Source organism: Mirounga angustirostris, unplaced genomic scaffold, assembly GCF_029215605.1.
Source record: "Mirounga angustirostris isolate CCGP_5_RB_7025 unplaced genomic scaffold, mMirAng1.0.hap1 SCAF_6, whole genome shotgun sequence".
NCBI classification, from domain to species: domain Eukaryota; kingdom Metazoa; phylum Chordata; class Mammalia; order Carnivora; family Phocidae; genus Mirounga; species Mirounga angustirostris.
In genome coordinates this window covers 26,765,419-26,835,201 of record NW_026991714.1, presented here as the reverse complement: position 1 = coordinate 26,835,201, position 69,783 = coordinate 26,765,419, and the positions used below count along the sequence as shown (strand labels likewise).

Genomic DNA, 69,783 nt, shown 5'->3' with positions numbered 1-69,783 from the left:
GGCTCCCCACTGAGCAAGGAGCCCTATGCCAACTCAATTCCAGGACCCAAGGATCATGACCTGAGCCGAAGACAGATGCTTAACTGACTGCGCCACCCAGGCATCCCTCAGTTTTACTTTTTCTTTTTTTCAGTGATAAGGTTGGTTCAGTTAACTTAGCCCACCATTACTGGAGATTGGAAATCTTACCGAATGGTTTGGGGGTGGTGGTGACATGACATGGAATTTTTCAGGCTATTGAAAACGTTTTGTACCTGATTGGGTGATGGTTACCCCAAAGAGTATGTACATTTGCTAAAGTTCATCAAACTGCATGCTGAAAATGGGTACATTTTACTCTATGCAAATTATAGCTTAAAAAAGAAAATTGATTTAAAAAATAAGAAAAAATATCTCTCGTTCCTGACGAAGAATGGATTATAGAGTAGCAAGAGGCCCTGTACAGGATCCTTATGAGACAGTAAAGACTAGGTACTGTTCACCATCCCAGTCATCTGTGAACCTAAAGTCTGGCTTGGGGAGCAGGGCGAGTGAAATTCCCCCATTTATAAGTGCAGCATTAATGAGTTTGTATAATTGTTAAGATGGGTCAGTAGGTAGCACATGGGGTTGGGTTGTTTACCAGAATAAATCCAGAGCTAAGTGGAAATGGGTCTGGAGCACCTGAGGAGCTAGAGATGAGTGGGATAAACCCAGAGATGCCTCTTGAAGGAGGCAGACATGTCTTACAAGAAGAGAAGGGCCTAGAATGCCTTATCCCTACTGCTCTTATGGGCAGATCTTGATGGAAGGGAGGGTCGGTAGAGAGACATAGAAGTGAAGATGGTGGAGCATTCTGGGAGGTGGGTGGCAAGGCCTGGAGAACAGGGTGGATCTTCCCGTGCTTCCTCAGGTGCAGAGAGGTGCATGAAGGCACCCGAGGCAGAGCCCTCCAAGTGGTAGGAAGCCTGCTAACCCACTTGCTGGGTCCAGCAAGAGCCTGGAGCAGAGCTGTCGTTCCAGGTCTGTCTGTCCCCATCAGCTTGGTTCCCCAGCAACTTGTGTGAAATCCTGGGGGCCCCGCCCGTGGGGTGATGAAGAAATGTAGGACCCAGATCTTCTACTGGAGCTGCCTGTGAGGATTTTGACAAATTATTTAATCTGAGTCTCAGTTTTCTTTTCTTTTTAAAATTTTATTTATTCATTTGAGAGAGAATGAATGAGAGAAAGACAGAGAGAGCGAGAGAGAGCACAAGCCAGGGGGTGGGGAGACAGAGGGAGTAGCAGACTCCCCACTGAGCAGGGAACCCATGTGGGACTCGATCTCAGGACCCTGAGATCATGACCTGAACCGAAGGCAACTGTTCAACCGACTGAGCCACCCAGGCACCCCCGAGTCTCAGTTTCCTTATATTGAAAATGGGGATAAAAATTAAACTGAGGCAGTATGTTAAGGTTCTTAACATATTGCCTGGCACATAGAAGCCATTTAATGTATGGAAATTATGATTATTATGATTAATGAAACAAGACTAATACAAGGCAAACAAATGAGAGACTAATTTAGGAAAGCGTATAATTAAAGATATTTTTAGATGGTATAGACCAGAGAGCCTTCAGGCTGGGAAGCAAGTAGGGGCAAGAGATAGTAGTTAATTGTAAAAAATTGCAGTTAATTCATCATTCATGTATTACATAAATGTATTAGGCACCTCCTATGCATTCTTTCCTGGCCCTTCAAAGCACTACCTATGACCTGGCCATTTGTGATATTATATTTATGGTTTTATTTTATTTTTTGCCAGCTCTACTGAGGTATGACTGACAAATAAAAATTGTATCTATTTAGGTTTTACACTGTGATCTTTTTAAAGGTGTTTTATTTTCTGTTTCTCCCACTAGACGAGCTCTCCGGGAGGACAGAGACCATGTCTCTTTTGACATCTTCAGAGCCTTGCATGGCACCAGCCACAAAGTAGGCCCCCAGTAAACATCTGTAAATGGCGCCAAGCCTGTGCAGGGTGCTGGGGGACACCGCGAGCTGTGATCTAAAGGGGCAGCTCACGTGATTTCAGTTCAGTAATTCCTCCGAGGGCAGTCTCAAGAGATGAGCAGAAGGTATCAGGCAAGGGGCCTCAAGTGAAGAGAGAAGGATAGGGCCAAGGAGGCAGATGACGGGGGGCGGGCCCAGGAGTCCTGCCGGGGAGGCAGAGGAGCATCAGAAGATGGGACGATCGGACGGCAGGGTGGGGGACCTGAGAAAGGGCCCAGCGCTGGGCTTAGGAAGCAGAGTGGGATCAGGAGGGTGGGGGAAGACCCCAGGAGGGAGGCTGGAAAGCGAGCAGCTTGGAGGGAGGGAGTGCTCGGATGGGGAGGGGATGGGAGCCGGGTCCCAGGGCCTGGGGGCAGTGGGCCGCCCACACTGAGCTGAAGCCGGGCAGTCCTGGAGGGCCTGCAGGGCGCGGAGGCTGTTGGGCCCTGATGGGAGGGCTGGAGAGCCTCGGCCCATGACTTAATCCCGCGGCAATGTGGCTGCTAATGAATTTCACATCCCCTCCTGAGCTGGGCCGCAGGAGGAAGCCCGAGGCAGGAAAGAGGGGGAAGCCAGGAGCGAGCAGCCACCCCGGCCCAAGAGGAGAGCCAGCGGAAGGACAGGTGAAGGGGCGGAGGGGGGCAGAGAAGGCAGGACAAGGTAGAGGAGGAAGGCCACGGAGGAGGAACCGGTCTCCTGGCCACCGAGTCCAAGTGTGAGAGCCTCACAGCCCGGGTCACCCACACGGCACCCGCCCTGCCTCAGCCCCGCCTCAGTGCCACCACGGGGCAGGCTCCCGAATCCACCCCGGCCTGCTGCCTTGTCCCCAGGCTCCCCCAACCCCCCCATCTCCAGAAGAGACGGGTGCGCGGCTACCTGCCCAGAGCTACTGCCTTCAGAAGGGCCGACGGATGAGTAATGCTAATGACCTAACAGCGCCAGTGAGAACCTCTGGCTACCCAGCGCCCGTCTCCAAGGAGCCCAGAGCTCCCTCAAATCCAAGTTCCGCTGAAGGCGGGAGGGGGCTTCCCTCTTCTCCAATAAGGTTCTAAATGCAAGAGAGGAGGCTGAATTCCAGCATGAGAGAGGCAAGGTGGAAGGAAGGAAGAACTTCCCAACAAGATCATTTCAGGCTACGGAACACTGGGGGAAGGAAGCATGCTGGGGTGACAGCCTTCATTTCTGGGGGTCTCTAGGGAAAGCAGAGCCACCAGCGTCCCGGCCCCCCCCCCACCGCCTCCCCACACACCACTTTGCCAACCCCACAGCCTCTTGTTGAGCCCTGGCCCATGGAGCAGACAGATGGGGCTGCCAACTACCTTCCAAAACATGTTTTGCCTTTTTGCCTTCAATCTGTGGCTTGGCTCAATGGGGCCTGAAAATTCCCCACACCTGAGGTGGGCCAAGATGGGCCGCTGCATCGCTCACATCACTGTTTCCAGCCTGAAAGCCCTGCTCTGTCCTCAGAACGGATTTCTGGGATGGGACAGCAGGCCTGGGGCCCTTAGATTAACGAGGGGCAGCTTCCCGGGCCTCAGTGGGGGGAGGGGCGTCAGGAGCCAGGAGCGTGACATGGAGCCTCGGGGGTCTTGCTGCACAGCCCCCGGTCCCATCCCCAGATAGGGCATCCAGGATGGTTGCTGCGACCTGGCTGGGGTAGGCACATTAGCTCACTGCAGGGGTGACTGGACCCAAGGGGCAGCATCTGTGCCCAGTAAATTACTTCCCTGCTCACAGCCTTCAGGCTGGAACTCCCTTGGCTAAATCCTCTGTTGATGGACGCCAAGGCCAGCGTAAACACCACGAAGGAAACACAGTGTCTCTTGGCGAAGACACTTCATAACAATGCTCTGGATCCTTCCATAATACTGTTTCATGAGCCACAGCCATAAAAAGTTATTTATCCTTTACTGTGTATCTTTGGGGTCAGACAGTCGTTATGGGTCTCCGTGTCCTGATTGTCCTGTCTATGTATGTATTGCCCATTTTAGTCTGTGAGCCAGTATTTAGAGGAGAAGAAAGCAAGTCTCCTTGCTCGCTCCACGGAGCACTCTGGGCCCCAAGCCCCTGCCATCCTCACAGAGCCCTGAGTAGGGAGGGAGAGCAGGGATGAAGCTGAGCATGGCAGCTCTTTCCCACACCATCACCTGGGAGAAACCCTTCTCACGATGCTTTCTGGAAATGCCAGTCTGATGGGGGAGACACGGCGTCTGTCTGGGGACACACTCAACCTGTTGGTCTAAGGGCAGAGCAACAGCATATGAAGAGCAGAAGTAGGAGACCCAAGTACAAACCATAGACAAGTGAATGTGAGCAGAAGGCAGGCTGAGTGTAGGAGCAGAGGGGCTGCAGGGACCTGCTCAGCGGGCCACCTTCCCTGGAGGAGGGGTGTTTGCACACAAGCCGGCTGGGGGCTCCACTGTCTGCAGAACCAAGCCTGGGGGCATGGGGCAGGCCAGCTGGCTACCCACGGACATGCCTGCTCTCCCTAGTCCTTCTTGCTTCTGTCTACTGCCCTGTGTCACCAGCCCCAGGAGGCGACGGAAGCCTCAGGCAGTGGGCGGGATTAAATACACCCATTGCTTGAGACACCCCACGGGAGCACTTCTGACCCAGCAGGCCGAGAAAGCAGGAAAGTGGGGGCTGAGAACATTCTGGCTTCCATCTAGGCCTCTGGCTGGGTCCTTTCCCTTTGCAGGGGCCGGAGTCAGGAGGCTCACAGACTCAGAAGGGAGCCGGGGGTGGGCAGCCCCTGAGCCCTGTCGTCCGGCCCTGTGTAAGTTCAGGGCTCTGCATGACATGTGGAAGGAGGGGGCCCATGGGACCAAGAGGGAGACGGAGCACTACTCCTCGAGCTGCAGGCCAACCATTTTTTCAGACCTCACAAAAAAGAAGAAAGGAGAAACAAGAAGAAAGGAGGCAAAGCCTGTGAGGTAATGGGAGGGCTGGGTGAGCATCCATGTCACCTGCTAGAAGAGATGACAGCTCTGTTATTTTAGTAAAAGCCACAGACCAGCCCTCCGGAGACCAGGGCTCCAACCTAGCTTGACACCAGGAATGACGTGAGCAGACATGAAGTCATGTCATGCTTTGTTAACTAACATCCCACCTACACACACACACACACACACACACACCCCCTGTGGATTACCATTCATTCTGTGAGCACTAGCAGTCTGGTGTAGGCCGCATGGACCTTGGATCCAGGCTGCCTGGGTTCAAATCCTGGCTTCAACATTTAGGGACTGTACAATACTCTGTAAAATGGTAATGATGCAATGATAGTAATACCCGCCCCCGGGGTTGTTATGAGGGCGACACGAGCTGTTGCAAAGTGCACGCACAGCCCAGGGTAAGCTCTGGGTACCCATTAGCTATTCTGCTCACGACTGATCTACCAGGGCCTTCGCCAGGATCTGGTGTTCTGCCTCGGAGACCCTCAGTCACACAAGAGGGTAGAGGGGAAATGAGCAGTCACTTGCAGTGGGTGCAGTGACACCATTGTGACTCAGGGTAGCACAGGTGGGAGCACTCTGCCCAGAGCAATCAGAGAGAGCAATCAGAGAGAGAAGGTAATAGAAGATTTAGGCCTTGCAGGGTGAATAGGAGCTCCCCAAATGGAGACTAAGGGAAGAAGGACATCTGAACCCAGGTTGGGCAAAGGCCTAGAGGCACGAAAACCAGGGAAACCTGATCTCACGAATCTGGTTCTCGGGTTCTGGAAGAACTATGGAAGGAAATGCAAACGGCGAGAAAGCGGGGTCAGGCTGCGGGAGCCGCGGGTGTCTCGCTAAAACATTTGATTCTGTTCCGCAAACAGCTGAGGAACGCTGCCGAATCCTAAGCAAGGGAACTGCATGATCAGGTGTGTGTCTTGGGAAAGAACACACTTCGTGGGTCCTGGAAAAGAGATCAGAAAGTGAGCAGGTTGCAGAAACACACACACATGGGAGCATTTTGCAACGACTCAGCAAACACAAAGGAGGAGAGACTATTCTAGTGCTTCTAGGCTCGTTGCCGCCGGGTCACACTGGGGCCAGGATGCAGGACACGGAGCATCTACTGTGCACCAGAACCCTGCCAGGTCCCGGGCTCCAAGGAGGAATCCGCTTCATCACAGGTCCCCGGGGAGCTGGTAAGCCAGGTCGAGAGGAGAAGAGAGGAGGGCAGGGACGTGGCGCAGGTCCTGGGATGGCCACTCACCAGGGGACAGCCGCAACACATGGACAGAGTGGTCATCTCTCCCTCAGTTGAAGAGGAGAGCACTGTCAGCAGAGCATTCTAGAAGACAGAACACCTGGGGGAAGGGGGGCTTTCTCGACAGAAGAAGCCCTGAGCAAAGATGTGTAGATATGAAATAGCTTAGGGTATTCTGGTTGCTGCGAGACCGTCTTCGAGGTCGAGAAATGGGGCTGGGGAAGTACGCAGTGGTCGGAGCATGGAGCTTGGGCTGCGTTCTGTGCACTGTGGTTGTCAGCCAAGGGTGTGGGCCCAAATCACTCATTGTGACAGCCTTTAAGAATCCAGATCTGCCTGAATTGGTATCTCAGAGGCTGGGGCCTTTCAGCACTTTTCAGTGCTCTCAGATGACTCTGACATGCGCTACGGGGTAAGAACCATTGTGGGGACAGGGAGCCACCGAGGGGGGACCTGGGCAGATCCGTGCCTTAGCAGGAGCCGGGGGAGTGAAGAGCAGCGGGAGGGGCAGGGCAGGCGGGCCCGGAAGGCAGCTCTGGTAGTGGTCCAGGGCCATGGCTGGAAAGGGACGGTGGGCACAAAAGCCATTAAGGCAATAGACCTGACAGATCTCGGGGAACCCGTCCAGGGATAAAGAAGAATTGAGACTAACTCTCTATTTCAGAAATGAGAAACTGAGTCCTGGATCAGTGGTTCTCAACAGTTTCCCGTGTGAAGATTTCTTTTCCAAAAAAAATATTTGATGATCGGTAAACCTGCATGAGTTGAAAATAGCTGATACCCAGCTGCATGGATCTAGAGATGATCTGAAAGGATTTGCATGTTATTCATCACACGAGCACAGAGGTACGCCAACAAGAGCGTGGGATGCAGAACAACCGGGGTTCGAGTCCTACCGCGGCCATTACTGGATGCATGACCTTGGGCACGGAAGCTGTCCGTGCCTCCGTGGTCTACCTGCGCCATGAACGTCACAGCAGCACCTGCCTCATGGAGCTGAATGAGGACCAGAGTTGTACTCGTAGAAGAAAGCCTGGCACCTGTAAGCCTCACCAAGCTTTAGCTCTTGCTGTCACTATTAGCCAGTTTAACGAGGATGCTAGGTGCCCATGTGGAGGTGAGGACCCCCAAGGCCATATGTGGTGGCTGCCTAGTTCCTGTCCTCCTAGACCTTGCGATATGGGGCATAACTGACCACACACGTCCACACACTGGTCACTGTCACCTGGCCGCAGCGAGTGTGCCCTCTGTGAGCGTCATGACTCAGCACTCTCCTGCAGTGGAGCAGGGTGGCACGGGTGGCTTTTCAGGTGACACCTGGGACCTGAAAGTTAGAGCCAGGTGTTGTGACTCGTGAAACGCGATTTTCACAACATAAAATTAAGTTCGACCAGAGTTCTGGGATGATTTGGGGGCAGCAGAGGCATCCCGGAACCTGGGAGATGTCCCCTTGGAAGGCAGAATGCCATCACCACTCACCTGAGCCTGGCTTCTCCAGCCCCCGAGGAGTTCCAGAAGCAATGCTGATGAAGCATCCCCAGGCCAGTGTGATCGGCTTACACCAGCTGACAGTGTAGCGGGACTGCTCAGCTGGTGGCCCACGAGTTGTCAACCCCTAGACAGGATCGTGGACAATGAGTGGAAAGGGATCTCAGGTCCTTCTGTCCTAGTGCGTTCACCATATGGCCAACAGATATTCCATTTCTTCCTCCCCTGTCTTTGCCCCTCCTTCCCTCTGGTTGGGACAGCTCTGTGTTCCCTGCCTCGGGGGACACAGAGATGGAAGCAGTCTACAAGTGGCTTTGGCTTCATGCTCCACAAGCCTCAGCCCTTGGGGGTTTCTGAGCATAGATACGGTGTCTTGCCTAGAAGTAAGGGGGACAAGGAAGCTTCCTCCACGCAGAGAAGAAATGGCCCCTGCTTGGGGCCAGGTCAGGGGAGAATGTGGGGTTCTGTGGGAACTGAGCCCCGGGCAGAGAGTCAGGCAGCCAGCATATCTCCAGGAGGAAATGACAGTTCTGCAGAAGGTTTCTGTCCTCTGTACACAGTCTTAGAAAGTGCCAGAAGGCTAATCGCTGAGGGGCCTCCTTGGATGAAGAGCGTGGCCAGCCAGGTGGAACGTTCGCAGGGAACCTTGTGCCCACCTGCACCCTGACACGCTCCCACCCAGGCCCTGGCGCCCCATAAACTCACCCCAACTGCTGTCCAACCCCAGGGGGAGGGATACCAAGAAGGACTGAGAGGAAGTTTTCCACCGTGCGTGAAATGAGCACTCAGATTCAGAAATTAAGTTAAACGGTAGAAGTTAAACTATAGAATAACTGAACTACTGAGCTGATGGCCTGCAGTGGATACCCATCACCTACAGCTGAGAAAATGGAAGCTCAGAGAGGACAAGCCAGAAGCTCAAGGCCACCTAGTTCACATGGAGGTGAGGCAGAGTCGGAACCAGACCCAAGCTCGTGAGACTCCAAGCTCGGCACTGCCTGCCTTAAAAATGCAGCAGGAGGACCAGACACCCATCAAGAAGGACGGGTCAAATAAATACTGGGCAGAGAGAGAGCCTGTATACCAAGATGGAATGATCGTCAAGATATGCCACAAAGTAAAAATAAAAGTGCACAGTTGCTTGTACAAATCGCTGGTATATGCAGTAAATAAATCTAGCAAGACCCAAGGAGCTGCTATGCTGATTGTCTTCTGGAAGAAACTGGGGGGTGGGGAGACAGACAGGGGAAGAAGACTGTTCCTTGTACAACCTTTTGTATCTTTTGGATTTTGAATCAAGAGAATGTATTACCTATTCATATTCAAAAAACAACATTTTTTATAAAGCGAGTGACAGAGAATCTCCTTGTTCAGCCCTCTTAAATGTGATGAAACAGACTCCCACTGAGCACCCAGGGTGTGCCAAGGCCCTGGTGGGGGCTGTGGGTTATGCCATGACGAGCAGGATACTGCCTCCAACCACCAGGAGCCCACTTACCCCAGGCAACCTTGGCCCCCGAGGCGGGGTGGGGGGATAAGCGACCACAGGACTCCCACAGCTTCTCGCTGTTCCGCACTGACCAGGACCCCCAGCCACCCTGCGCTGTGAGCCTCAGTAGGGTGAGGGCCGAGGGTCCATCGCAGGGCCAGCCTCTGTGTGCCTCATGACCACGGGGCAGTCTGAGCCAAAACCCCTCCGGGCCACACTGCTCCTTCCTGGCACAGGCTGGGGCGGGGCGGTGGGGAGGTGGGGAGCCTGAGCAGCCTCCCTTCTGTATTTCGATGGAAAGGATCGGACACAGTCATGCCCTTTCTTCTTGGGCTGCAAGTATTCACTGCTTGTAACAAGACGGCAGTTACCATGCGGGTCAAATAAGCAGTGAGCTCTGAGATAGTTTCAGCCTGGGTGGGAAGAGTGAGTGAGTCCAGGTTCTCTGTAAATGTAGCTGCAATCCACCCCATTGGAGCACTGCCTGCCTCCCCTTCCTCTTTCCCCGAATTTTCTGCCCCATGTCTTCCCCCGACCAGGCTGCCCCAGCCCCTCCTAGGAGCAAGCATCAACAGCCAGCATATCCTGACTTTTCACCACGTGCCCCAGGGTTGTCCTCATGTCGTCCTTGAGATCCGGGAAGAAATAAATGCCTCCCTTGGGGTGAAGCTATGCCAGTTGGGGTCCCCAAGACTCGAGGAGAGGAAGCTCTTCTGGAGGAGTCTCAGGTCAGTGTCTGGCTCTATGAAACCAGTGAACCACAAAATGCTCTCCCAGCTGATGTTTCCAATGACCCTTGAGTTACCCCGGGGGGCGCCCTGGACAGGACAAGGGTAATTGCCCAAGATCTGTTCACCCACTAGCTAGAGTAGCAGAACTGAGATGTTAACCCCGGGTCCCGACCCCAAATCTCAGGCTCTCTTCACACTATGCCTGGAAGAGAACTCAGAGGTCACTTAGTACAACCTCACATTTTCAGATGATGAACTGAGGCCAGAGAGGGAGAGGGGCATCTGCAAGGTCACACAGCGTGTGAAAGGCAAAGCCAGGTCTCAAGAACCCAGCCCCCTGTCTCCCAGTCTAGAGGTGGTTTTGTCCTCTGTCGAGGGGATGAGAAAGGCAGGTTGGTTGAGATAACCTGCCACTTTCTCCCTTATGGCTTCCCTTATGGCTTCCCTGATTTGTCCCGACTCTTCATTTCTCACTTGCTGCCCCTAGACCAGTGCTCGTGACCTCAAGCATCTTGGGGAACAGGCAGGAGAGTTACTGAGCGAGGTCATCTAGGCTGTCGACTCGAAGATAAGACAGCACCGAAGGATGATGACTGTGTTCAACTGGGACGTGCTTTCTCTGCCTAAAAGCTTCAAATCCAACTTCTGAAAATATCAATGCTTTGGGGCGACTGGGTGGCTCAGTCTGTTGAATGTCAGACTCTTGGTTTCAGCTCAGGTCATGATTTCAGGGTCATGGCATCTCAGGGTCATGGGATCAAGCCTTGCTTGGGATTCCTTCCCCCTTCTTCTCCCTCCCCTCTGCTCCTTCCCCCACACCACCACCACGCTCTCTCTCTAGAATAAATAAATAAAATCTTTGCAAAAAGTCAATGCTTAAAAAAATTCCAGTGGGGGGTGCCTCAGTTGTTAAGCGACTGCCTTCGGCTCAGGTCATGATCCTGGAGTCCCGGGATCGAGTCCCACATCGGGCTCCCTGCTTAGCAGGGAGTCTGCTTCTCCCTCTGACCCTCCCCCGTCTTGTGCTCTCTCTCTCTCTCTCAAATAAATAAATAAAATCTTTAAAAAAAAAATATTCCAGTGGGTTTTGTGGCAGTGGGGGGCACAGATGGAACACAATGGGCCATGAGTTGGTGATTGTGGAAGCAGGTCGTTGGGTATATTGGGTTATTAATACTCTTCTGTAATGTGTATTGTGTATTAATACTATTGTGTAATGTGTAATGTGTAAATGTGTATATGTTTTAAATTAACCATAATAAAAAGGTTTTTCTGTTAATGAGCTATCAAAACACATGTCGGGTCCTCGAGCCATTTTAGTTCCACAGGCCACCAATTAGCAAACTTTACTCTTGACATTCCAGAATATCCCCCTGGCCATCTGTATGCTTCATTCTGATTCTCTCTGATTCTCTCTCTCTTCATTCTGAGCCTAGGATAGGGCAGGGGAGGGAGGGAGGAAGGCAGGGAGGAAGGGAGGGACGGGGGGGGATGTAGGGAGGGAGAAACATTGGCTTGACAGGGCTTGGAGCTGGTCATCATCAAGGAGCACAGACTCTGGGATGTGGATGGAACCCCACGAAAATGGATAGAAGTCACACACCCACCCGCCCCCCCCCCTCCCCGCACTGTCTAGCTCCTCCCCTCTCCCCCCTCTCCCGCCCCGGCCTGCTCTCCCTGTGCTTCATGTATCTTGCTCATCTTTCTTGAACTCTCCTTACCACCTGGCAAACCAAGGGAAACAAGCAAGTCTAGGGGCTGATGGGCTCAGTCTGCAGGAGGGGACATATCCCATCTAGATGAAAAACAAAATTCACGAGTGGCCTGGTACCTCCAGGGCTAATATGAATCTAGAGTTGTGCTGGCTTCCAGCAAGACCTCCCCAGCAGGATGTGGAAGGCACGAGCTTTAGGGTGGAAATGGGGTGGGAAGAGAAGAAGTGGGTTTTATTTTTCCTTCTCCATTGCTTAGGCTGACTCCCAGGCACCATCATCTCTCTCCTAAACCCGAACATCTTCCCGGTTTCTAAAGTGTCCCCCCCCCCATTTATGATATCATTGAACCCTCCCAACCCTGTGAGGCAGGTATCATCCTTATTGTGTAGATGAGGACATAGAGGCTCCACATGATCCAGTGACTTGCCCAACATAGCACAGCTTGTAAGTGGCGGAGCCCAGGGCCGCTGACTCTAATGTTAGGGTTCCTTCCTCTACCCCAGATTGGAGGCGGGTGGAAGCAGTTCACTGTCACTTGCCTCCATGGCTCTATCTGGGATGATAGAAAAAGTAAACACTGAGTTTTCTAAGTAGTTGCCTAAGGCGGCAGGAAGTTTTGCTGGGCACTACTTAGCTGCAAATGTGTTGCAGCTTTTTAATTAAGGGGGATTGTTGGAGAGTGATGGTCTTACTTGAAGGGGTCTTCTGGGATGACATGGAGAGGGGGCTTTTGGATTTCCTCATGTATTTTGTGTGAGGACCATACAGCCCCCAGATCTCTCCCGAGTGTGAGATGTACAGAGAAGTTGAAATAAGACACTGATATTGTCCACCTGAGCTAGGGACAGAGACTTCAGGTCTTACATCAAATCTTAATTCTGTCTGCCTTTACTGTGTGACCCCCAGGCCAGACTCTTCCCTCTCTGGTCCTCAGAGCATCCCTCCAGCAGCCAAACCAAGGCCATCTCCCTGCCAGCTCACTGCCCAGCAAGACTCTACTCCGTTGTAACCCTCCTAGAGAAGGTGAGGAAGGGCAGGATGGTCACTGTTCGGAGGAAACATCCCACACCCCTCGCTGGTTTGGGAATTTCACACCAGGGAAGTGATAGGCATCAGAAGTAGGGCAATGGTGAGGAGGAGGAATGGGACAGGCTGGGGTTGGACCCAGCTATGAAGCTCTGGCCTGTACAGAGGTTGCTTTTCATGCCTTTTTCCTCTGTTAATTTGGCTTGTTTTCCAAACATGGGTCAAACAATCTCCCCCCAGAAGCAGCAGCAGAAGGAAATGTTATTAAAAACGAGTCCGTTAGTGGGCATGGTGTGTGGATGAAGTCTTTGGGAGTTTTGGCTGCCAAATAAAGACTTTATTGTTGTCATTCCTCCTTTCCCAAGCTCCCTCCCTCCCTCCCTTCCTCCCTCCTCCCTCCCTCCCTTCCCTCCTCCTTCCCCTCCCTCCCTACAATCTGCCTGTCCCTCCCCCTAACCTAACCTCCCCACCCCGCTAGGATCTGGTAGAGGAAAAGTCAGGCAAACACAAGCACGCAGGCACCACTGGGAGATCAGAACTTCTAGCAGACTCTCTGCTGCCACAGCTCCACCGAAGGGTGGGGGAGGAAGAGGGGGAGCCTTGCCGGGGGACTAAACTCACAGCTGAGAGGAGAGGCAGGTGTGTGCAGGTAAGCCCAGGGGGGAGATGGGGGGGGGGAGACCCCTTCCTCCAGCAGGTTTCCTCCTACTCTGTCCAACTGACCTTACTGATCCATTTCTCTTCCTTCCTTCCTCCCACCTTTTCTCCTTTTGATGTAGGAAAGACGTCTTCCAAATGAGCTCCAATGAGTCTTCCACATTTCCTCTGCACCCGCCTGCTCTACCTTCTCTCCCTCGTTCTGTGCCCATGTATTTGCTTGATGCAAAAGTTCAACTTTCTCGGTTCAGAGGTTTGTTGTAGCACAGGGAGTTAGGCTGCACACGGTATTCCTACACAGCAGGTGTTTCTATGGAAACCCGACTCTAGAACCCATTTCTTTGCACCTTTCCCATGTTGTCACACCCCGCCACAGGGGCACACGTCACAGGGAGGCTGCGTGTTCACTGCCCACGCACACATACACACACACATGATAGGAAGGTGTCCTGTCCGTTCAGCTCCACTCTGCATCCCACATGCAGAGCTAGAGCACAGCCTGGACGCCCCCAGAAACACACACACACACACACACACACACACTGGCTCTCTCTGTCTCTCTGTGTGTGTCTCTCTCTCCATCTTGTCTCTCACATTCTCACAAGCTTCCTCAGCTGGAAGAGCAAAGAGAAAGTGCGTCTTCCCACTGAGATGGCAGAGCCGAAAGAAAATCATGTGTCCTGAGTTGAGGCCGAGAGGGAGGAGATGAACCAGAGCAAGCACTGGAAGGGTTTTTTTCATTCTTCAGAACTTAATTGGGTAGGAGGGAGAAAAAAGTGCCTTTCCAACCTGTACAGTATCTTCCCAGTAGTTCTGAATTTCCTTCTCTGGCCCAAAGCGCTTGGCTTTTGGAAAGAAAGGGAAGAAAGCAACCCAGCTTCCAAGACTTGGGGGTCGTAATTCCCAGCTCTGGAGGGCAACTCATTTATTTTTTCTGCAGGCAGCCAGAAAAGATTTCTCTTTAAAGCAATTTCAAAACCATCCCAGGTTGGCAAGGGATCCTTGTGGCAGAGGGCAAAAAGACAGTAATTTCTGAATCAGTCAGGACGGGGGAGCTAAAGTGGGTCACTGAATGGGGCTCCTTTCCAAGTAGCCCCTCTCTTCCCCCAACTTACTCAACTTTGCAACAGCAGAGAGAGTGTTCTCCCAGGGCAGGTAGCATGGGCAGATCAGGGTCCCCGAATGTGGTTGATCTTCAAAATCTCCCCCATCCTGACTGATTCAGGGGGGTAGGGGAGCTTACTAAAAATATAGATGCCTGGACCCCTCACTCAAGACCTTCCAGATGGAGCCCAGGAATCTATTGTTTAGTACCTGGGGGGTTCCTGACAGTCAGCCAGGGTTTGAGAACCTGAATCAGGGGCCTGAGAGTCACCCATGCTGGGACTGAAGAGCCCAGGACTCAGGGCAGTGTTAGCTGGGCAGAAGGGCTGTGTGGTTTCCTGGACAAGAACCGTCTGGTGGAGGAGCTCCAGAGTCTCTCAGATGGGCCAGCCTGTTCCTTCAGGTGCTCGTTCCCACCCCCTTCTTCCCCACAAGCACCGGCAACCACATCATAGGGAACATCCCAGAAAGTTCCCCCAAGATAGCTCCAAAGCGCTTATGTTTCCTCTCACGTGCTAATCCGCCTGCTCTGGGCACTGGACTGGGCCCTTCCCCATCCCTTCTAGATCTCCTCTCCCCTTGCCCCACAGCTGTCTGTCCTGATGTGCTCAGAGAGAGGACAGGCTGAACACCAAGCTCTGCAATCCTCCTCCCCTTCCCCAGTGGGCAGCCCCATTTACTGGGCAGGTGAGGGAAGCATGTCAAGGCTGGAAGGGGCAAAAAAGCCAGGTGCAAAAGGTTGGGGAGGGGAAGTCACGGATCACAGGGGGCTCCAGAGCCAGCTGAGGAGGTGAGACTGTGCCTTCCCTGGCCAGCATCCCCTCACCCGCTACAGAAAGGCTTTCAGGTGGGGTTAGTGAATTGAAAAGACAAAGTGAGCCTTCTACCAGGTGGCTGGGGGCTCCTATGGTCTCTCCGACTCGTTGGTTCTAAGACCCAATGGTGGTCTCACAGGCCCCAAAGGGAGGATGTTGCTCTGTGTGGAAAAGCTGGGGAAAATCCAGAAGCCAGTACCCACCTACAAGAATCCCTGCGTCTGGGTGAAGGGCAGGGCTGCCCTCTGGCCAAGCTAGAGGGACAGAGATCTAATTACTTTGAAAATATGTCAACAACAGCTTAATGTTCACTGAGCACTCACTTTAAACACATTCACTCATTTAGCCCTCAAAACAATCTGGTAAGAAGGTGTTAATATGCCCATTTTACAGATAAGGACACTAGAGCCCAGTAGAGGTAGGAGGTTTGCCCAAGTGTATCCAGCTAAGCAACTGGAGACTTGCAGGGTTGGGACCCAGATCTATGAGTGCTCAAGGCATCGGACAGATTCTTCTAGGCTTTCTTCAGGGGTTGGAGATAGTAGGGGCTGGAGGCAGAACGAAGGATATGGTGAGGTGCCAGGCTGTCAGAGGAGGACGGCCATCTCACCCCATTTCGTCCCTAGTCCCTCAGAATGGAAAACATGCTCTTCTGGACTAGTGGCCTCAGGCCAAAAAAACTTCATTCTGTTTACACTTCGCCTTGTGGTAGACACTGGGGAGACAGATGGTCTCTCCATAATAGTGTTATATTTATTTTTAGTATTTTTTGATCTGCGGTTCATTTTAAAGTCGCTTATCACACTTGTTTCTGACAACAACTGGGTGAGGAATATAGGGATAGGAAAGATTTGTTATCCCCGTTTTACAGGTAAGGAACCTGAGGCTGAAGACAGGCTCACGTAACTAGGTAGCGGAAGACGGGCTGAGAACCCTCACCCCCTGTCTAGTATCCCCACTGCCCCAGTCAGGCTCACCCTTATACGGATTCACCCCCCAGGAAAGGGGCAGCTGCACCAATAGTGTGTTGAATTCATTCATGATATCAGCCCTTTTGTTCCCTGAGGACCACATGAGCCCTACTTGGAGGCCTTGAAAGGGGCTCAGGCAGCCTGGATGGGGAGGGGGGCTGTCTCAACTCCTCTGCTAACAAGTGACCATCTGATTCTCCTGGCTTCCAACCTCCTTCTGGGCTTCTGGAAGAGATAAAGGGAGCAGGATAGCTTTCAGAAGTCTGAGTGTAGAACAGAAAGAAGGGAACAAAGAAAGAGGGTCACCCCAATGTCCATGGGTGTGGCTCTGGGGCGGGGGGCAGCCCCATTATCCATGGCAGGGTCACTGGCTGAATTAAGCCATGGAGGCTTAGGGGTGACCAACTAGGCAGGAAATTTGACAAGAACAAGACTGCCAGTGAGTACATTTGACCCTTGGAAAAGCACAGGGGTTAGGGTTGCCAACCCCAACAACACAGTCAAAAATCTGCCTATAACTGTTGCTTCCCCCCAAACTTAACTACTAACAGCCTACCATTGACCAGAAGCTTCGCCAATCCATCAACAGTGGATTAACACATACTTTGTAGCTATATGTATTATACACTGCAGTCTTAAAACAAGGTAAGCTAGAGAAGAGAAATGTGATTTAAAAATCCTAAGGAAGAGAAAACACATTTATAGGACTGTACATATATTTATCGAAAAATATCTGCGTATAAGTGGACCCACAATGTTCAAACCTGTGTTGTTCAAGGGTCAACTATAGTGTGGAGTAACCCTTCTTCAACCCGGGGAGACATACCCAACCTTACTCCCAGCCCAATCCCAATTCCAGACTCTTTGTGCAAAGCCAATTACCCTTAAACTTGCTCGTACTGACTTGACAAACCCACGTGAACTTCAACCCAGCCCTGCCCTGAGCCTCAACGTTGCACTGGTCCTGGGTGTTCGAGCCTTCAACGAATGAATTCACGAGCCAGGTAGGGATGAGGGTTATCTCACTTTAAAAATCAAGTCTCCCGAGAGAATTGGCTCTTTTATAAATAAATAGGTGAATAAATGAACCCCCTGCCATTGGTAGAGATTTTCTGCTCTACAACATGCCTTCATGTGTGTGATCTCATTTCATCCTCACACAAATGAAGAGCCTGGGGAGGAGGGTCAGAGCCAGGATGCAAGACCAGATCTCCAATACTTGGAACTGACATTCACGGAGAACTCTCGCAGGAAATGTTCGGAAGTGAGAGAGTGAATGTTGGGTTGGGCTTTGCTCCCGTCAAGCAGAGGCTCTCTTGAGCCAGTGCTGGTGCCCAGAACTGTGGTTGCGGGTCCACAGGAGTCCGCCGACGGAGCAGGGAGCGCTGCCCAGCAGAAAGCTGGGGGTGGGGAGGTATGCTTACAAAGGCATACGAAACTCAAAAATCTGCACACACTCATGACCCACCCTAGGTAAGGGAGTTTATGATTGGATGGAAAGCTCTGGAAGGCAGGAGCGGAAGAAAGTGTGACTTTGGGCTTTGTTGAGGGGGGCGGGTTCTGACTCCCCTGGGAGTCCAGGGACCTCCACCCTGTCACACAGATTCTGCTTTCGGGGACTTAGGACCTTGCTGAGGACCGCTGGGAGCAACGGCTGCGGTCAGGACCTCCCCTCTGGACACGCAGGCTCCAGCAGGAAGAGGCGTAGCCCAGTGCAAAAAGCCTTAGAAATGAACTCTATTTTCTCAAGAAGGCAGAATGGACGTGCACGCGCAAACACACACACACACGCACACACACACACAGTGGAGAGGGGTTGAATCCTGGGGCTTAGAGAAGGGGAATTGAACAGATGCAGTGTTTCTCCATGGAACAGGCACAGAGAACTTTTCCTCCGAAACCTCCCTGTGGCTCTTCGAGGAGCTTGGCCAGCCCCAGAGGTCTGGAATGTAAGAGGGTCAGAAGGTGGCTTGGGGCTTGGGACTTGGGGGGTGGGGGTTGGGGGGGGAGATAGAGAAGTTCCCAAAGGGTCTGGCGCAGGAGCTGGGGATGGGGAAGACTTGTGCTCACTGTGGTTGGAAGGAGCACTGTCCCTCCTAACAGTGAGCACCAGGGCTGCCCGGGCCCTGAGCTCCCCCGGAGACACCCATGAGCAAAGGCCAGCTGCCCAGTGCCGGAGCCCCACAGAGCAGCCTTTGCTGGAGGTTCTGGACAAGTTTTACTTGCTTAACTCAAGGCCCAATACCTGGTAGATGCTTTTGGTGACAAAGGCAAGGGAGGGAAATGGGGAGCCTCCCTGAAGCGGAGCTTCACATCCTGAGGGATTTCTGGCTTATTTCTGGCTCCCACGTAATCAGAAAATAAAGAAATGCCAAAACAAATAGGGTCACAAAAATTGGGGCTTTTAAAAATGTTTGTGCTCAGCATACTAATGCTTTAACCACCCCTTAAAACGTATATGACTGCTATTTTCAAGAAAATTACAGGACTTATGAAATATTAATTCATAGTTCACCAGTCCTAAGTGGTGTGGGGCCCGGCAACAAGACTCAAGTTTACAATGCATGTCTGCTCTTTTCAGTCCTTGTGGGACTGTTGGATCCTCAGCTGGAGGTAAAGCCGAGAATCTAACTGCACGGTTTTTCCTCGTGATAGGAGACCCAGGGAAATGGCCCTCGTGGACCCTCTTGGAGAGGCCTGCCTGGGGAGAGACCCCCTTAGAGGGAGATGGAGAACCACAGAGACTGCAGGGCAATCTCTTCCCTCCTTTCTCCTCATCAGTCTTCCTTCCATCCTTCCCTCCCTCCCTCCCTTCTTCCCTCCCTCTCTCCCTCTTTCCCTCCCTCCCTCCCATTCTCAGAGTACTGTGTAAGGATTCACACACATACACACAGTGGACATGTGAACATGGGCTTGCTTATGTGTGTGGTGTGGGGAGGTGTGTGTGTGTGTGTGTGTGTGCCTGAGAGAGAGAACAGGTCAGGTGTGGAGGGTGTGTGTGTGAAAGGTACAGGGAGACACCCTCTACCCCTCGGGTTGAGATCTGCCCTCTCTCCTGTTTCTTGTCACATTCGGTGCCTTTCGAGCATCTGGCCCAGAACTAAGCAGCTGGTGAGAGGTTTCTATTGTCTTCCTTTGAGCAAGGCCAGCGAGAAGCATCCAAGGAAGGAGTGCAAGCTGATGGGGGCTCAAAGGAAAGCCAGCGAGAGGCCTGGCACAGGGGCAGGATCCCAGCGTCCAGATGCAGCTGGAGACACATGGCGGCCCACCCTAGGTCAGAGAACCCCAGGAATCCTGTATCCCCCGCCCCGGGGCCCCAGGAGGGGAGGGGCAGACATCACCTCATAAGAAAGCAGCAAGGAGGGCCAGGGGAAGCAGTGTGGGGACAGAGACGCTGGCTGTAGCCCAGAGGGGAGGGTCATCGGGCTGATGGCCCTTTGGAGGACAGGGTGCAGGCCACCCCTGCCTGCACCCCTCCTGGCTGGCTGGCCAGTGAGGGGAGGAAGCTGGGGGGAGCTGCCACTCTGTCAGCAGCTCTGGTCCTCTTGCTCTTTCTCCAGCTTAATTAAACTCAACCCCCATGATCCTATCTGAAGGCTCACGAGAGCCATTGGGGAGCATGGCCCCAAAATAGCCTTCCGTGACCTATTCCACTATGTCACAGGGCCAGCAGGAAATTCTTCTTCATATCCAGTCTCAACACCGCCAGCTCCAGTGGATATGGGGGCGGCGAGAACGTGTCAGAAGAAAGGAAAGTGATTTCCCCACAGCTTTTGATCCCTGCCCTGTTTATTTTCACAGGAGCCTCCACATCTGGGGAGAAATTCTTGGTGTGCCTCTGGCTGGCAAAGAGCAGCGTTCCCTGAGCTGAGCGCAGGGGTGAGGAGCTAGCAGGGGCAGACACAAGACACGAGTGTGTCTACAGCACTTTCCTTCCTTCCCAGGACCTCCGCAAGCCCTGCTCTGGAAGGCAGGAGACCTGGGTTTTTGTCCTGGGCTTGCTGTTCAAACTTTCTGGCCTGGGCAAGCCACTCCATCCCTCCAGGACCTAATTTCTATAAACAGTAGAATCTGGGCTCGATTGGTGGATTTCAAACCATTTTTAGCAATGCGGAGTTTCTTTCAAATACATGCTTTGGCCAAACCTCTTTATATAACAGATTTAAAAGCACAGAGCTGCTCAGGTTGACACAGGGGTGAGTTGGCGGTGCCCTGGGGCCACCCACTCGGTCTCCCTCCCTCAGGGGACTCTACAGAAAGAGGGGCACAGTCTGAAAATCACTGAATTATGGGATCTCTAAGGACCCTTCCAGATGGACCACTTAGGACTCTATGGTTCATGTCTCCTAACATCCCTCTTCTAGGAACAGGGATGATTTGCTTATGCTGCAAGTGGGGAGACCAAGTGCTAGAGAGGTTAAGGGTCTTCTCCAGCAAGCCCCAGTGCTCCTGATTCACAGCCAATGTGCTTTCTGCAGGATGGCTCATCCTCACCAGAGCAGGCAAGGCCTGTAGGCCGGGAGTCCAGACCCTCAAGTCCTTGTTATTTTCTTACCTGCTGGATACAGGCAGACGAAGAGATGCTTCGACAGGTCTCTCCCACGGCCCCTCTGGAGCCCATCCTGGCCAACTCTCGTGCCAAGACAGGGCCTCTAATTACAGGGCCCAGAAGGCTAATGACTCCCTGTGTCTCCTCCCTGCAGGTGCGTCACCTGGATCATGAGGTCATCCCTCTGCTGGCTCCTCCCACTTCTCCTCATCTTGGCCTCAGTGGCCCAAGGCCAGCTGACAAGACGACCGAGACCCAGGCCCAGGCCCAGACCCAGGCCCACCCCCAGCTTTTCTCAGCCCCATGAGCCATTGGAGCCTACAGACCTGCCCCCTCCCCTCCCACCAGGCCCTCCCTCAATCTTCCCTGACTGCCCCCGGGAATGCTACTGCCCCCCGGATTTCCCATCTGCCCTCTACTGTGACAGCCGCAACCTCCGAAAGGTCCCTGTCATCCCACCCCGCATCCATTACCTCTATCTGCAGAACAACTTCATAACTGAGCTCCCAGTGGAGTCCTTCCAGAATGCCACGGGCCTGAGGTGGATCAACCTGGATAATAACCGAATTCGCAAGATAGACCAGAAGGTACTGGAGAAACTGCCCAGTCTGGTATTCCTCTACATGGAGAAGAACCAGCTCGAAGAGGTGCCCTCAGCCCTGCCCCGGAACCTGGAGCAGCTGAGGCTGAGCCAGAACCAGATCTCCAGAATCCCGCCCGGCGTCTTCAGCAAGCTGGACAGCCTGCTGCTCCTGGATCTCCAACACAACAGGCTGAGTGATGGCGTCTTCAAGCCTGACACCTTCCAGGGCCTCAAGAACCTCATGCAGCTCAACCTGGCCCACAACATCCTGAGAAAGATGCCACCCAAGGTGCCCACGGCCATTCACCAGCTCTACCTGGACAGCAACAGGATCGAGACCATCCCTAATGGCTACTTCAAGGGTTTCCCCAACCTTGCCTTCATTCGCCTTAACTACAACAGGCTGTCAGACAGGGGGCTCCCCAAGAACTCCTTCAACATCTCCAACCTGCTCGTGCTCCACCTGTCCCACAACATGATCAGCAGTGTGCCCGCCATCAACAACAAGCTGGAGCACCTGTACCTCAACAACAACAGCATAGAGAGTGAGTGGGGGCAGGGCCACGGCCACGGCCATGGCCAGGGAAGTGGAGGCTCTTACTGGCCATGGCCAGGGAAGTGGAGGCTCTTATTGCCTCAATCCTTTCTAGGAGCTTGGGGTGAAGGGGGTGGGGGGTAGAGCAAAAAAGTATCCAGTTTGGCACTGGACTTCAAATCTTGACCTTGCCACTTACTATCTGTGTGACCTTGAACAGATATTTCACCTCTCTGGGAAGTTGTCTCATCTGTAAAATGAGAATGGGAGCAATACCTTCGGTCACAAAGTCGATATGAGGATTTAATAGGCTAATATGGATAAAGTGCCCAGAATACCATGCTTGGAGGGTAAGAGCTTTTCCTCCTCTGTCCCTTCTCGCTAGCCCCAGGTTCTCTGCCCTCCAGATCTACAGTTGGGTAGACACGGAGTGCAGTCCCAGACATTCTCGTGAAAGCAGAACAGTGACGTGTTCTGAGTGTCACTACTCTGAAATGTCCTGCGTCTGTCCCCTGTACAAGCTGCCAGTTATGAGAGGAAAGCTGAGCCTAGGTTTTGAGGAATCTCTAAAAGATGTTCACAGCAAAGCAGCTACATACTTGGGGTAGGCAGCTGGTAAAGACCCGGCAGCCAGAGCGCAGGCGCTTTCCGAGTCTAGCTGGAAGGCGGGAATATTTCATCATGTAAGAGCACATTTAAGGTAGAATTTGCCTAAGCTACATTTATAGGGTTCTGGGCTTGGGGTAAAGATTGCAGCTCAGAAGAAGCTGGAAGTCCCACTTTTGCTTCGATCAACAATGTCAGCTCTGAGCAGAGCATCGACAGAAAGCTTCAAAAACAAGAGAGTATATTATCTGGTCCTTGAACAAAACCAGGCTCCATCCACACCAGGAATGTAGCAGCTATAGTGTTGAAGGGGACCAAGGGGAAAAGGCAGCACCCCTAAGATAATATTAGGAATCCTTAGTTTCCAAGCCAAAGAATGAGAGGGAGATTATTGAATTCCTACAATCTTGAAACAAATGGATGGGAGAACAGTTTCGTTCACTCATCTGGGATAATTACAGGAAGTTGGGAGGGCTTTTTTTAAAGCTTGCAAAAAACAAATTCAGGAAAAGGGGAAACTGTTTAATTTCATCCTGCAGGTAGTGAACTGATGGAACGCATTACCCCAAAAGCTAGATAGGCCGAAAATCCAGGCAGAAAGAATACCTTACTCAATGGCCGGCAGGTCTCTATCAGGGTGGGGAAGGGCAGGCTTCTAGGGGATATCCTGCCTTTTGAGGCTGAAGTCAGAAAAATCACACCCCGTCCACCTGTATCCCCTGTGCCCAGCCTGTGTCCCGTGTCAAGGATGGACAGAGTGGGCAGAGCCAGCCCTAGGTCAGTGTGATGGCCATGTTCGCAGCAATGATCTTAATGTTGCCACCTGCCCCATCCTGGACAGTCTGCACAATGCCTTTGCCAACATCCTCTCATCTGGGGTGGGGGGCAGGCACCATTCTCACCATTTCACAGATTTGGGAACTAAATGTCAGAGCGGTAAGGTGACAGTCCAAAGTCACAGCGGTCGTGAGAAAAAAATCCACTGATGTCAGCGTTCTCCAGTGATGAAAAGAGAGAAAGAAGAAGATGAAGAAGAAGAAGAAGAACAACAACAACAACAACACCATCACTAACAACAACAACGCTGACCCCACAGATGATGAAAGAGGCAAGATTTAGGGGGAATACAGAGCTCATTCAGAAGATGACAAACCTGGTGTCATCGCACCAGAGGCGAAGGACACAGTGGAATCTCGTTTTCCATTTGAAAGCCTACCACACACGTGGCTAACGTTTAGCTGTCCAGCTTATCTCCCCTAGGACATCCCACTGTACTATTTACTACTCCCGGATTCTGCCTTGAGCGGCCTCTACAACTTCCTTCTTTTTTTTTGAAGATTTTATTTATTTATTTGACAGAGAGACACAGCGAGAGAGGGAACACAAGCAGGGGGAGTGGGAGAGGGAGAAGCAGGCTTCCCGCCGAGCAGGGAGCCCAATGCGGGGCTCGATCCCAGGACCCTGGGATCATGACCTGAGCCGAAGGCAGACGCTCAACGACTGAGCCACCCAGGCGCCCCAGGATTAAATCCTTTTTTTTTTTTTTAAGATTTTATTTATTTATTTGACAGAGAGAGACACAGCGAGAGAGGGAACACAAGCAGGGGGAGTGGGAGAGGGAGAAGCAGGCCTCCTGCCGAGCAGGGAGCCCAATGCGGGGCTCGATCCCAGGACCCTGGGATCATGACCTGAGCTGAAGGCAGACGCCCAACGACTGAGCCACCCAGGCGCCCCTACAACTTCCTTCAAACCGGAGGTCACCCCCACATCTCCACCTGCTGTGGTCCCACCCGTCTCTGAAGGTCCAGCTCACAGTTGACTTCCTCCACGACTCCACCGAGTGAATTTCCGATAACAATAGTTGATTGGTTCTGACTTAATTCATTCTACGAACAAGTAAAGTGAGCCTGGGGGTGGGGGGGGATAGGTTTGACTCACCCTTGGTCACACATTCCCAAGGTCGGCCAGTTCCAGAGAAGAGAACTCGAGTTCTTATCCTCAGTTGTCCACCCCCCTTCTCCTTCCTCATCTTTGCCTCCAGCCCCGTCTGTCCCGACCCCCCCCCACCTCGCCTGCTGACTTCTCCCTTCCTTCTCCACAGAGATCAATGGGACCCAGATTTGCCCCAGCAGTCTAGTTGCCTTCCATGACTTCTCCTCGGATCTGGAGAACGTGCCGCACCTCCGCTACCTGCGGCTGGATGGGAACCACCTGAAGCCACCCATCCCAGTGGACCTCATGATGTGCTTCCGTCTGCTGCAGTCCGTGGTCATTTAGGCCTTACTCTGCCCCCCGAATCTCCTCTGACCGCACTTGAATGCCGACGGCCCGGGGGCCCGGGCCCACCATTCGTGTCCTCTATCTTCCTTCCTCACTCCCAGCTTTGCCTTTCCTATCCCACCTTCCCGAGGCAGGGACTAGCCACATACTCTGCCACACCCGGGGCTTCTAGAGCAAGACTTCTAAGGGCTTGATTTGGTTCACCCAGCTCAAAGACACTCACTGCACACCCACGCTTCGTCCCAGAAGCACAGAGGTGCGTCTAAAGACATACTCTTCTCTCCTCCTCCTCTACCCTGTCACTCCTGGGTAAGTTGGGGCCATGGGCTGACATCTGGAACTTGGTCCTGGCCGAAGCAAGCAGAAGGCGGTCAGGAGCAGCCCAGAGGTGAGGTTTGGAAAGTCCTGCTGGAGACTCCACCATCATGGGCAGGTCCGGCCCCAACAGGCCCCTTAGCCACAGATCCCGCCTTCCAAAACTGCTGCTCCACCGCTCTGTTCGTTGGCACCAGACATTGTGCTGGCTCTTACCCAGCCCGCGTTCTCCAGCAAGGAAGTGCAAGGGAATGGCTGAAGGAGGGTGAAGGATCAGGGTTCCCGCAGGGGCCTGCATCTGGCAGTCTCTTCACAGGGCTAGCCGGGGCCCTCCTCTGCACACGCCCTTCTGGCCGGGCCTCTCTATCTCAAGAGTAAGAGCAGGGAGGAATAGTCAAGGAGAAGAATAGTTTGGGGAACCAGGAATCAGCCAGCAGGAGAGGGGTGGGAATCAGAGCCCCCCAGGGTTGGGCCCCTGTTCGTACAGATGGATCCCACAGCCCCCTTGCCAGTCTGGACAAGAGGCCTGATGCCCTGGGCCACACGGTGTCCACAGTGAAGGGTACAGAGCCACCAGCCCCGCCCCACCATCTGTTCCCTATCAGTGTGGATGGCCCAATCCTGTCCAAAGCCCGGAAGCAGTTCATGAGAAAGTGCTCTGGAAGGGGCGGAGCCCCGGGAAATCTCCCAAAAGCCTGTTCCACAAGCACAGATAGGCTTCCCCTCTAAGGCAGACACATCAGTGACACCTGGTGGCTGGTGCAGGTCACAGCGGGCTCCTGTCTTCCTCCTTGCCCCTCTTTGGGATGGTTTTACAAGGCCAAGGAGCTGGCCTCAGGCTCCAACTTGAAAAGGCCTGGGCGATGTGCACAGTCATCCCTCTGGGATGTAAAGGACGCAAAGGTACAGAGGTCTCGAGGCGGGGGCTGATCCCCATCATGAGTGAGCACAAGTGGGAACCCTCAGGAACCCAGGTGAGGAGGTGGTTTGTTCCTGTTTGCTGTCTGACCTCGTGGGTCCCTTCTGCCCTCAGCCCCCACGTCTGGAAACCAAGGGGGTGGCTAAGATGCCCCGCCCAGTTCTCTCCAGCATCCATGGTCTAGTCTGCAGCTCTGCTCTTTAAACCATGCTCTGATTATCTATTATCCCTGCCCTTTGCAGTAATTTATTCCCTGTATGGACTGTCCCTCCCCTTGAAATCCCCTCCCCTCCTTGCCTGGGCCAGGTGAGTGGCTTGGCTGGCCTCCAAGCAGAGCCTGGGCCCCACAGGGCTCACTCACCTTCCCCTTCTCCTTCACTCCTCCAGGAGATGCTGCCCCTCTATAGCTCCTTAGTGTATATGTTGGGGGCGGGGGGGTGGGGGTGGTTGTTCTAGAAGTAAGTAGGACACATGCCCAGCCTCATTAGGCTAAGAAAAGTTCCAGAGATTTTTAAGAAATTGGATTAAGCTAGGTCCCTAACTTCAAGAAATTCCCAGTATAGTCTGTTTCATCTTCCTCTTTTGCTCATTTACAGAAAATAGGGCCCATTTCCTCTCAGCCTCCTTCCCTCGTGCTCCCATATAATGCCCCGTCCTTCCTGGCTGCTGCTGGTTTCTCCAAGGCTCCTGCTTAAAGTCAGTATCTTATGGTGGCTATAAGCAACCTGGTGCTAAGGCCTGGATAAGCCCCGCTTCTGCACCGTCCTCACACCTTGCAACCTCTGCCCCTCAGGGGAGCACAGCACCTGGGGTCCCCCTGGGGGCAGGGGGCATTTCTGCTCCCCAAACCTAAGCTGTTTTGTTTCAGCAGCAAAACAATCACCATCATCCCATCCCCCCATCTAGATGAAGTCTGCTTCCTCCATTGCTCCCTACAGCTATAAGCCAGAGGGGATTCAGGTGAAATTGCCTTTAAACAACACCCCCCCCACCCCCCCCCCACGCATACAATGTGCTGACTTCCCGGGGATTTCAGGAAGCCCCTCCTCCATCCGCAAGTTCATTCTTTCAGTGCCCCTGGCACCTACGTAGACAGGTGTGTGAGTAGATGTGTAGGTTACTCTACATATATCTGTTCCTTCTTCAAAACCATGTTAACTTTGTGAAACAATTTTTACACTCCAACACGCTTCACAGCAGAGGAAATAAAGGAATATGAAAAATATCCTGCTTGAACTTGACAGAGTGAACAAGTCAAGAATACCTTGAAGTTCTCTTGCCACCCTTCTCCCCCCACCTCCCACCTCTTACCTGGCTCCAAGGAGATGGGTGGAGAAAGGACCCCATTTCTCAGAAACTCTTTTTTTTTTTAAGATTTTATTTATTTATTTGACAGAGAGAGAGACAGCGAGAGAGGGAACACAAGCAGGGGGAGTGGGAGAGGGAGAAGCAGGCTTCCCGCCGAGCAGGGAGCCCGATGTGGGGCTCGATCCCAGGACCCTGGGATCATGACCTGAGCCTCGATCCCAGGACCCTGGGATCATGACCTGAGCCGAAGGCAGACGCTTAACAACTGAGCCACCCAGGCGCCCCTCATTCCTAAGAAACTCTTTTTTTTTTTTTTAAGATTTTATTTATTTATTTGAGAGAGAGAGAGAATGAGAGACAGAGAGCATGAGAGGGGGGAGGGTCAGAGGGAGAAGCAGACCCCCCGCCGAGCAGGGAGCCCGATGCGGGACTCGATCCTGGGACTCCAGGATCATGACCCGAGCCGAAGGCAGTCGCTTAACCAACTGAGCCCCCCAGGCGCCCCTCCTAAGAAACTCTTAAGAAAACAATTCCAAAGCCTTTTCTTGGCAAATTTCCCCCAAACTTCACAACTGTCATGAAAAATTATTCCAGAAGTCAGATCAGAAATCCAATAGCTACCTTTGAAGCCCAGAGGCTCAGATTCTTTCAAACCACAGATATCAAACTGTTGAGCGTCTCCCAAATGCTCAGTCCAGAGCCAGATGCTGAAAGACACAACAGTCACCATTTCCCACCAAGGGCAATTTACAAGCTAGTTGCAGAGCTGTGGCGTAAGGAAGACAAACTAGCCGCAGAGCTGTATCGGGGGGTGAAGACCGAAGGTTCTCCAGGCCATGCCGAAGGGCGTGAACCGGGTGCCCGGAAGTCTGTCTTCAGGCAGACGGTTGACTCAGAAGTGAGTTTGTGATCCCCCCTGCCCCCCACCCTGTTTTCTTTAGCATGAAAACTGCCAGATGCTGCCCCACCCCTCCCAATCTGCCTCCTTAACACCTGCTTAGTTCAACTCAGCAGGCTTTCAGTGGACCTCGCCTGCGTGGTCCAAGAATTCAAGGATGGGTAATATACGGGTCCTTGCCCGTGAGGAATTCTTAGCTTGGGAAAGGGGAAAGCCCATGGAGTAATCCCATGTCCTAAGTGTTTGTAGTGATGCCGCGTACAAAGAGCATGGTGGAGAGGGCCTCTACCCCCGTGGAGGGACACCAGAATGGCTCCTGTCATTTGAGCTGGATCTTCAGGGATGAATCAGATTTTGCCTGGTGGGGGAAGCGGACCGGGGGAGGTAGGGGAAGCGGGGGCGGGGGGGGTGGGGTGGGGGATGGACATAACCAGGAGAGGAAACAGCATGAGCCAAAAGGTAGGAAGGCATGGAGTAGTGCCTGAGGAAGGGAGAGGAATGGGTTTAGGTCACAGAGTTATGTTGCTACAGGCCCTCAGCAGGGAATATATCCCTGTTGTCCAAAAAGCAGCAGGGTTCCTGAAATTTCCATGCCCGCCCATGAAAGGGGCAGCAACAGGGTCAGCTGGCCAGACTCCTGTCCCCACAGCCTGCCACCTCCTTTCCATCAGCATGCTTTGTGCTTCTCCTAATGAGACACGGGGATTAGAAGGGTCCCGCACCTCCGGCCCCTTCGTGCAGGCCCCCAGGGAGCAGAGCCACATGCCCCAACAGCATGAAGGTTAGCGCGTTCCCACGCAGGTCACACACGCATGCCATGGACAGTCCTGAACTCCACGGGAACTAGAGCGTGTGACCGGCGAGCTTGTAGAAGCGAGAGTAGAAGCTGGGAGAGGGTCTGAGATGAGACTACTGCGCCGAAGGGGCTCTTTCCTGGGGTGCGGGGTGGGAGTGGGAAGGGCTGCCTGCGCATGCGCTCTAGGAAGACTGGCTGTGCTTGGGGGGCCGAAGAGCTTAAAAAGCGCGTGGGGGACGACCAATTGCGGGTGCGTGTCTCCAAGAAAGTGGGGGGGAGAGTGGGGGCAGGCAGCAGGGGGAATGAATGAACAGTCTCATTTGCTTTCCTCGCAGGGAATAAAGGGCGTGGGATGGGACGGGGAGGGGGAGCGGAGCCCAGCCTGCCTGGGGGAGGGTTAGTCTCTGCCTGCAAAGCCCAGGCTGTGCAGAGAGAGTCGGGGAGGACAGCGCGCCAAATGTACCATCTGCTTCCTGGGCACCCTGCTGGCTCCTGGGCTACCTTCCCCTCCACCCAGCAGAGCCCCTGTTGGTGCCTCTCCCCAGATGGTGAGCTGCCAGGGGCACGGAAACAGGTGTCCCTTTGGTGACCAGGTCCTTGGGCTGGGGGATGCCGCCTCCTCACCGGCTGGCGCCCAGGAACACCGCAGGCCAAGCACTGCACCTTGGGCCAGGTTGTGCGATCTGCCCCTTCACCTGGCATGCCAGGGCAGAGATGAGTCCTGCCAAGGCCATCTGTTCCGAGGGCATCGAGGCACATGGTCTCGGAACTGGGGTGTGCAGGGTAGGGGGGATAAGGTGAAAAGGGGCAAGGTCATATGAACAAAGGACAACTCTCTGGCCTGGGCGTCAGGAAATCTAGGCCCTGACCCTGGCTCTGTGTGACCTTGGGTAAGTCACTGCACCTAGCTGGACCTCAGTCTCTTGTCTGTTGGATAACCCAACTTCAGTCCACGTCTGTTGGACTACATGATCTTCCAGGAGCTTCACAGCCAGGATTCAGGGTCTGGTCGGGGGAGGGAGGAGGGAACAAGGGGCAGCATTGAAGAACTCCCTTCAAACACTTAGCCGTGCCCCCCGCCCCCCCCCTCCTGCCTTCACACTGCAGCACGAGGCACCAAGCAAACGAGAATCCTCCTGATACAGACATCTTTGGTGGGGGATGAGGGGAGATGATTCTTCTCAGCCCCCTGAGGACCCCACACAGTGGCTTCTGGTGTTCATGATTGGGGCCCAATCTCAGCAGATGGAGAAAAGTTCTTGTATCCTCCTTGCCATCATCATCATCATCATCATCCTGGAACTTGAAATTGGTCTTCAAATCCTACCTCATCCCCCATTCACCTTCTCTTGGACCAGAGCCTCCCTCTGGTGATTTTGGTTCAGTCATGGTCCCATGTTGGGGCTCCAGGTGGTGGGTGGCAGTGTGGTCAGAGTGCCTTAATTCAGCCTCTTTGAATCTTTGGATTCCATCTGAAAAAAGCTAGAGAGGCAAGCCCCATCCCTCTGAGTGCTCCATCACCTGTTGCCCGCTCCCTTAGAGAGAAGAAACTGCCAGCCCTCTCAACAGTGGCTTGGAAAAGAGAAAAGCAGCAGACAGAGAAAGAGAAGGAGAGGTGAGGGTGGGAGGTGGGGAGGGGTGCATATGAGGGTGGGAGTGGAGGGGGTAGAGGGAGAGAGAGAGAACGCCCTCTCACCAAACAAAAGACTGGGATGGGGTTCCCGCTGAGCAGAGAGGAGGGGAAACAGCTGGACACCAGGAAGAAGAGAAGTCTGATTGGCCACATGCTGGCCTCAGCCAGCTCCCCGCCTGTACCCTGGCCCACGCAGACGGCCTTTCCACCAGTGTCCCCATTTCTCTGGAAGCTGCGAGGCTTGGTTCTGAAACAAGAGTGCACCTGTGGGTAAGGTTCAAGGTTTGGGGCCCTTGGGCCCCTTTGGGATGCAAATGAGGGGCCTGGGTGCAGGCGGGCAGGATTGGGGGGAGTGGAAGGAGTTTAGGGCTCTAAGCAAGGGAAGTTGGAGGGTGGGGATGGGGGAAGGCTCTGATGAAGAGCTCACTCTTGCTACCGCAGAGGGCTTACCCCTAGCCCAGCTAAGGTTAACAGAGGGGGAGAATCTGCTAGACACTTAGGCAGCTGGCTTTGGGGAGGGCTGCACTATCACAAACACACCAGCTCCCTCACACGCACGCCACATACATTCCCGCCCCGCTCCGTGCATATGAGCATAAACGGACACACGTTCATCACGCGCTCACGTGCTCATCGTGCACATACACAATTACCTGTGCACACACGCAGACACCCAGGGAACGCTCTAGATATGCACACAATCCCACGGCCACATACAAAGAACACGTTTGTTTCTGTAATCATTTGTTTCTAAAAAAGCTGCATTTAGAAAGTATATTTTATAAACCAATGTTCTTTTTTAGGCTATATGTCAGCTTTTAAACCCATGTCCTCTGAATGCACTAGGTGTGCCCTATTTATTTCTGCACCCCCAGAGAAAAGTCCAGTGCCTGGAACATAATAGACACCCCATAAATGTTTGTTGAGCAAAGGGGTGAGTGAATGAATAATCTTTTTTTTTTTTAAAGATTTTATTTATTTATTTGACAGAGAGAGACCCAGCGAGAGAGGGAACACAAGCAGGGGGAGTGGGAGAGGGAGAAGCAGGCTTCCCGCCGAGCAGGGAGCCCGATGCGGGGCTCGATCCCAGGACCCTGGGACCATGACCTGAGCCAAAGGCAGACGCTTAATGACTGAGCCACCCAGGTGCCCCAGTGAATGAATAATCTTTTAAAAAGCCACAAGACTCCTTGATGATGAAGTTTCTCTAAACCTAGCTTAGTGACTAATGGTTGTACTCTGTGTGTGTGGTTGTACAAGAGAGAACATCCGTATAAATGCACGAGAGTGTGCCTAAGTAAGAGGGGGTGTGCATGCGAGGAGTAAACGAGCCTTTGCCAGGTGTCTACACACGACTGTGTGAGTGAATAGAAGCGTATGTGTGAGCATGTAGGCACTAAAGTGGGGTGGCGGTAGGAGGGCCTGGCAGGAGATGCTCCCGCCAAGATAGCCCCAGCCTTTGGGGGGCTTGCACATGCAATGAACGCACCGCACTGAGTGTATCATGAATGGCGTGGGTCTGCAAGTGTGGGGGCGGGAAGTGGGGTAAGTTTGTGAGCGGTTCCCATGAAGCCGAAGCTCGAGAGAGCCCTGTCTCTTAGATGGCTGCCCTTCCTCCTGCGCACTCCCCAGGACTGGACGCTTAGGTGATTCAGTCCCATCTTCATTTCTGCTGCCGCCTCCTCCCAGGGCCCCCATGAAGCTCCTGGCTTTCCTGAGCCTGCTGGGTCTGGTGCTGCTGGGGGCAGGGACAGCTTCTCTCCCCAAGGAGAGGAAGAGGAGAGATCAGACGCTCGGGGAAGGCGATGCTTATGCAGTCCTGGACAACTATGACCTGGGCCTGGACAACTACGACGAGGTCATTGACCTGAGCGACTATGAGGGGCTCACGGACTATGGGGACCAGCTCCCCGAGGTAAGGGGCACACAGCAGACCAGCGGCATTCCCTGCAAGACACTGGGCATCGGGGGCCTGGCCCCTCTCCCGCTGTCTACCGTGCAGGCCTTCCAAGCCTCCATTCTTTCTCCAGGAGGAGGAGATGCTTGTGCTTCCGTAGAAACTTGTCACTTAGATGATACTAAGAAAGAGGACAACAAAAGTTCAATTTCTTAGCTGGTTTGTAGTAAACTTGATGGGATCCTCCCCTGCTTAGAAGTCCTATATCTGTCCCCCTGCCTTTAAGTCAGACCATAAACCATATCTCACTGGGAGGGGCGGGGGTCAGCCATGTCTTCATACTTTCACTAGAAAAAGAAGCCCCACAACCCTGTCTGCTCTTAGGCTGTCTTCTAGTCTGAAGTCCTTTCTTGGCCCTTCCTGGCCTTTGCAGGGGCTGATCCAAAGCCTGCACCCATTAGCTGTGTGAGCGTGGTCAGCGCCCCTCCCTGGGCCCATCTCCTTCTCCATATAAGGAAGATGCTGCTCTTTAGGAAGTTCCCTTCCTCCCTCCCCTTTTCTCCACGGTGACTCTTCGCAAGTTTGAAACTGGTCACTGAGGCCCCCAGAGTTCAAAATAAAGTCCTTCTCAGGCAAAAACTCGCCTACTGTGTGCTGTGTGCTCTGTCCCCAGGTCAAAGTGACCAGCCTGGTTCCTCCAACCAGGATCGGTTCCACTCAGAGCACAGTGACTCCGAGGAAACTCTCTTCAAAGCCCAAGATGAGCCGGCCTACGATGCTGGGCCTCCTGGACTCACCAAGCAGCCACAGTGAGTTCACGGTCACAGGTCCCGATGCACATGGGTCATAGGCCATGCAGCCATGACCCGGCACTAGGCCTACCATGGTGAAGTGTTCAGGGTAGGGAGTGAAAGGTTGGGGCTAGCCCTCACTGTAAGGGAGAGGAGGAGAAATAGCCACAGGAAGAACAGAAAGAAAAAAAGAAAGAAAGAAAACCCAAAGGGGGAAGCTGGCTATCCCTAATGCTTTTGGCTAAATGCACAAATTGGATAGGAGGGAGAAAAAAAAAAAAAGAAAAAGTCAGCACTCTGCTATGCTTAGCAGAGCCACCCTACCTTAATTAACAGCATCACTAGGGGACCAGTTTGAGTGGTAATTAGATTAGAGACAATTAAAAGCCTGTTGAGAAGAATAAATAACTTCGTGGCTGTCACTTGGCATGGGGGCAAATGAGGCAGTCATACTGCTTTTCGGCTCTAAATTCCCCCCTTAGCAGCTCTTTTCCCCTCCCTGATGCCCTCCTGGAGACGGGGATGCTGGCATATCCGGCAGGGAAAGGTTGGCGCTCTGCTGGGCATCAGGACTGGAGCAGAGGAGGCATGCAGTTAATTCCTGACTTGCTTGGCCCTGGCTCCTGTTCTCTTGAGATATTTGCCTTGGGTGGATCTAGGGTATTGGGGCATCAATAGGAATCTGTGACCTCTCAGAGCTACAGGATCTCGGGCTTAAAGAGACCCATAAAGGGCCTCAGCTGCATGTGTCATTCAAGGCCTTGGGCTAAGAAGGACGCTGAGATCATCTCTGCTCCACCTACCTTGGTCACTGCCTGCAAAGAAGAGCTGCCTCTTCACTGTGGGGCTGTGTCACTGCTAGCCGACTCCCCCTTGAGTTGGACGACTGCTGGTCTCCCATTATCTCTGTCCCTTGTAATGGCGAGTGATGGAAACCACCTGCACTCTTCAGGCCTATGAGCCCGTAGAGCCTCCCAACTTTTTAAAGCCAGTTTGGGTTGGATGGCCTGGCCCATGTCTGATGACCACTGGTCATGGAATGAGAACAGGAGAGAGCTGTTGCCCAACAGAAAACTGGGATGCTGACCCCCTAAGAAGGGGAAATGAATTCTGGGCAAGCAGGGTCCACTCCACCGTGGCTTTCTTGCACTTCTCAGAGCCATACAGAACATGCTCCTCACCCACAAGGCAGCTGGCAGGGCGAGCAACTATTGGCCAGTCCACTTAATTCTGGCTTTATTTCATCGTCATTGTGCCTTTTGGGACCAGAGAGGAGCCTTATAGAAAAGAGACCGATGGATGTCCTAGAAACACCCACCTAGGCCCAGAAAAACCTACAGAGGACTGGAGCCTGATAAAAGCACCAGGGGGCCGGGACTGGGTAATAACTGGGAATGGATCTGCCTCTCTTAGGTTGGGGGCTGAGTGCCAGGCTGGGAGCAGCCAACACTGTGACCTTCCGTTCGGGCCATGGCTCAGCCACTCCCTGAGTGAGCACCATTGGTCCCAGAGGCTAAAGGAGGTCTGAGGAGGGTCTCCCTTTGTTCTGTCTTCCACCTGGGCCAGGCCTGCCCACATGTCTGGTCTGCGTGTGCCTCGGTTCCTCCGTGTACTGTGACGATACTGACCTGGAGAACATCCCTCCTCTTCCCAAGACAACCACTTACCTGTACGCCCGCTTCAACCGCATCCGCCGGATCCGCGCCGGAGACTTCGAAGGGCTGAGTATGTGGTGCCCTGGCAGAAGACGAGGGCAGGCTTGGCAGAGGGAACCCCCAGGCCCTCTGCCTTGCCCCCCCCCGCAGCCACATGAACAGTCACAGACACGGTGTCCCACCTGAGTTAGCCTTTCCCTGCTAGCTTTCAGTCTACCCAGTACCCAATGGAAATAGCCCCAAGTCTCTCTAATCCCTTCCCTTGAAGATTTTGGGTAATAAAAGTGCCCCGTTTCATGTGTTCTCCCCAAAGCTCTGGAAAGCTGGGAAGGGGAAGATAGGATCAAGCCTACATTTTCAGGATTCTGAGGCACTGTAGCTCTGCACCCTCCTGGCCTCTGGACAAGGCCGGGCTAAATCAGCTCCATAGCCCTGATGCTGTTTACCTGTTTGCTGTTTGTTGTGTGTTTTGCTCCCTTATGCCTTATACTCTGCCTCAGCTAGGAGACCTGGGCTCTCATCCAGACTCTGCCACTAATTCCCACAGCCTTCTGGGCCACAGCATCCTTTTATGTAAACCAGCGGTGAAGGGTGGGGGTGGAATGGGTCCAGGCATCGGTGGGCCTGTTGGGTCTTGCCTCTACCAAACCCATCCAAGGTGGGCAGCCACCACAGAGGATAGAACTCCAGGTATTGGAGTTCTGTATTGCAGAATCTGAGGGCTTTCCAGGGGGTCCTGGTTTATGATGTTATTCTCCCCGCTGGGACCCCATGCAGGTGGAGAACTGGCTGGCCTTCCCCATCTTAAAAGGGATGGAGCAGGGTACAGGTGGGTCCAGCAGGGGCAAGGAAAGATGACAGGTCCTGTGTCTCTCTGTGTTCTCCCCCATGCCCCATAGCAAAACTGAAGAGGATTGACCTTTCCAGCAATGCCATCTTCTCCATTGATGATGATGCTCTCCGGCTGCTGCCTGCCCTGCAGGATCTGATCCTCCCAGAGAACCAACTGGCATCTCTGCCCGTGCTGCCTGCCAGCATCGAGGTCCTGGACGTCCGCCTGAACCGGCTCCGGAGCTCGGGGATACAGCCTGAAGCACTCAGGGTGAGCCAGGGCATGTAGCCCACCCTCTCCCACCTGCCACCCATGCCCACAGCCACACACACACGTGCGCACGCACACACACACACACACACCAGGCCCTCCTGGGATAGCCCAGCTCCAACCCTATTCTGGGTCTGAAAGTCAAACCCCATTTTCTTCATCTGTTCCCATTGTTTTATTAAACTTTTTGGTTGTTGTTGTTGCAAGAGACCAATTCTGACTCAAGAAAGAGTGTTTAACAACATGCCAGCCCAAGAACCTCCAGGAGAAGGAAATTCAGGCCTGTTATTGGAAATGGGGGGTTGGGGGGCATCAGAAGCCAAGGTCAGCAGCTTTCCCTCTCCCTCTCCCGGTCACGCAATCTCTTGGCTTCTCTCCGTGTGTCCATTCCGTTCACCTGTCTGCACCCTCAGCTTCTGCTCCCCGAAAACATTGGCTTGACGTGACTTGCAATAGTGCTGACTCCAAGACTAACTCTACAGAAACCTTTATTTCCAAAACCCAGCACTAACTAATCATTGTCTTTCTGTGAGCAAGTGCTTAAGGGAGACAATCTGACTGATCGCTGGCTGGCCGGTTCTGATGGGAAGGGCTAAACACTGGGCACAAATCGGGCCCCAGCAGCTGCCCACTCGACAGGGCTCGGATGAACTCCAGGAGTAGTTCCGGTGCGGAGATGACGAGCAGCATGGTCACGCCTGCCCCCAGCTCCGTCACACTTGCAGACTTAGTTTTGCCTTGGGTGCCTGTGGCTCTCATTCAGTGGCTCTGGATGTGTCCTGAACATGTTCTTCACAGCCATCCTGGGTTTAACGTTTGGAGACTTTTCATTTGGGAAAATCCCTTTCTGATAGCAGAAAGGCTGAGGCTGGACTGAACTGTCCCCTTGTCCTCCCTTTCATGCCATCCCTGCCCCTTGCCCACCCCTCACCTGCTGCTCATTGCAGCTGACCAACTCCTTCACGCCCCCCCAGCTGCCAGACCTCAGTGGCAGGCGCGATCCTTCTGCATCCGGTGGGAGTTAGGGCCTGTGAACTCCCGAGAGACTGGGTGTCCCCTGCAGCCCCCAGTGCCGAGCCTGGCACATGGCTGAGGCTCAAGAGACCCTCAGGGAACGAATGGGGTCACATCAGGCGCCCATCCCTGCCGGGTCCAGCAGCCCCTGCCAGCCTCCCATGCCCTTTGCCTCCTCCCTAGGCGCTAGAGAAGCTGCAGTTCCTCTACCTGGCTGACAACCTTCTGGACTCCATCCCTGGGCCTCTGCCCCCGAGCCTGCGCTCACTGCACTTGCAGGTGAGCAGCACCCCCCCAAGAGCAAGAGCATTGAATACAGCCCAGGGGGTGGAGGTCAGATAACCGGGAGCCTCCTTAGGCAGCAGGGGCAGGCGTCTCCTTCACTGAGAGCTCACCGGAGACAGGGATCGGAGGTCTTGCCCAGGCCACTGTCCACAGCCTCGGCGTGACGGCCTTCCTTTCCTTCTCCTGAAAGAGCTTCCTGTCCTTCCATGTCCTTCCTCCCATCTCAGCTGACGGCTTGTTCCTCCCCTGCCTTCCCCTCCGCTCTGTCTCCTCCTTCTCCCTCGTCCCTCTTACTCTCTCCCCTGGCTCTCCATCCATCCTCCACGCGCCGCCTCTCCTCCCTCCTTGCTGCATGGCCTTGGCCTTACGTGCCTCGGTTTCTCCACTCTCAAGAGGGGAGCTGCTGGGGAGAGCTGACGGATGCGCCTTCGGCGCTGCCTGAGGGCACTCTCCAGGCAGAGGTTGGCAGCTATCAGTGTGTTCTTTCCAGAATAACATGATAGAGACCATGCAGAGCGACGCCTTCTGCGACTCCGAGGAGCACAAACACAGCCGGAGGCGGCTGGAAGACATCCGCCTGGACGGCAATCCCATCAACCTGGGTCTCTTCCCCAGCGCCTACTTCTGCCTGCCTCGGCTCCCCACCGGCCACTGCTGCTAGTTCACTGGCCGCACTGGGGAGGCCCTCACCGCCTTCCGCAGGCGCCCGGCGCCTCCGCACGATGGGCTTTCGCTCGGGCCGGAATTGGCCTCCGGATCCAGTTGCAAAACTCACCCCCACTCCCTTCCGCCACCTTCTACACGCTCGTGTGCACACACGCACACACGCATGCACACACGCACGCACACGTACACACAGATACACAGAGACACATACATGCGCGCACACACACACGTGCGTGCGTTAATGTCCTTCAGTAGCCAAATTTGCATTTCTCACCCTCTTTCCTTAACAACTTATGGCTCCTGACTCAGAAGAGCAGCATCTGCAGCAAAGCTCATTGCCATATTCCCCATCCCCCCTACCCACACGGAATGCCAGGAAGTCATGGAAGAGGAAGAGGAGAAAGAGAAGGAGGAAATCGGGAGAAGCAGTGGCGGGCTTCAGCCAGCTCTTACTACTAGGCTTGCTTGCAGAACCAATTATTACATTTTCCAGAATTTTGTAAGCCAGTCGTTAAACACAGCTTTTATTAAAGATTAAATTATAAGCTCACATTTAAATATATTAGGTTGAAAATAAATGTAATGAATACTCAAACTCATTCCTTTCCCATTATTTTACTATATTTTACTAGTAACCATGTTCTTGAACTTATTTATGTCTATGACATACTATATAATGACATACCCCTCGTGCTCATCTCTTCCCAGCGACACTCAGTGACATCACATTGGTAGTTTGAAATTGGCCGTGGTGAGAATATTTACACCCCAGAAATCAGTAAATGCTACATGCCTGGATCCTTTGAGAGAGAAAGCTGGTGGTTAAGCATTTACCAGCACACCACTGAGGAGAAAGAAGAGCTATTTCACCACTAGGGGTAGGGTGGGGTTTCTATGGGACTTTCTTTATTTTCTTGCTCTTCCTAGGCCAAGCGCTGCCTGTTAGATCTAGAGGGAGCCGTTCATAAGGATGGAGGCTGACAGGAATCTTCACTTGGATGCCCTCTTTGTAGCGCTCCCCTGTTCCTGGCTTACTGGACAGCCTCTGAGCGTGGCTCCACCAGAGCCAGCGGGTTTCCATCCTTGCCGTGCCCTCTTCCATGGTTAACCACCAGAGGGCAGCCTCGTGCAGAGAAATAAATAAATACAGCGATTTCTCACCTGCAACCTTGGCTTCTGGGCGAGGTCTGCTGTGATGGGAGATGGGAAGAAGGCCAACTATGATCTAGTTGACTTGTTCCTTGAATTATAAAGAGAGGAGCGATGTCACCCTTCTCCTTATAAGGAGATGTTGGGCAAGAAGGACCTAAGAGATGGGTGCTTGGCATCGGGGGTTGACTGAAGCATAGAAGAGGGTTGAGGCAGGCAATTTTATTGAGCACCTACCTGCCATGTGCTGGGCACCGTGTCCCATGCTGGTGATGAGATGACGTGTAACAGACATATTCCTTTTCCTCGTGGAGCTTAGAGTCTGGCAGAGAAAACACATGGGCAACAGTCACACAACCACACTATACAACTCATGACTCTGACGGTAAGAGGAATCCACCGAGTGCTACGGGAGCTTACGGGGGAGACCCAGTCTAGGAGGCCAGCAGACCTGGAAGAAACAACATCTAAGCTGAAACCTGAGGGAGAAGTAAGAGTTAGCCAGGCATTCCGTTGTCAAGGCAATCACTCAAGGTGCAGGGCGTGGGGGGGTCCCCAAGTCTGGCTGGGCCCACATGACAGCCATTGCACTCATCTGCGTCCCCTGCATGTCTAGCACCCCTCCAAGTACTTTGGATCCTCAGGACAGTCCTGTCAGCAGACAAGGCAGGGATTCTTAGTCACATTCTTGAGATGAAGAAATCAAGAACTCCAGAAGATAAAAGCGCTTACTGGAGCTCACGTGGCTAGCTGAGGCTTGGACCGAGACACAACACACAGGTTGCAAACGGAGTGGGAAGTCTTAAAGGTGAGAGGTGCCCTCGTGGTTCCTGCGCTGCCTGCCCCCTCTCTCCTAGAGACCCAGGGATGCCGGCACTGGGACCTGGAAAACTGTGAGCCAATAGCTCCTGTCTTTCTGAGCAGTAGAGAGCAGTAGAATTTCAGAACGGTGAAGTTCTGCCCCTTCCTCTTCCTGTCTTCCAAGGAGCTCGTTACAGTAGGAGGGCTCTCCGTCTCTCTGCCTCTCCCTGTCTCTCTCTCTCATCCACCAGTCCTATCTTCTTCCATGTCCGGCTTTATTGGATTACGACAAGGCCTAGGCATGCAACAGCTGAAAGCCTCAAGATCCCCAACTGCAAGAAACCATGGCTTGGAAAAAAAAAAAAAAGAGAGAGAATTTTCCAGAACTGGGGTTCCTGGGGGCTAGAAACCACATCATACGCACATGCCCCTAGGTTAATCTGTGCTGAGTACAGAAAATCATCTGACCCCCTCTCTAGGGCAGAGAAGGGTGCCAGTAATTCCTGGACTCCTGGAATTTGCCAGATACCATAATAGAAGCTATTATGCACATCAACTCATCCAATCCCAACAACCCTAGAAAGTAGGGATGTTTATCCCACGCTGGAGGTGAGGCAACAGGCATACAGAAGGGCCAGGGCCCGAGGACCACAGCAGTAAGCGGCAGAGTCTGGATTCAAAACAGGGGCCCTCCCGGCACGGGGTCCCAAGTCCTGCTGTCATGCCTCACGGCCGCATGGGCGCCCCTTTCAAGGCCAGTGGAGGGAGGCAGCTCCTGACCGTTGCTTTCCTGAGGCTGGGACAGGATCTCCCGGGGGACCGGCTGCCTTTGCAGCTGTCTTCCTCGCTCATCTCCCGTTTGGGGCTCGGGAAGCCCAAGGAATAGAATGAATGTCCTTGTTGGCTGCCTTGCCGAAGAAATTCTAAACAGCGCACCTGTCCCCAGGCCCCTCCGGAATCCAGAGAGGGGCTGGGCGGGGCGAGAAATCCGAGGCGGCTCCCAGCAGCTATTCCAGCCTGAAGGAAGGAGCCGAGGCTCTGACTTCTCGGGGGCCTAAAGCGGTTAGGGTCAGGCTCCCGGCCGGGGAGCAGAGAGCACCTCTTATCCAGCGCGAGGCCCTCCTGTCCTGCCGAATGGCCAACACTGAGGGTGGGTGGATGGGAGTCAGAGAGGAGACCACGGCGGGGAGAGAGGGGCAGTCAGGCACGAGGGCGGCCTCACCGCCAGGGAACAGTCCGAGGTTGGCTCAAAATCCACCCCTTCCAAGAGCAGGACTCTCCAAGCCTCCCTCATCTGGGTCGTCAGTGGCCATCAGCACCTGTGCTCAACCTTGGCCATCTTGATGACGGCCCTGGCTCTTGGGTGGCTCCCTAGGGGGCCGTCCTGCCAGCCCTGTAGGAGGAAGCACCTCTCCCCTCTTCAGCACCCCATGGCCTTGGGACCTCTGCCTGGCCCTGTTCTGTGAGGCTCGGAGGAGGAGGGAGGGGACACCAGCAGCGGGAGTTTGCAAAGACTGTCCCCCATCTGCTCGTCCTCAGCTTCGCAGCAAGGCCAGGGCCAGAGGGGACGGGTGGGGAATGGAGGGTGCCAGGGAGTGACCCCACCTAGACTTTTCTTCCTCCTACCTTTCCCCTTAGTCTCCTCCCTGAGGAATAATCTCTTATGTTTGTGCTGCGAATTTGCACTCTACAGAGCTCTTTTACATCCGGGATTTAATGTATAGTCCCACCAACTCTGTGAGGAAGGTGTTATTACCCCTACTTTCCAGATAGACTATGGGAGCCTGAGTGATTTGTTCAAGAGCGAGATGACTTAACATATAGGAAAACAAGACTGGGGGCACCTGGTTGGCTCAGTCGGAAGAGCATGAGGCTCTTGATCTCTGGTTGTGAGTTCGAGCCCCACGTGGGGTATAGAGATTACTTAAATAAGCCGTCATTTCTTGGGAACTCCTGCAAGAGAAATGAGAAATCTCATCCCCAGCTGCTGGAGCAAAGGATGAGCCCACTCCCTCCCCAGCCCCTGAGAGCTCTTTGACCAGCAAGGAGTGGGGAGAGCATCTTCCGGGCTGAAAAAATGGGAGCCGCCCTCAGACCTGAGTCCTGAGCCTGCCTCAAGGCCGTCAGGGCCCCGAATCCTGATGGAGCACACGAGGTAATGGGGTGGTTGTGGCTTCGGACGATCTGAGCTCAGGAAAGCCCTAGGGCTCAAGGACACACTGCCCCCCATCTCTGCCCCCACCCCACAGGCACGTGGGTGGCCCAGCACCCACATGCCCGTGTCTGCGTCCTTGTTGCTAGGGCCCCAAGGAGGGAGGCAGACAGACGGAGGTGGACAGGGCTCTGCCCCGCCCCCTCCACCGTCTGGAGCGTTCTCCTCTCCTTCCTCCGCCCGCCTCTCCCCTCCCCCCACGCTACACACCAGCTCGGTTTTGCCCCTCCTCTCTCTCAAGGTTGTCTCTGGGGCGGCTAGCTTCACCTTCTCCAGCTTCCACCATCTCTTCTCACACATCTCCTTCCTGTAGCTGCTGCCGGCCGGAACCAGGGTCTCCTTATGGAGACAGCATGTGGCTTTCCCCCCACCCTTCCCATGTCTCCCTTCTCCTCCAGGGGTGACAAAGCAGCCGAGGGACCACCTTCTTCCTTCTTCACTGCAATAAACTCTCCAAACTCAGGCCTCCTTCTCTTTAGACCACCCTGTGCGTCCCTCCCAGGCGTGGCCAAGCCTGTGGCCCTGGGCATGCCTGAGCACCCCCTCCCTAGCACACCCCCCCCCAGCATGCACCCAGAACACACTGCCCTTTCTTCTGCCCCTTTCCCCCCCTCCACCCCCCGAAAGTTTTCTGTCTCCTTGCCCTTTGTCCCCTCCTGTGCCCTGGGCACCAGAGCAAACAGCTTCTAGCCTTTTCCTGCAGCATGGTGCCAGCCCTGTCTTCCAGAATCCTTGTCTTTAGTGTATGTCCAACACACGGTTCATACACAGGAGGGGGTGCAGTGTTTCCTGCTGTGGCCACCTGCAAAGGGACTGCGGTGCAAGGAAGCGAGCACTAGAATGAGAGCCTGCAGCCCCAGGCCCCCGACTTGCTGGGTGACACGTGGCAGGTCACACCAGCACCTTACTCTGTCCACCTTCCCCTTGGAGCTCCCTGGGCCCCAGCTCCCTCGTGCAAAGCACATCCAAGCCTGAAGGGTGTTGTCTCTATCCCATCCCCATCCCATTCCTACTGTTCCCGGCGACACAGACCAACAGTGACAACGAGATGCCAATGGTAAAGGAGAACTAAGGGAAGCAAGGACAGAGAGTACGGACAGCACAGGACACGTCCCATCTCCCAAGTCAAGGTGCCTGATCCCAAATCAATTGCCCTCTGACCCTAAAAGCCGGCTTAGCTGCAAGCCTTCCTGAGCCCCTCTTGGGTCCCGCAGAAAAGGGAACAATCCAAACTCTCCCACCTGGGCCCAGGAACCTTTGACAGGGACGCCTATGCTGACCCATCTTGACACAAGAAGCAACAGGTCTTGAACCGCATGCGGTATGTAATCAACAGATGCCCACCAAAGGATTACCAAATGCAAGCTCAGGAGGGGTGCTCCCTCCCCCAGAGGGGACCCTGCATCCCAGAATAGGCTCCTGGAGCCTGGCGATTCTCTTAGGGAATCTAAGAAATCCCCAAGGAGCTGTGTCCTGGGAGACAGGCAGGATGGCAGGTGTGAACCTTGGGGACAAGCAATGGCAGGGGAGACTTTGGTCTTCAGAAGAATCTTACGGGGTGCGGTGGGGGGCAGGGAGGAATGGGGTGGGCATAGGAGAGGTGGCACCCGGCAGTGCCTGAGGTCCATGGCTCTGGGTAATCCTGCAAAATACGAGGCCGGAAAGATGCAAACTGCCCCCAAGCTGGGAACGTTCTGCCCAGTAGGAAGGTATTAAGCAGTTACTCAGTTGTTTCAAGCTAAAGCACCCTGCAGAGGAAGGAAAAAAAAAAATGTAGTCTTTAGGGATTCAAGTCTCTCAGATCATCTACATACTTGGGTTAAAATCACCTTGCCAATGTAGATGCTACTCCTTTGAACAAGTTGGTCTGAAAATAGGGTCTTTCTTAAAATCAGTACATCAAGATATCATCCCTGCAGAGATTCTGGGAGGTAGAGAAAGATGGGAAGCTGGGAAAAATTCAATATTCCAACGGCCCTGATATTCCTGAGTCCTTTGGTCTAAGTCCCTGTGTCCAGGCAGGAGTTCACCTAGCCAGAAGGCCGGCTCCCCTGGTTTTAAGTCATAGCCGGAGGTCCGGGGAAAGCCACCCAGCCACCATCTGCAGGGCCCGGTGGCAGGCTCTGTGCCAGCCCTCTGCACTGCGTGGATGACCTTATTCCATCCCCAGAGTATCTCTAGGAGGTGGGCACTGCCCATTTTATAGAAGAGCTCAGAGGGGTTAAGTTCTTTGTCCAAGGTGACACAGGTAAGAAGAGGAGTGGAAAGACTGCAAAGCCCTCACTCGGCCACTCGGATCAGTGCGGTGTCTTGCACATGGGCTAAATCACCAGCACCTCACACTTCCTCCAGGAGCCTTGCACACAGAACAAACCCAATAAACACAGCACCGGGCCAGCTCCGCGCGGGGTGGGGGGTGGGGGGAGGCACACCTGCCAAAGAGATCAGACTGTCCGTGGCTCACTTCTGCCCCCTCCCTCTCCTGACATCCCCAAATGGGGGCACAGGCACACCTGGATTTCTCCTCCAAGCCTTTCTAATGCAGATCTTCCCACACCCCCTCCCTTCCTATCTATTGTCTCTGAGCCCAGCTTCTTGGCTCCTGAGTTCCTATTCACTGATTTCTTTCCTGTTCCTTCCACCCTGAGCACAATGGGCTCCTTCCCGCTTGTTGGTAAACAGAATCCCAACAAGCCCCAGGGGGTGTGTTTCAGGAGGGGTTTGAGCTCCTTCCCAGTGCAGATAGGAACCCCAGGCCTGCCCCTCCACCTCTCTGCCACCTCCCACATTCTTGCACACTATAGCTTGGGAGACAAGGGGCTCCCTTTTGGAGCTCAGGAGCTGCTCACTCTTGTGCCTGGAATCCTGGAAGAGAAATGGGAAGGAGAAAGTGTATGCGGGGTGTGTGTGTGTATGTGTGTGTGTGTGTTTATTTGTTTGTTTTGAGCCACTGCCAAGCCAATTCACACCATTTCATTCCCAGGGGGAGGTCTGGTGGGTGGGCTTTCTAAGTCCCGGCTAGGACAGCCTGCAAGAAGCAGTAATAAAGAAGGCAGAATCCTCAACCCTAGAGAAAGAGGACACGCGCCACAGCTCCTCCATCATGGGGGCTGATGGGGATCCCCTACCTCTCCATCCAGGCTCACATGGATCCTGAGCCTCAGTTTTCCGAGCAGGATGGGAGAGGAACCCCTGAGTCCTCAAGGCCCACCGACAGAGATTTACATAGATCCAGGCCGTGCCTCAATGTTAACTATCTCTAGCGTCCTTCATTGACTCTTGAACAACACCCCTTTATTAAATGCCAAGCACCAGGGATATCATAATAAAGACAGACAAGGTCCCCTATTCTCCATGGGGGAGACAGACAGTAATGGCATAAACAAACAATAACAATAACAAATAAACAATATAATTCAGGCAGAGACAGATACTAGAAGACAACAGAACTAAGGTCATGTAGCAGAGACTGGTGGTAGAGGCCAGTGACATTAGAAAAGGTAGTCAAGGAAGGCCTCTCAGAGGTGGTGACCGTTGAGTCCCAGCCTTCATGACCAGCAGGCAGCAGCCGTGCAAAAAGCGAGGGGACCTTTTCCCAGGCAGAGAGGGAAGAGGGGGAGCAAGGCCCTAGGCAGACCGAAGCAAGCGGGGCAAGTGTGAGGACCGAGGAGGACCCAGCAGAGCGGCCAGAGAAGGGTGGGAGGTGGGGTGGGAGGCATGAAGTTTCTGTGGGATGTCATCAGAAGAACCATGGGACCTTCTCCAAGGAGCTCAAACACCTTTACCCCTTTGTGTCCCTGTTCATGATGCTAGAAGCAGGGAAGGAGGGAAAGGAAGCATGATTCACAAACTGGAAGGTGACAATGACCAGAGCCAGTATGATCTTTTAAGGAGGAAGAAGCCACGGCTTGGCTTGGGGGCCTGGGTAGGGTAATGGATGGAACCGGGGAACGGAAGTGGAGTAAGAAGGGAGACACCCCGAGCTGAGGGAGGAGAGACAGCAGGAGAGCCTGGTGCGCTGGAGCATAAAGGGCAGGGACTGAGCAGCTCCCGGGGCCACACTGTTGTGAGGATGCCGGGCTAGGCCCGTGCAGTGGAATCTCCCCTGGGTCCTTCGATGGAGAAGACTGTGGACCAAGAGTCCCACTCTGTCTCAGACCTGTCCGAGTCAGACGTCCGTTCCTTTTGGGTCTGTCTGTAGCTCGAGGCGTGGCCCGGAGAGGCAGAGGCCCTGCGCTGGGTGCCATGGAGACTGGAACCCAGGTGAGAAGTGTCCCCACGGGAATCTTCACCTGCTGTGTGGCCTCAGGCAAGTGGCTTCTCTGTCCCCCTCCTCTGGCCATGACAGAGTTGGTTTCCATGATCCCCAAGGTATAAACAGTCTGGGACTCTTTTTTTTTTTTTTTTAAGATTTTATTTATTTATTTGACAGAGACAGAGGCAGCGAGAGCAGGAACACAAGCAGGGGGAGTGGGAGAGGGAGAAGCAGGCTTCCCGCCGAGCAGGGAGCCCGATGCGGGGCTCGATCCAAGGACCCTGGGATCATGACCTGAGCCGAAGGCAGTCGCTTAACCAACTGAGCCACCCCGGCGCCCCGTAAACAGTCTGGGACTCTGAGATGCCACACGGCCTTTGGTTTTCTTGACAGAGCCCTGAGAAGGTGGGGCTTAGAGTTGAGGCCACCTACTGAGTCTCAGAGCCAACCAGTGTGCAGCGCCCCCCCCAGGACGCCCCAGGAACAGCGGCCACCCCACTGTGGTGGGCCCCTCTGCTCCATTTAGTGCTGAGGGAGCAGCATTCCAGGGGCATGCCCACTCACTCCTGGTGTCTGTGCACTGCTCAGACCCAGCCACCTCCAAGGAACTGCCCCTCCCTCAGGGACAGGAACTCCCAGAAGCTTCCATAAGGGGCCATCTTTCCATGCCAGGGCTGGGCTGGATGCAGCCCCCACCCCTTGCAAGGCAGAGAAAGGGCCCCAGTGACCGTGTAAACACCGCCCCTGCAAGGAAGGAGTCTGTGACTTCACTGGGGGAACGATCCCCACCCCTGGAGAGCAGCAGAGCCCAGTCCCCTGGTGAGAGGGCCTGGGGGGGGGTGGGCGGGGCGGGCAGAGCCAAGATTTCAGGCCCTCCGTCCTTTTCACCTTGTTGCTTCAGGGCCAAACAGGCTCCAAACCCTGGCCAGCCCTCTCCTTCCTGGCTCCTTCCCTCTAGTTCCCGCAGGAGCCTGGGGATAGCTTCTTGAACACACTGCCTGCTTTCTCATGCACAATAAATGCTCCCCCACAGAACCCGCTGCGCTTTCCACCACATTAGTAATCAGTGCACAGAACAAGAGCTTTCTCTTCCTCTCCTCCCCCGCTCCTGTCTCTCTCCTCCCTTCTCTGTTTCTCTCCCCCACCCCTTACCTTCTCCTCCTGCCTCCTCCCCACCCATCAGAGCCACTGCCACCTCCCGGGAGGCTGAGAAGGTTTATCATCAAGTCAGGCTTTAGCATAAAGAAAACAGCCTTATTTTCCTACTTTGAGAAGGTGCTGACAGGGACAGCTAGGGAAAGGGTGAAAGCATTATTACCTCCGTGGCTGAATCTGGCTCTGTTTTCTCCCATCCCTGCTCAGCTGCTCCTCTGTCCTGCCTGGGGTCCCCTGTCCTCCTGCCCCTCACCTGTGAGCCTTTGCCCCCCGGGCCCACCCACGCCCCATCACTCCTTCATTCGGTGCATTCAGTCATCTGGAGTCATCTCTTTCAGGTGCCGAGGACTCCAGGCCTGACGCAAGGGTGCGCAGGTCTGGGGATAAACCGTTAAAATACAAAGCCTAACCGCTCCCAAGGTGGCCCTCAGCGCCGAGGTGGGACGGCCACTCCCCGTTCCTCGGTGGCGACTGAGCCCCAGGAAGGCGCGCTGGAGGCGGGGTGGTACGGAAGGTGCTGGAGAAGAGACCTGCGGCGGAGAGGGGTGCTCGCGGGGTGAAGGGCGGGCGGGCGAGAGGCCCTCCAGGCCCACCGCTCGGCCGGCACGACCAGTGGCCTCGGCGTTCAGTGCTGGACGAGGCTGGGGCCGTAGGGGGCGGGTGCGCAGGGCTGAGCAGCTTCAGGAGAAGGGGCCTGGAGCGGCCGGGGCTTCGCACCGGGGCTCAGGAGGGCCGGGCCGGGGTTGGAGAAGTCCTGTGCGAGGGGGTTTTGACCGGGATGAGGCCGGAGGCAGGCGGCGGAGCCGGCTTGGGGGCGGAGGCGGCGCGAATCAGGAGGAAGGTGTGAGTTGTGAGCGGGTCGGTCCTGCCATGGATCGCGCGGGTGGGGCTCTGCGCCGAGGGGCGAGCGGCATCCGGGAGTGGCCCTGGGAGCAACTCCCCGGAGCCCCTGGCCCCGCACTGGCCCAGGACGGCCCCGTGGGCGCGCAAGCAGAAGGACACCAGAGCGGCCGAGCAGCAGCTGCCGCAGAGGGGCCCAGAAGGGCAGGAAGGGGGCAGGCAGGAAGACTGAAGGAGACGGGTCGGCCTCCCTGGGAGCCAGTGGGGCAGAGTCCAGGGTGGGCTTGGTGGTGCCCTGGCCGCCCGGCGAGCAGTCTGGGCTCACCGCTGCCTCTCCCTTCATCCCCTGGGTCTTCCTCCAGCCACCCATCATCAGTCACAGTGACGGCTCCATGCTGAGCACCAGTTGGCCATCCAGACTTCTTGGCAGGCTCCAGTGGATGGACACCGCAAGACCCTCCTGCTCAGAGAGCTCTCGCTGCAGGGGGCAGGGGCGGGACAAAACCCCCACTCATTAAAAAAGCAACCAAGTAATATTAATGAGAAACGCACCTACTGTCAAAGAAGTGCATGCTAAAGCCATGCCAGGGAGAAGGGGCCGACCAGGGAAGGAAGGAGGCAGGGACACCCTCTCTGGCTCGGGAGCACTGGGACCGAGTGGGATGTGACATCCATAATTCATAGCCAATCAATCCTGCAGGGCCTGGCGCTCTGACTGACCCCTTCGGAAACCCCTCTCTTCTCTGACAGCTGAGCCTGTCTCCTTGGAGGCCTAGGGCAGGAAGGTTTCTCTGCAGCCAGGATGATGGATGAGCGGGCAAGGGCTGCTCGGGGCAGCCAAGGCCGGTGGGGCTGAGCAGAGAGAGAAATATGATGGCAACGCAACTCGGAAGCAAGAGAGAGGCCCCGGGGGCTGGATGGGGGCAGCAGGGGAGCTGGCCCCTCTCTCAGCCATCTCCCCTTGCCTCTCTGTCTCTCCAACCAGGTCCTAAGTCCCGTGACACAAATGACACGGAGAGGTTGGGGACAGCTGAGAGAGGAAGGTGAGAGAAGAAGGTCCAAAAGATCACCTCTTCCCTCTTTTCCGGGACATGGATTTGGAAAGCCGCGGGGTACCTTGAGGAGTGGCTCACCCAGCAGCTGAGCCTGCTCCCGATGCCAGGGCCCCAGAACTGGGCCCAGCCCCCAACTCTCTTGGTGTGAATTCGGCCTCCATTCAACCCCACGTCTTCAGGCATAAAACACACTGGGGCCAGCAGCTAGCAGAGGGAGAGACACATCTCCTGGGAGTAGGTCCAGTCGGGACTCCATTCCAGGGTCCCAGGTAGAACAGACCTGCAGTGATCTCTCTGGAAGCTGCTACGTGAGCTGCCAGGCAGGCTGGGCCGTCCATAGTGTGTGGGTAAGGCTGCAGCCCACCCTTCCCCCAGCCCTCGAGGGCCGCTTCAGGCCTCCGGGCCGCAGGTGTCCTATCCAGGCACACACAGGCCAGCAAGGACGCTAGCGGGTTACCGCCGCCCCCCCACCAACTCCCCATCACCTGCTGGGGGAGGGTGGGAACAAAGAAACAGTCAGGAGAGCCACCCTCGCCAGTGGCTCCCTGATAGAGGCAGGGCCCTGGGGGAGGGGGTCCTGGGGCTGGAGGCAGCCTCCCTTCCTGGGCTCGCCCACCCAACAGACAGAAAAGGACCGCATGGGCGCCTGGGTGGCTCAGTCGTTAAGCTTCTGCCTTTGGCTCAGGTCATGATCCCAGGGTCCTGGGATCGAGTCCCACATCGGGCTCCAGTCCCACATCGGGCTCCCTGCTTGGTGGGGAGCCTGCTTCTCCCTCTCCCACTCCCCCTGCTTGTGTTCCCTCTCTTGCTCTCTCTCTCTCTCTCTCTCTGTCAAATAAATAAATAAAATATTTAAAAAAGAAAAGAAAAGAAAAGGACCGCATGATCGGGTCATTGAGCTCTTCTCTGAAGGTGAGCCTGGGGCGGGCGGGGAGGATTACAGAGCATCTCTCAACAGAGCACTCCCTGCCCTGTGGCTCCCTTACTCCCAGGTATGAGGGTTATACTGACGAATCACACAGGTACGCCCTCCTCGGGAGTTTGCACTCTGAGGGCCACAGAGGGAGGCCCGTTAGCAGTGCTATAGCAGTGTGAGCACAGAAGCTCCGGAGGGCTGGGCTGTGCTCAGCTGGAGGACTACCTGGAGGAGGCAGTGCGTGAAGCGGCATCACCCCCTCCTCACTCACGTAGAAAGCCAGCTCTCACGGGCCAGGCGGCCCATGGACAGCAGCACCCATGATGACAGCAGGGACGGGCCTTGCAGTCAGAACAGAATGCAGATGTTGGCAACGCGAGCGTTTCTAAAGGTGAGAAGCATGCAGGTGCTCGTCCTGGGTGGGCTGGCCTTTGCTGTTCCCTCTCTCCCCTTCCTCCTTCCTTCAGACAGTCCTCTTCTCTCCAACTCCTCCCCTCTCTACCTGGCCCCCCTCTCTATACAGGTGGGCCTCAGTTCCTCCCCTCCGTTCCTGCCCTAGAGCTCGAGCATCCAGGACTTCAGGTAAAAAGCTAATGCCCCGAATACAGGCCAAACAGCACCATCTGCTTTTCCCAGCCCACCCCTTTCTTGGAACGTAAAGCCGTGTATGATTCTCAGAAAGTTCCAGAAGCTCCCTGCATGGACTAGTTGCCATCCCTCCCTCCTCCGCACCCCCTGACTCTCTCCCCTGCTCTGTGCTCTGTGCCTGGAAGACGGATCACTTTAAGGCAGCAGAACCGGGCTCCCTGGACGTGCAGCCTCCGCAGGGTCAGCTGATGGAGACGGGCTATGGGAGGGCAAAGACCGCTTGGTCCTCATTCACTATGGTTTCCACACCTCCTGCCAGGCCTGAAGGTTCTGGTGACACCCCTCTAGGGAGGCCACAGCTCTCCCCAGCCCCTGGGATAGCTCTTTTCCGTGTCCCTTCAGGGGAGTTTACACCCCCCTTGCAGGTTTCCCTTCGCCCTGCCCGCGTGTGTCTGCCATCACTCCCCCCAACAGACCCCAACTCACACGTACTTGGCGCCTCTCTCCTCACCAGTAGGAGGAAAGAGGGAGAAAACTTGCCCCTAGACGATCGTCCTGGGACAAGGCCCTGTCTGGGTAACGCATGGAGAGGAACCTGGGCTTGAATCTTAGTTCTGCCACAAGGTAGTTTATCTTTCTTGTGTTTTACTTTTGTCGTCTCTAAAATGGGGATAGCACTCCCTCTCAGGGTTATTATGAGGATTAAGTTAAATAACGTACGCACACACCGTGCTTGCCATTGTTTGACACGTAGAGCTTGACAAACAGAAGCAATACTGAATTGTGCTGTGAGAGAAATACGAGGTGTGCTAACCTCTCCCTCTGGGAGCCCCCATTTGGAACCCAGCCAGCAGTCGTGGTGACCAAGGGGGCTGCCCTGGGGCCTCTGAGAGACCTGGAATGTGAGGCCAGGTCGTTCTCCCCAGAAAGGCTCCTTTCCCAGGAGATTTCCACCTGATGCCACTTAAAAATAGGAGCAGCAGGTGTGTGGAAGGGGAGGGAAGATTAACAAAGACCCTTTGTATCAGAATCCCAGCTGTTGAGGGCAGGGACTGAGAGCAGCCTGCCTCTCTGATGCATTTCCAAGTTTCAGGGGAGAAGCTCCTAACGCTCATTATCATACCAAGATCACAGTGCTGGCTCCTCTCCTGTCTGTGGTATCAGCTTTGCTGTGACTCATTTGCCAAGTCTCAGGCTGCATCAGGAGCCACAGAAGCTATGTAGACCCAGAAACATCGTTTCTTAGGAGCAGGAACTGAGGCCAAGGTGACAGCGGCTTGGGCCAGTATCAGGGCTCGCTGGTGCTGGACGACTCGCAGGCCTGTCACATCCCAGCCCCAACCAGATGCTGCAAAGAACACAAATTAGCTAGGAGGAGGAAAGGGAAATGGAGAAGTAGGAGGGAGGCGGGCCCACTGTGCACCAGATGCCAGGCTAAGCGCTGTATACTCACTCTCGCATTCGATCCAGACCTCTGACCAGGTGCTATGTCCATTTTACAGATGAGAAAAATCTAAGGCTCCAAAGGATGATGAGCTTTACCACATGACCCACAGCTAATCAGCAGGATTCCAGCCCCAGCTCTCCTGTCCCCAGGCTATGTCCCCGCAGGGAGGAGTGTACCCTCCCCGTAATTATGCGGGGGGCGGCTGTCCCGCTGTATCTGGAGCTTCGGGGGCGGGGGAGTGTTGGAGGTCAGGGGGCAAGAGCAGGGTGAAGCTTGGTGGGCCGGCCGAGCTGGTGGTATTTGGGCCTGAACCTCAGAGGCCTGGAGCGGCACCCTGGGGGGAAACCAGGGGACACCCGGTACTCCCCTTGAGTGGGGAGCTGGGCCCAGGGTGCCTGCAGTTTTCTGAGAGATGGGGGAGGGGTGGCAGAGAAAGAGGCACAAACCAATCAAAGTAATAATAACAATAACAACAGGACTGGCTCCAGGGCCAAAAGAGCCCCGGCCTTGGGGTCTTGGGCCGAGAAGGCTGGCCAAGGCTATGGCCGCCCCCACTGGAGGAGGCGCCCAGCTCTGGCCCTGCCCTGGACGTGGGTGATCCTGTCCAAAGTACAGAAGTCGCCTGGAGGTCTCCCAGCATGAGCTCCCAGATGACAGCCTGGCCTGCCTGTGCACCAGACCCTGAGGCAGTTCTCAGAGAAGACGGGGAAGGGGGCAAGGAAAGGGAAGCTGGGGAGACGAGGGGGAGGGCAGGAGCTCTATGCACAGCGTGAGAAACGGACTCCTCAGGGGCGCCTGGGTGGCTTAGTCGGTTAAGCCTTCAGCTTAGGTCATGATCCCAGGGTCCTGGGATCGAGCCCCGCATCGGGCTCCCTGCTCAGCGGAGAGTCTCCTTCTCCCTCTCTCTCTGCCGCTCCCCCTGCTTGTGCTCTCTCTTTCTCTTCAAATAAATAAATAAAATCTTAAAAAAAAAAGAGAGAGAGAGAAAGGGACCCCTCTCATGGGACTGGGGGGCAGGCCTTGGAGACATTTATGTTCCCTCCTCCTTCTGGTCTTCTCAGAAAGTAGAGGGGCCCTGTGTCAAAGGAGCACTGAGGCCTGGCTCTGTGCGGGGACAAATCCCCCTACAGGATTTCTGCGACATTTCCAGTACAAGCATTTGGCAGCACTGAGCCTGGGACATTGCCTGTCCTGACCCTCAGGCATAAGCCAGCCATTGGGCAGGCCCCCAGAAGGACCCAGAATTCGAAGTCACCAACCACAAAGGCCTGCAATCATTTTTAACTGTTAACACCTAATTCACTTAATATTTTCAGTTGAACTGAAAACTGTTCACATTATACATCCATTTGTTTGTGCGTGTATGAAATCCATTTTCATAATGTTTAATATCTTTGATTTATTGAATTTTCACTTGACTTTTATTGGCCACGCCCCCCTTCTGCGCTGGCTTCAAGAGCTTCGCATGGCCCTGGTTTGCACAAACCCAGCCAGGAGACAGGATGGCATCCTGAGGGGTGGGAGAGCGCCAGGCGCCAGCCGGCAGCAGGACCCTGGGACCACAAGAACCCCCCTGCCTGGCTGGGCTTCAGCCACAGCACACCGGTGCAGAAGGGGGTCTGGAGGGCACACCAGGAGCCAGAGCTGAAGCCCAGGGCAGGGGGCCCAGGAGCTCTTCTCGGTGGCCCAGGGCTATTGCCCAACCCCAGAGCCCAGGCCAGTGGCCCTCACCTGGGGCAAGTTCCGTTCTCCTCCTCTCAAGTGCAGGGTGACTCTAAAGCTCATCGAGGATCCTCAATGCCTGCACAGAACAAGGTTGGGACGTGCAGGACTGACATCCACAAAGATCTAGAAGATTCTGCCACCACCAGTCTATGAAATGTGGTTTTCCTCACCTACAAAATACAAGACCTGAGTCCAAGCCCAGCTCTGCCCCTTCCTAGCTGAGTGACCTTGGGCAAGTCACTTTGATTCTCGGAGCTTCTGTTTCCTCTGTAAAATGGGTTTAGTGATGCGCCTGCCTTTGGAAAGGCTGATGTGAAGATTGAAGAAAATAACACAGGCAGAGCTCCTAACACGCTGCCTAACACGTAGTCGGGCTTCAGCAAATGTTCATTCACTCACCCTCGCCCCTGACCCCAGAGACCTTGGCACGGTGTCGTGGCCACACTCACCTCACCACGACCACTGCTCCTTCCTGGCTCCACAGTCCCAAGCTCTATCCTGCTCAGCCCCCTGCACCACGGGGAGGTATGTGGGTGAGCCAGCTGGGTGGTCAAGGAGGGATGCAGGGAAGATCAAGCACTTTGGCCAGGGGAGTGGGCGGTGGACCATCCCGTAGACCCAGTGCCAGCCATGCCCCAGCTGGAAAAAAACTGCTGATCGGCCTCTGTGGAGAGAAGCCCAGGGTGGGGCTGCTGCCCTTTCCATCCCCCACTTTGCTGCCAGAAGACTGAGGCCGGATGTTTCTGAGTTAGGTGCTCTGTGTGACTCCGGAACCCTGGGGACCTCGCCTGCCTGGCTGAAAAGGTCCCATCGCTTAGCTCCACACCTGTCCTGGGGTCCTCGGAGGCTTGGAGGCTCGTGGTACCGACAATAGCTACAAATCTCGGCTTACAGTGCCGCAGCGGGGAGAATCTATAGCCATTGGCAGCTGAGCCTCTAATAAGTCTAATCATCACCATTAAGGGAAAAAGTGGGGGAGTGAGTGGGGCTGCTAATATAGTGATTATACTAAACTGCCTCCATCCCCATCTGCATCCCTCTGCTCTTAGCGTGCCCTCCCCTGGAGCCCACCACGAGGAGCAGGGGCCACCAGCCAAAATGGGCAGCCTGGCTTCACCCTGCTCCCCATGTCTGCAGACTCCGCAGCCCCCAACACCCGCCTCTTTCACTGCTGACAGGTCTGAGTCTGGGGTTTGGGGTTTGGGCTTCAAGAATTTCTTTTTCTGTGAGCTCTGTGAAGCCAATAACTTATTGAATCGCATGTCACAGAAACCTGCATAGTGCTTGCCACGTGCCAAGCATTGCTTTACGCATTTTGCACATCTAAACTCGTTTCATCCTCATAACAACCCACAGGGTGATGTTATTCTTAGCCCCACTTTGCAGATGTGGAAACTGAGTCACAGAGCTGGTTAAATAATTTGCCCGAGGTGACCGAACCTTAAGTGGCAGATGAAGGACTCGAACTAGACCTACTTTTACTGTCCGTGCACTTAACCCCCTTTTCCATGTGGCTTCTGCCCACTGGCACGTGTCATTGGCTGGCTGAGGCAGTAAGCCTCCCGGGCTCCTGTTTCCACGCACACTCCCAGTCCCTCCCAACGATGACATTCAGCACTACCCACCCCCTCTTTTATTGCATTTAACGCCCCAGAGCCTGGGGATGTTCTAAAATGTTTTTCCAGCAAGTGTTGGTGAGCGTGAGGCCCCGGCCTGTGGGAGAGTTCCCTCCCGTCCCTTCTCCCACACCCTGGCAAGGTCACAAACACTGATCCTGCCCTCCTCGTGCCTGTGGGGCCGTGACACCAACACAGAAGTTCCCCCACAGTGTTTCCCTGATGATTTACATGCCTGCCTATTCTGTGTGTCTCACCTGCTCTCAAAAGCCTAGACCTAAGTAAGCCGGAAGTTGCCATCTCCCACAGGAGGAGTTTTTTTGGGGGTGGGACAATACAGAGGGGTTCACTGGAAATGGCCTGGCCCACCTGATCTACCCGGGACCTAGCCACCTGGCAGGCAGAGAAACCCAGGCTCAACCTGCAAAATCAGGGCCCACGAGACATAGTTGATATTTTATCTCAGCCTAACTGGTTCCCCAGAACTGCAGCTCTCCCAGCTCGGATCAATATTGAGGAACAAATGGGGCGGGTCCAGCTCTGTCTTGTCTCACTCTGCGCTCTGTGCCCAGCACCGTGCCTGGTACGTATGTATGTGTTCCGTGATGCAAACGAACTAATGAATGAGTGAATGTTCTCCTTTGTCTCATTCATTCGCTCATATTCCAGACTCCAGACAAGTTCTATTTGGGTTTTAGAAAAGAGAATTTTAAATGCCTTTTTAGTCTTCTTCAATGCATATTTTTTATTGTGAAAACTATACATAACATAAAATGTACTGTGAGAACCATTTTTTTTATTTTTTTTAAAGATTTTTATTTATTTATTTGATAGAGACACAGGGAGAGAGGGAACACAAGCAGGGGGAGTGGGAGAGGGAGAAGCAGGCCTCCGACAGAGCAGGGAACCCGATGTGGGACTCGATCCCAGGACCCGGGGATCGTGACCTGAGCCGAAGGCAGACGCTCAACGACTGAGCCACCCAGGTGCCCCGTGAGAACCATTTTTAAGGGTACAGTTCGGTGGCATGAAGCACACCCACGTTGCTGGGCGACCATCACCACCATCTGTCTCCAGAACTTTCCATCTTCCCAAACTGAAACCCTGTCCCCATTCAACAGTAACTCCCCAGTTCCCACTTTCCCCTACAGCCCCTGGCAACCACCACACTAATTTGTGTCCCTATGAATTTGGCCACTCTAGGTAGTTCACAGTTGCCTACGTTTGGGTAGATGGCTCTATCAAAATTTAGTTCACTGTTCTCTTAGGACTGATCGTATAGATTATTTCCAATTTTTTTTTCTTAGTGTCAGTCACACAGCAACAAATATATTTGTGCAACAGCCTTTTTTTTATTTTAAAGTGTATTAAGGATTACTGTAACCTTGGGTTTGATGATCAAAATCAAGAATTCCTGGGGAAAAAATAACTTAGACATTTTGAGGGTTTTCTTACATATGATCAGTTATCTATCCTAAAGGATTTTCGCGGCTTTATATATTACATCTAAAACATGGGACCAGCAATGTATAAATGTGCCCATTTTTCTGTATTCTTACCACCACTGGATTTTTCTTTAAACGCATTGCTAATTTGCTAGGCAAAAATCTATACATCATTGTTAGGTTAAAAATATGTTGTGGCAACTGGGGAAGAAGGCTGAACTTGGAGTCAGATCTATTTTTGGAAGGTGAGTATAGAGCAAAATGCACCCTGAACTGAAAGGAAAACAAATAACTGCTACCGATTTTCAAGTATTTCAGCCCAAAGTGGGGCTGCAAGAATAAAAAGCAAGGGACGTGGACAGACCAACACTTGTATTCTGCGGCAGGAGCCCAGGCGTCCAAGTCCGTAAGGCAGTCCCTCCATCTGCTCACAACTGGATAGACTTTTAAAAACAAAATCCATTTTACAGATGAGAAAACAGGATAAGAGCTGTTAAAGTAACTGGCAAGGTCCTTCAACGCATCGCTTATAGCATCAACGGAAATGCATAGATCGCTAGCTGCGTGCTAGGCGCTGCGTGAAGCTCTGCATACAGATCATCTTCTTTACTCCTTACCTCCCCGCATCTCCTGAAGCTGGTCCCATCTGGCCCCGTTTTATGGACTTTTCAAAATCACAGAACACGGATGCATATTCGGGCAGCCTGCCTCCATGATCTGGTACGGCATGCCTCCATTGTCTCCCACGGCCCCCGGTACCCCTTTCCAGACAATGCACTGCCCCCCCTTCCTTTGCTCCTTGCTGTTTCCTCTTCCTGGAACACCCTTCCTTATCCCCCAACCTTTTTTGGCTTGGCTAACCCATTTGCAGCCATCAGCTCAAAATCAGCCCTGACCACCAGCCCCCCACCCCACCCCACCCCACACTGGGTTTACGTGTCCCTCCTACGTGCTTTAGTGGCCATACCTGCCCAAGTGCTTAGCACACAGCATTGTGATTGCCTATGTGTCTGTCTCCCCAGCCAGGTGTCTTTAAGATCACAGGCTGTGTTGTTTTATCTCCATACCCCTTCACCTTAGTTAACACTCCTGCACACAGTAGGTCTCAATAAGTATTGAGTGGATGAATGCGTTCTCTGCCATTCAAACCCAGATTTGGCCCATTCCTGAGGCTGAGGAATTTCTAGCAAAGAAGGGGCAGCACACAGGGCTGGATTCTCCCCCTGGGATGACTCTGAAGTCTCCTGGGCCAGTCACCATGTTTCCATTCTCCACTCCTTCACCTTAAGACCCACAGACACCCTCAAAAAGAACTTTGGGGTGCTCGGGAGGGAGGTGCCACAGAAGCAGAACCTTCAGCCTGGCGGCAGGGCAGTAATTAAATTTGTCGGCTAACAGGCTCATCCCGGAACAGCCGCCCCTCCAGCCGGGTCTTCTGGGAATAGGGACCTGGCTGTTTTCGTTTTCGGCTGCCAGAGCCAGGAGCTGACTGGAAGTGCTGGAGCCCTGGAAGCTGCTGGCCCACAGTGGGGCAAGACAGCAGGGTCGGGGCTTGGGGAAGCTCTCCATGTGGCCTGGAGCCTGGGACTGACAGGTTCTCCAGGGGCTGTCAGGGGAGCCCCCAGGACCAAAGGCCACCAGGCAAAGGGCGCCAGGGTTCCAGCCTCCCCTCAGACATGGGTCTGTCCTACTCCTACACCCAGCCCTCCAACACGTGCGGGAATCCCGGCAAAGCAGGGGCACCAAACTGATATCCAAGTGACTTCCCGCTCCAGAGCCTAGTCATCGTTACGGGAAAATCAGAACTCTTTTGGTTCCTTGCTCTTAATTTGTCTGATATTTCGTTTTCTGTTACCTAGGGATGCAGTGACAGTTGAGAAATCGCCATAATCTTTTTAAGTCTTAGTACCTCCTAAATATCTTCCTCTGGTGCCAGTAGGCCCAGATCTGGGGAGGGGAGCCCTTGGTTTTAGGAGGAGCAGATCAAGGAAGACTTCCTGAAGTGGAGCGTGAAGAGAACAGCCTCGTGGATCCTAGTGAAGTCAAGCCCCTGCGAGGTTTTGTCTGCATCTCTTACTTGGCCTGCGATGGAGACTTGCCCTCCCTTCTGGGATGAGACATCCACACCAGGGGACACTGGGGGCGGCTGCCTTTTGCCCAGCCACAGCCTTGTGGGCTGATGGCACACACTCATACTTTAGGAATCACCTCTCCCACCTCCCGACATTCCATCTTCGCAGAGGAAAGTTACCAGAGGGGAAGGGAAGGGGGTCAGGAGGAGGGTGAGGTGGGAGTGAGGAGGACTGAGCTCTGCCTTACAGGATTATTAGTCTTCCGGCACTACAGTGTCTAAAGATCAGGATGAAAAATTAAAAAGTAAGAAACAAAACCAGCAAGCCAATTACTCTAAAGAAGCTTCCCTGAAAGCAAAGGGGGAAAATCAATACTTAATTCAGACTTCATTGATTTGCAATTTGGGTCCCACACTCGGCACTTGATTTTGTTCAGGATTCTCAGTGAGAGATGACGTGGAGTTGGTGGAATGGGTATGAAGGGCCTCAGGGAGAGGCTATGACAGAAGACAGAGGACCAGGGGCCTTACCCTGGAGCCAGCTTCCCCATCTGCTCCCCTAGCCACCCCCTTGAGGGCTTGGGGACACCCTGACTGGGCATGAGATGGCAGCCTCCAGAACCAGGAGGGATATGAGGAGAACGTCTGTCGTCCATCCTCCCGCCTCTGAATAGAACGGTATCCGAATCCTCCCTAAAGGAGCTGCCTGTGCGCCCCACCCCCCACACATCCCCACCACCGCCCTTGTCATCAACAAAAATGCCCTAAGTTTTTACACATGCAAGCTGAAATATCGAGGAGGGAAAAATCATAATATCTGTAATCTACTCTAGAATACTTCAGGAAAAAAAACCCAAAAGACCAAAACATCTTCAAGCAGAATCCTCAAAGCTTCGCATGGTCTCTCCCTTCGCATTCCTCACCCCTTCTGGCTACCTTACTCCATGTCAAGTCTAGCCTGAATCCATTGCCTTGCAAGCAAGGGAGGTGGCATTCTAATGATTTATTTTATTTTTTAAAGATTTTTATTTATTTATTTGACAGAGAGATAGCGAGAGCAGGAACACAAGCAGGGGGAGTGGGGGAGGGAGAGGCAGGCTTCCCGCGGAGCAGAAAGCCCGATGCGGGGCTCGATCCCAGGACCCTGGGACCATGACCTGAGCCGAAGGCAGACGCTTAACGACTGAGCCACCCAGGCGCCCGGGAGGTGGCATTCTATTGTCACATTGGCTGACACAGAGACTGGCTGCTCACCTGCCACCCCACCCCCACCTGGGCCCCCAAACAGACAGACAAGGAGGCAGTGATCGGATATCTCTGCGTCAGTGCAGACGAACATCAGTCAGCCCTTCGGTGCACAGTGTGGCACGCCTGCCTGCTGAGCTGCCGGGGCGGGGGGCGGGGGCAGGGAGGAATGGGACAGGAATAGGAGAAAAGTGGAGAAGTATGATTTTTGGTCTTCTCTGCCTGCACGCAGTCTAGATGGAGACACACACCTGGACTACCAAGGACCAGAGAGCCCCAGGTCAGCAGTGAATGGCCTATGCCCCACTAGTGGGTTAGACAGGGAGAAAATAATAATGAATTAAAATCTACAATACCCCAAATCCTCCCCTAGCCCTTCAGAATTTGTGACAGTTTTCAGTGCTTTTAGATCTATCACCTCCACCGGTTCTTGTTCTGAATACTACGAAATGGTTAGGGATGGAATTATTTGTCCCCGTCTACAGACGAAGACACTGAGGCCGGGGAAATTGTGTAATGAGCAGCCTAGATTAGTCAGTGGCAGGGCGGGGACCAGGACCCAGGCCACTCCCCACGCCGTGGCTCGTCTCTGAGAGGCACCGGGAGGCACTGGAGTCTCTGACCTCCCAACCTCTGGGCCATCTTCTGTGGTTTGCGCTCTTGCTTGGCCAGCAGGAGATCCAGCCAATTGCCCATTCTTCTACTGAAGGGGAGCAGACTGTCAGCCTGAATGTGCCACTTTGGCCTGTGGATTACTTTGCTCTGAAGTCAATCAAGGCCCAAAAGACTCAGGAGGAGGTCTTACCTCCCCCTTAACTGCTTTAAAGAACTTAGACAGGGGGGGCGCCTGGATGGTGAAGTCGGTTTAGCATCAGACTCTTGGTTTCGGCTCAGGTCATGATCTCAGGGTCGTGAGATGGAGCCGAGTCAGCTCTGAGCTCCGCACAGCACAGAGCCTGCTTGGAGTTTCTCTCTCTCTCTCTCTCTCTCTCTCTGCCCGCCCCCCCCCCCCCCCCGGGCCCAGCACCGTGCTCTCCCTCTCTTTCTCTCAAATAAATAAATAAAATCTTAAAAAAAAAAAAAAAAGAATTTAGATAGGGGGCCTGGCCCAGAAAGAGAGCTATTAGCAGAGATCACTTTTTTTTTTAACTGAAAGAGTATCTGTAAGGGCAAACATCTAATTACTGAACATCTGCTCTTCTTATCGTCAGTCCTCCCCCTCGAAGCCCCAGGCCCCCGTCTCACTCCCTAGCTCAGGCTGGCAAACAAGCCTCAACTGTCCTTGACTTTCATATCTTTGGGGCTCTCATGCGTACAGAAATTAGATTTGTTTTCCTCCTGTTAATCTTGTATCAATTTAGCTATTAGGCCAAAGAAGCTAGAAGGGAACATTTTTCAGCCCCTCCACTGCTCTTCTCAGAACTTCTCTGGAAACTTCTACCTCTGAGCCCCTCCCTCCTGTGGGGATGGTGGAGACGCAGCATATTTGTACAGGAGCTTATGGTGTGGTGGCAAGTCTGGAACCCGAAGATTTTGCTTCCTGGTCTGGCTCCACATGGGGACGTCCAGGCAGCTGGTCCATCCAGAGGCCCGGGGACTCCTTTTGGCCCCTACCTCTGGTGTTTCTCTCACTTCTCCTTCCCAGCCTCTGGAATGTGCCTGAGACTCCATCTGCCTCCTTTTCCCCAGAAAAGCTGCCACCACCCACAAATCCCTTGGGGTTCCCCTTTTCCCATGGGGTAACCATGTCTCCTTGGTTCCTGTTTCCTTGTTACCCTCAAATTATGCCGATAGTGGTTTTCCTTATTAGGATTTGACTGCTCATCACTCAGGGGAATAGAACAGGGATGAAGTTATCAAGTGAGGGGAAGTGACAAGCTTCCAGAATCTGCGGGCAGTTAGATAGCCTTGGCCTCTCCTGCCTAAGGCTCCTTTCTAAGATAGTAAGAGAAAACGGGGGCCCCTCTTGCGTCTGTCCTCTGACTATATTACCCCAAGTGGACTACATGACCTCTACCGCCATCCAACCCTTCCTACGTTAGCCGAGGCCACCTTGATCCCTGCCCCATGTGGTCTCGGCCCTTCGTGCTTGGGCCTGAAAAGGCAGCTAAGGCAAAACATTTCCTGCCTCCCCTGGGTGACACCCGGCTCATTAGCTTTCTGTCGTAATTTTAAAAATTTATTTACTTGAGCGAGACAGCCGGGGTGGGGGTGGGGAAGAGGGAGAGAGAGAATCTCAAGCAGACTCCCCACTGAGCGTGGAGCCCCGACACGGGGCCCAGTCTCATGACCCTGAGATCATGACCTGAGGTGAAACCAAGAGTAGGACACATAACCAGGCGCCACCCAGGCGCCCCTAAAAATTATTCTTTCTTAGCATTTTCACACTAGCTCTGGAGCCTTGACCAAGATACCTTATCTCTCTGAGCTCTGATCCCTCATTGGTGGAAGGGGACCCAAAATACTTCCTTCCCAGTGTTGAGATAAGTGCCTTATCCATTACAAAGGGCAATTCTGTGATGAGCTCTTTGTTGTGCCTAAGGGGAAAAAAAAAGATCAATGCTTCTCGTTAATAGCTATCATTCACTGAAGGCCAACAAGGGGCCGCTTTCTATATTTAGTGCTTTAAATACATGACTTCCAATACTCGCAAAGACAGTGAGGAAGGCATGGACCGCATTTTAAAAATAAGTTGTCTACAACATTTCACTAAGTGATGGAGCTGAAATTTGAAGCTAGGGGTGTCTGCTGGTACAGTCGAGGTGTTTTTCTCTGCCCCAACCTACCTTATAAGCAAACCCCTAGACCACACACAGGCTTCTTTCTGTTGCTGTATTCATCACACCCCACCTGTCATTTGCTTGTCTCTGGGTTTGTCTCCTAGGAGACCATGAACTTGCAAAGGACTGAGACAATACATCTTGGTCATTTTCAGCCATGCATCTTGGGCCTATCTCTGTGACAGTCACATAGTAGGTATTCACTGCGTGGCTATCAGTTGATTATATAATATGGCCATTTGCCTCTTCTTTCCTCCTCAGCATCTTCAGAGGCCTTGTATGTGGAGGGGAGAGCGAGGAGTGGAGGAATAAACCCCCAACGCCCTCTGCCACTCTCTATCTAGGGGCCTCTAAATCCAGGAGCTGTTCCCAGAAGCCCGCCTCTTCCCTAAGTTCTAAGAGCTCATACATATTCATAAGGGGAAAAAGTGCTGGGAAGAGATATTTATTTTGTTTATTAAACTGTCTTCTCGGCAAATTTATAGCAGAAAATGAGTGAGTCTCTTTCCTCCTGAGCTTTCCTCATCTGAGAGGTGAATGGGTGGTGCCTGGCAGGGTGGGAGAGCGAGGTCTGGGCCATCATCAACCGATGGCCCCTGGGGTTTGGGAGGCTCAATAATTAACACCCCTCTTTTCTCCACCCAAGTGGAAAAAAAACGGAGACAGACCCAGACCTTATAAAGATGGAGACAGCAAAAATCTATTTTAGCAAAATATTCACACCTGCTTGTTAATATCCCCTCCGCCAGTACTGAACTTATCCCTTTTTAAAAATTACCCTGAATTATAAAGAACTTGGAAATAATGCAAAAAGATGATGGCTTGTCCCCTCAATGTTATAGTGGATGGTTTATTTATTTAGTTCTCTAGGAGAAATTAGTCTTCGCTTGACTTCTATGGACTCCGTTTTAGGGCCCAGATTCATTAACATTCATTAACAGTACATGTTGAGGCACCTGGGGTGGCTCAGTCCATTAAGCATCTGACTCTTAATCTCAGCTCAGGTCTACGTCAAACAAAAAAACAAAAACAAAAAACCCAACCAGTACATGTTAATTTGCAGATTCTTGTCCGATAGAGATGCACATGTTTCCATTGAAAGGAAAGTTATTGCACTATAGGATACTAGTCAGTTATAGGATACTAGCATCTAATTTAATAAACTTATTTCAGCATTCCTTTCCAAGCTATGTAAATCTCTTCATCTTAAGAATGAGCTTGAATAAAAAATAAAATAAAAAAAAGAATGAGCTTTAATGTTTCCTCATCAATGAGTTGAACAGAGCTTTGACACATATTCATTCTATATTTGTATGGAAGTAATGGTTTTAACTTTTTTGAAAAGTGTACTTTGACCCACTTCCAGCCCCACGCAGTGAGTCTGTTCTGAATAAATCTCTCTTATATTCAGCCCCTTCTTCAAAATGGCAAAGCAGGGGGGCACCTGGGTGGCTCAGTCATTAAGCGTCTGCCTTCGGCTCAGTTCATGATCCCAGGATCCTGGGATCAAGCCCCGCATCGGGCTCCCTGCTCCGCGGGAAGCCTGCTTCTCCCTCTCCCACTCCCCCTGCTTGTGTTCCCTCTCTCGCTGTGTCTCTCTCTGTCAAAATAAATAAATAAAATCTTTAAAAAAAAATGGCAAAGCAGGTAGGTCACACCCTTGCTCCTCAGGTAGGGTAAGAGAGGGCTGGGATGAGATGTCAGGAGTGGCACTCTACAGGATTCCTTTCCGGTGGAAATAGGAAGAGTGGAGAATGTGTCCTTACCTAACGGGGCCCAGCGTAATGAGCAGCCACAGCCCAATGAGAAGCCACTTGGCTGGTGGCCAATGGAGGAGGACAGGCAATGGACCTTTCCTGGTGAAGTCACTAGGACCACAACTCCAATGTCACGGCCAATAGCTATTAGGATTCCATTTGCCCAGAGGGTGAGCCTTCTGTGACCCAGGGCTTGGTGGGTCCCAAGTTTCCTTGAGCATCATCACTGCCTGGGTAACTCCTAATTATATCCTTCCCCCTGGTATTAGCTGCGTCCTCAGGTCCTAGAAATTCTAAATATGGTCTGGCATCCTGGGGAATCAGCCCAGCCATGTCTCAGTGGTCTTTTATTTAGACCAGGGAGAAGGTTGCATGTCAGCATTAATCAGAGTAGGAGAAGAAAATAATGTTAATTCTGGGTCTTTCATGTACCAGGTGCTGGGTGGATGCTTTCGTATATATATATTTTTTAAAGATTTTATTTATTTATTTGACAGAGAGAGACACAGCGAGAGAGGGAACACAAGCAGGGGGAGTGGGAGAGGGAGAAGCAGGCCTCCTGCGGAGCGGAGAGCCCGACGCGGGGCTCGATCCCAGGACCCTGGGATCATGACCTGAGCCGAAGGCAGACGCCTAATGACTGAGCCACCCAGGCGCCCCGCTTTCATATATTTTTTATGTTGCAATCCTCATGACAATTCTGTGAGTGAGAACTTATTATCTACTAGATTAACTAAAACTGAGAAGCTAAGTGACTTGTCCAAGGCCACATAGCTAATTAATATAGGGGTGGGGTAAGAATTTAGATACCTGGCCCCAAAGCATACACTCTTTTTTTTTTTTTAAGATTTTATTTATTTATTTGAGAGAGAGAGAGAGCACATGGGGGGGAGGGTCAGAGAGAGAAGCAGACTCCCCGCTGAGCAGGGAGCCTGATGCAGGACTTGATCCTGGGACTCCAGGATCAAGACCTGAGCTGAAGGCAGTCACTTTAACCAACTGAGCCACCCAGGCGCCCCCAAAGCCTACACTCTTAACACCATGCTGCCTCCTTTGAGCAACTACGGCAACATCTCTTGGGTCAGAAGTCTGTAGATCCAGTTGCTATCCACCGTGAGACCTCAGACAAGGTCTGAACCTGTTTCTCTTCCATGAGGATCACCACCTCCGACCTTCTCTACCACTTCCGTGGAGAACAGAAAACCAAGATGGTCCCAGAAACCCAATCAATTTCCGTTGAGGTTTCTGTTGGAGTTGACTTTTCTTCTTGCCCTGAGAGGTTCTCAAAGAGCTACCCATGGTCATAAGACAATTAGTGATTGGAGCAGACTGAAGTTAAGATGGCCATTTAAGAAACCACAGACCAGGCTGTGTCACCTCTTTAGGAGCCAAGAGGTCTTGCTTGGGGGATGACTCCCTACTCTTCCTACTCTTGGCGTACTGTAACACCTGGTAAAACCCTCACGTAGGACACTGTATCCTCCACAGCCCAGTAAGTGTTACCGCTCTCTAGATGAGAGTCTTGAATCCTTTTCTAGCCATGGAGATGATGGGTGCAGAGGAGCAGTCTTTTTTCTCCTCCCTGAACCCCGTCTAGGAGGGCCCAGAAACAGAGGCAAAGAGGGAGGATGAGTAGAGGGAAAAGGTTAATGTTACCCAGCCCCCTGCTCCAGATAGCCCACCTGTAGCAGGCCCAGCCGGGGAGAAGGGGCTGCAACTTACATGGGAAAACTTACTACATTAATTTCTAAATTGGGACAGAGCTCGATAACTTAACATGGCCCAGGGGACTTCCTACCTAAGAGTGATCAGAAAGTCGTGAGACTGAGTGTGGTGTACAGGAGCAGAGGAGGAAACTTCCCAGCTGAATACATTTGAAAGGGGAGTGGGAGACAAAGTCACTTGGCGATTATAGCCCTTGCATCTTTTGGGTACCATGTCCAAGTCCCACTTCGCAGAGGCCAAATGTGATCTGTGCTCTACTTCTGGGCCTTTGCCTCAATCGTTCCCTGCAGAGACTGCCCACCCCACCCCCTTGCCCTGATGGCTCTCTATCCCCCCATTAAAGCCTGTCCTCTCCTTGTCCACAGATGTTTGGCTGCCAGTGGCTGGGTCTTTTTCCTATCAGTCCCCTAAAGCCACAGCACAGTCCCAGACACAGAATAAGCCTGTTATGGGCTGAATCATGTACCCCCCAAATGCATATGTTGAAGTCCTCCTACTCTACCACACCTCAGAATGGGACTGTACTTGGAGATCGGATCTTTAAACAGGTAATTAAGTTAAAATGAAGTCATCAGTGTGGGCCCTAATTCAATTAGGCTGGTGTTCTTCTAGAAAGAGGAAATCAGGGCCCAAGCACATACAGGAAGGAGACCATGTGAAGTCACAGAAAAGACAGCCATCTGCAAGCCAAGGAGAGACCAGCCCTGCCAACACCTTGATCTCAGACTTCCAGCCTCCAGAACTTCAGGGAAATGAATTTCCAGTTGTTGGGGTGCCTGGGTGGCTCAGTCATTAAGCGTCTGCCTTCAGCTCAGGTCATGATCCCAGGGTCCTGGGATCCAGCCCCGCATTGGGCTCCCTGCTCCGCAGGAAGCCTGCTTCTCCCTCTCCCACTCCCCCTGCTTGTGTTCCCTCTCTCGCTGTGTCTCTCTCTGTCAAATAAACAAATAATTTCTTAAAAAAAAAAATAAAGGGGTGCCTGGGTGGCTCAGTCGTTAAGCGTCTGCCTTCAGCGCAGGTCATGTTCCCAGGGTCCTGGGATCGAGCCCCACATCAGGCTTTCTGCTCCGCGGGAGGCCTGCTTCTCCCTTTCCCACTCCCTCCTGCTTGTGTTCCCTCTCTCGCTGTGTCTCTCTCTGTCAAATAAATAAAATCTTTTAAATAAAAAATAAATAAATAGATAGATAAATTTCTGGTTGTCTAAACCACCCAATCTGTGGTCCTTTGTTAGGGCCGCCCTAGCAAATGAATGCAGCCTGCACCATCAATATTCGCTGAATTGTTTTTGAATAATACAAATTTGAAGTATCATTTTTAATGTCTTCCTTACACTTCATTATATGGACATTTCATATTTTATTTAACCAGCTCCTATTGTTGAACTTTTGATTGCTTTCAAATGGTTCTCTACTATAAAGAATGCCTCTATGAACACTATTGTTCAAAGAGCTTTTGGTGTTCTGTTGAATTATTTCCTTAAGCATAAATTTTCTAGAAGCAGGATTATTTGTCAAAGACATGAACATGTTTATGGCTCTTAAGGACTGCACCAATTTGGAACAATATCAGCATTGAATGAGTGCACCCATTTCCTGAAAGCCTTACCAGAATGGAATTTATCAACTTCAAGTCACTGAATTCTGAGCCAGGATTGCTGCTTTTTCCTACCTCTTCGATAGTGCTCCTATTTTTATTTTTTTTCAAGTGGGCTCTACGCTGAGCAGGACTTGAGTTCACGATCCTGAGATCAAGACCTGAGCTGAGATCAAAAGTCGGATGCTTAACTGACTGAGCCACCCAGGCAGCCCAGCTATTGCTCCTATATACTTCAAAGGGACCCCATCCCCATTGCTGACACAATCTACCTGCCTGCCCAAGTTGTCATGCATTTCTTTTTTTTTTTTTAATTTTTTTATTCTTATGTTAATCCCCATACATTACAACATTAGTTTTAGATGAAGTGTTCCATGATTCATTGTTTGTGCACAACACCCAGTGCTCCATGCAGAATGTGCCCTCCTCAGTACCCACCACCAGGCTAACCCATCCTCCCACCCCCCTCCCCTCTAGAACCCTGTTTGTTTTTCAGAGTCCATCGTCTCTCATGGTTCGTCTACCCCTCCGATTTCCCCCGCTTCATTCTTCCCCTCCCGCTACCTTCTTCTTCTTCTTCTTCTTTTTTTTTTTCCTTAACATATATTGCATTATTTGTTTCAGAGGTACAGATCTGAGATTCAACAGTCTTGCACTGTCATGCATTTCTAACTCCTGATGAAAACTCTTTCTCTGGGAAACCTGTCTTGGTTTATCTTGCATGGCTCTGATCTTTCCTATATTTTGCCTTTTCTCACGCACTAATCTCTTTGGACTCTCTGCTAGCTTGTTAGGTAATTGTGTGCAGTGTAGTGGGGTATGAGAAGCCCTAAGAGGAACATTCTGGAATTCCTGGTGATAAGGGCACCTTAGGCTGAAATGTTGAGATAAGTGAGAAAAATGTGATCGGATTGTACCTAAGCTGGTCAAGCAAGTCATGGTGCTTGCAGAGGCTTCCAGCGTGCTGCAGGAGGGGCTAGGGATGGTGATGGGAGCAGGTGGTTCCAGATGATCAGCGTGAAGAGTGCCAATGAGGAGTGAAGAGAACCGGAGCCCTGCCGGCACGCAGGGGTCAGACAGCAAAGGGTCTGGTACCATGCTAATGAACTCAGATTCCTCTACAAAGCAAGAGGAAGCATTGAAGGAGTCGAAGCAGGTCAGTGACTTGAACAGATTTGGCTTTTGTATACCTGGAAGCCATGTGGGGGATGAGTCAGCAAGGGGAGATGCTAGAAGCAAGGAGGTCTGTTAGAAGGTTGTTTGTATTCCTCCAAGGGAGAGATGCCCAGGGCCCGAACTAAAGGTCCGGAGTGTTAGCATGTGTACTTACTTAGTCTTCAATGAGTCTGGTGCGTGGGACTCCTGAGGGAGA

At 53.2% G+C, this 69,783-nt stretch overlaps 2 protein-coding genes across 4 annotated transcripts; both read left to right on the top strand.

The window, feature by feature from the left end:
* Positions 1-13,147: 13,147 nt before the first annotated feature.
* Positions 13,148-27,216, top strand: PRELP (proline and arginine rich end leucine rich repeat protein). Of its 3 annotated transcripts, none has more exons than XM_045876992.3 (3): positions 13,148-13,306; positions 20,908-21,881; positions 24,579-27,216. In XM_045876992.3, exons 2-3 carry the CDS (start codon positions 20,924-20,926, stop codon positions 24,752-24,754), a joined length of 1,134 nt encoding a protein of 377 aa, XP_045732948.1. In that variant the 5' UTR covers positions 13,148-13,306; positions 20,908-20,923; the 3' UTR covers positions 24,755-27,216. The 3 variants fall into 3 exon arrangements, with proteins under 3 accessions (XP_045732948.1, XP_054363918.1, XP_064450043.1); XM_054507943.2 differs by having other exon boundaries at positions 13,152-13,296; XM_064593973.1 differs by lacking the exon at positions 13,148-13,306 and adding an exon at positions 19,349-19,478.
* A 3,831-nt stretch (positions 27,217-31,047) lies between these two features.
* Positions 31,048-38,629, top strand: OPTC (opticin). Its single transcript, XM_045876113.3, has 6 exons — positions 31,048-32,541; positions 33,197-33,332; positions 34,881-35,039; positions 35,869-36,071; positions 37,269-37,364; positions 37,861-38,629. The coding sequence occupies exons 1-6, from the start codon at positions 32,323-32,325 to the stop codon at positions 38,029-38,031; spliced, it is 984 nt and encodes a 327-aa protein (XP_045732069.1). The 5' UTR covers positions 31,048-32,322; the 3' UTR covers positions 38,032-38,629.
* The last annotated feature ends 31,154 nt before the right edge of the window (positions 38,630-69,783 follow it).

What these genes read in the sequence shown, in the direction of transcription:
- PRELP (XM_064593973.1), top strand. An exon ending in CAACAACAACAGCATAGAGA is followed by an intron (nt 21,882 to 24,578) that starts GTGAGTGGGGGC and finishes CCTTCTCCACAG; the next exon opens with AGATCAATGGGACCCAGATT.
- OPTC (XM_045876113.3), top strand. Translation starts at nt 32,323, where the DNA reads ATGAAGCTCCTGGCTTTCCTGAGCCTGCTGGGTCTGGTGCTGCTGGGG. An exon ending in GGACTCACCAAGCAGCCACA is followed by an intron (nt 33,333 to 34,880) that starts GTGAGTTCACGG and finishes CACCTGGGCCAG; the next exon opens with GCCTGCCCACATGTCTGGTC. An exon ending in TACAGCCTGAAGCACTCAGG is followed by an intron (nt 36,072 to 37,268) that starts GTGAGCCAGGGC and finishes CCTCCTCCCTAG; the next exon opens with GCGCTAGAGAAGCTGCAGTT.